Below are 72,089 nucleotides of genomic sequence, written 5' to 3'. Positions count from 1 at the left end.
ATGCATCCCTCAAATTAGTGGCAATATTATTAAGTTCGTTTATTGTTTTAGAATTAAGCAATGAAATCATCTTGAAAACACTTGTATTTCTCAAATTAAACGTTTTAATATGTCTTTGACTAAGCTCTACACGAAGTGCACATTTAAAAAAATAATGGAACTCATCTTCAATGTCATTTGAGTTGCACACTTGGCATAAGCGTTCTTTTAACACGAGTTCGTCCATATATTCAGGTTTATTTTCTTAACCGATGGGTAGAAGTTCGTACTGAACGATGAAACGTCTCTTTTATGCAAATCTAATAACGTCCCAATATCTTTCATACGCCAAGTCCGTTTACATAAGTTATTTATTATAAGGATAAAACGATGTTATCTTCTAAATCCCTATGCCATTCCTGCATAAAATTGTCGATAATGGTTTGTTTTAATTGCGCATTTAAACAATTACAATGAATAGCTTGCGGATTGTATCACACGATGCATATCCATATATGCATGACACGCCTTTCACTTTTGATAACCAAGCTGATTTACCACCGATACAGTCTTGTATCAAACAGTTATATATTACATTTAATACAGAATTCTTACTCTTAACCCCGTTTCACCAATACACATGTACTTTATAATTCTTGAAAATCGGTCCATATACAATGGATATCGTTGCAATTCTCCTTAAATAAAGGGACTTGCTAAAGGTTTGCAAAATTTACATTTTTGTATAACAAAATGAAGTGTTGCAAATCAGTTAAACAACGACACCACCACCAAAAACAACAACAGCAACAACTTTAAATGCATTCAGGCAGTTATGCACATTGCATGCAATTTACGAGCAAGTAGGTGTAATTAGCGAGAGGCATAATAATTTAATTTGAACACAAGATAATTGATTGTTAAATAGTAGTAGTGAAATATTTGCAATAAAAGGTAAATCTATGATGTTTATATTAAAGAAACATTTTGTGGTTAACAATTTGCTAGAAACAAAAATTAAACAATTAATTCGTCAAGTTCGAATGTGTGTTGAACAGATGCAAGGGGGAGTAGTATTAATCCAAACGTGAATATCATTATACGCATAGAATGAATGAATTCGTGTTATGTAAGTTCTCATTTACCCGACATACACGTGCTTTTAACTACAATCAACCTGCTATGAATGAAAAGTGCTTTTAAATGACATTCCAACTGTGGATATATAGTGAATTAGTTGCAGCAATGTATGGTAAGTTGCAATAAACTGTAATATCGAATGTGTATACTGTCCGTCTGATGAAATTGAATTATAATGGCATGTATGTAAGGTTCTGTGATAATTTGCATGGTATATATATTTTGTTATATTTATGGTTGTGATATTGGTGTATGTGCATATTTATTTTGTTAACGTGTGTTAATTGGCCAGTGGCAATACTATGAATTTAAGAATTGTTTACGTTTGTCCTGGAATTTCGGACATACTAAAAGAAAACTGTGTTCCAATTCTACTTGGTTTTGACTGAAATGTGAATTAATTCTCTGTGTTCTTGGTATTTAGCTATAACACCCACTTTCTATATGAAGTGTGTGAGAACTGGTTTTAAAATGTGTTATTGGTATTCTTTTAACACTTAATTTGGTCAAGATAGTTTTCAAGTACAAACTCGTCTTTAATAGTATGTATGTTTCATGTTTACTTGAATCATTTATTCTTGAGTACCAAGATTGATTATAGATATCTGTTATTCTTTGAATACCTATCGCAGTGATAATTTGAATTCTTGCTTGATTTAACCATATGTCATTCATTTCGTATTCTTGTAGAATGCTTTTTTATGACTGGCAAAGTTTGCTTGATTTATTGCTTCATTGTCCACTGTATTTTAACCATACTGTCTGTATTATTTGAATAATAAAGAGTTGGTTACTTTAAGTTCTATAGATCAGTACTCTATAAGTACGATATTACTAATTTGGTTTGATGTAATGTTATGTTGTTTTCGTTTTCCACATTAATGCTATTGATTTTGGCATTTAGGAAAAATAAACACAGAACACTACTTGCAGGATCCCCTTGTTTAACCCCTATATTTGAAGTTATATACGTTGTATATACGTTTTGGTTTATTGTTATGCACAATCTTATAGATGAATACATGATTTTTACTGCCTTATTTATTTTAAGCTAACATTCTCCGTAAGTTTGTTTGGCCTTAAGTAGGTTCTACTTTGTCGAACGCTTTCTCCGAGTCCAAATAGCCACGTACAAGTTCCTCTTTTTTCAATCGATTGAGTATAAGAATAACGATACAGTCGATTGTTGGCTTGCCCTTTTTGAAATTCAAATTGATTAAGGATGAACTTGTGTGTTTTTTGTGCCCATTTGGATAATCTATTAGATATTAGAGTTGAGTTGGATTCCCCCTATAAAAATAGGTACAATAATGCCTATCCCCAAAGATTGAGTAATAGTTTATTATATAAATCTAACAGGAATGGTGATAGTTTATGATACCAGTAAAGCTACTTTCTGATACGTTTATTTGCCTATCATATAAGATTAATCTTGATTGATCTGAAAATTCATTTTGAATTGAAATTTCGAGGAAAGAATCGCTCCTGCTAAGCAACAAATTATCTACAGTGGTCTATCCGTTTAGACCATTGAAAGTAAAATTGCTAATGTTGTCGTCGTTGTCAAGGCGACCGTTGCCATTCAATAAGTTTGTTGACGTACATAATACTAATAACTCTTTGCCATAATCATAAAATTATGTTATCTTTATTACTTTGTTTGGGGATTTCTGTTGCATCTAAGAAAGTATTTTTTATCAACATTTACGTTTCTATCAAATGCAATGAAATCTTCACAGATCGATTTTCTACTATTTATGTATTTACACCTGGTACACTATGTATGATATGTTTCTATACCAGTTTCTAACAATTCGAACTGATCAATCTCATTTTTATTAATAATACAAAAGTTTTTGTGCGGAATATATATAGCAGAAATGAATACATTTTTTTTCTATTTCAAGCAAAGTTTGACTAATTTGAACCATATAATACCACTCTGATTGGATTCTTAAATCGATATTGTTTTGAGTTCTTGTCTATAATAAATTGTCACTCCGCCACTCGTGCGTCCTTTACGTGTATTTCAGAATTTGTTTCCATACTAATGTTTATAATCATAACCTTCAATATCTTAATAAAAAGTACTGTTTTTCGATAACCAGGCTTGACTCAAAATTATTGTATCATATTTTTTTTTTATGTAATATGCGAAGTCAGGATTTGCTAGCTTGTGCTCTTAACTTTTTGCATTCCAGCTAACTATCTTTAGTTGCTTCTCTCGACATCCCTAGTTCCCGAAAGTTGCTGCCGCTGTCTCTCTTTCCATTGGTGGTTGAGAGCGATAAAGATCGATGTTAATGTAAAGCATGTCGCATAACATTCTCACGTGCTGACAACGGGCGGTGTGCGCCACGACGCCACGGTGTGCTCTTCGTACATTCCGTATTTCCGTCGGACGCTGGGGCCCGACACCATAACCTTTTCCTCACCGTGTTTGTGAATTATCGGATTTTGGTGTTTTGGACCCAGTCTCGCAGGGACTCTATGGGCCCGTCCAAATGTCATTGCTGTAGCATCGACTTCAACCTCGTCGTATTTGAGCTTTTTCACGAGATTGTCAGTTTTTCGGGGCTTCCATAATTTGTTTTTTCAGGGATTCTCTAAAACCCCAACTTAATTTTAATTCATCGAACTGTTTTCCAGGTCAAGCGTCAATGTCAAGCTCTTTGCTTTTTAGTGTCTCATTTTCCTCCTTAACTTTCTTCATTGTGGCATCAATAGCATGACCTTGTTTGTCCACTTTTTCGTATCAGTCTTTACCGTATCACTGGCCCTTTTCAGTTCCTTGAGTGATTTTTGAAGCCTTGGCTAATATATTTGCATGAATTTTCCACCTCTATGACTCGTATGTCTATGGGTTTCCCTCTAAATCTGACATCTTAATTATCGGAGAAGTTGTCTGTTCTATTTTGTTTATATTAAGAAAGTCGGACTTCAGTTCTTTGATGTCTTTGGAGTTCGGAGGACTGTGGTGGTATACCGGAATGGGGGAGGATTTCTAGGTTGTAGGTAGACTGTAATGTGACATGGGCGAAGATAGGTAGCCCGCGAAATAATTCCGAGGATTCTTCGAGGTATGCATGCCGTACACAGACTGGGCGGCGGACTGGGGAGCATAACTCCTATTTGTATTTGTAGTACTGCTATTCATGTCAATGTTTGTTCTCACAGTTAGTGTTTTTGCAATGATATCAATACATCTATTTATTTCTTTTAATTTTGTTCTACTCACTCCAACCACTGTTTCAGTTTGGTATGTATTGTCGACATGGCATTCCAGTGGAGAGTTTTCTTTTCTATTGGTTTTCCTTTTTCCAAATGTCGATTATTTTAGTGATATATCGCTACTGAACTATTCTTGGTCTAAGTGTGATTTGTAACGGTAACTTTACTGTTATATTTGAATTATCGATGAAATATTTCAAGCATGTTTTTCGCCTGCTGCTCCAACGGCGGTTACAATTCTGTTAAATCGGTTAATACTAATATACCAAAAGCTGGAACCCTTCAGCAAATGTTTTTGTTTGCTCAAATAACGTCATTGAAGACTACAAATTTCATTCGCGTTAATAACAGCTTTGTTGTTGCGTAATTGGTTGTTTAACATAATCAGGTGATGTTATCAATGTATTGTTAAAAGGTCAAAATATCCATCCCTTTTGTGTAAGTCCTGGTGGTCAAGTGGTTAAGGCATCTGTATTCTTTTTTTTACTTTACCAGAATTCGCACGCCACTTAAACCAAATTACTCTTTTATACTATAGTAGAATTTTTGTCTGCAATTTCTTTATCATAAAGTAAAATAAAATAAAAAATCCGATGCATTCCCGGAGAACTAATTTTTGGTCCAAAAACATTAACGAGACCCTTTAAATTTCTACGCATCTGATTCGCTGTTAAAACTCCATGTTGCATCGAACAACATGTAAATAAACATTAAATTTAAATGTATTTTATTGACAATTTCTGCAATGTCTGTTTGTAAAAAGACAAATTGTATAAATGGTATCAGATTTTTTATCACTCTCAATTATTAAAAATCATGTGGATAACAGCTTGAATGAACCCTTGGAGCTCAAACACACGTGTACAAACGTCAGCAATAGATAATAATATCAGTTTAATTTTGTAAAAACTAAATGAAAATATTTAATATCACCATTTAACTCAACTACCCGTTGAGTTTCAAGAAAGGCCTTTCATGGTATTCAGGTATTTTATCAATAAAAGTATTTGGAGTCGATAAAAGTATTTGGATATATTTAGTTGAGAAACAATTAATGTCAACTGAAGAGTTATTGCATGTTATTGGTTGCCATCATAAGGATGATAAACCCATTATACAAATTTGAATCATATATATATATATTTTATTTCCTCCATATATGGAGGGCATATACTTCCATTTGTGGCTGAGGGCCCGGTGCTTGTTCTGATATGACATATTGCTGACCAGCTAGTTAAATGATGTGCATCGACTGTATTATTGACAGAAACACACTGTCTTGCTGCGAAACAGTAGGGGAAAGCAAACCAATGTCGTGTGGTTTATGAATCGATGATCTATATTTAGACCGGGGAATACCAGCTGTGGTTACAATACAAAACAAATAAACTGAGAGTGTAAGGTTCTAAATGAAAATTATGTGTTTTATATCACAGAGATTTATTCTATATACCATTTTTGGTGTAAAAGTTTAAATTTGAACGCTATACATGGGTTTGATATTTAATCTATAAGCGTGGTAACAGTTTATTTTGAGCATTGGTGGCTATGGAAGCGTGAATAAGTGATATTTTACCTTTCAGAGCAATGTAGCCCACGCTTAGTTTATTTTGCAAATTTTGTAATTTATTGGCATTTACAAAACCATTGACACACATTTATATATTGAACCTAATCTAGTTGCTTTACCTAAATAATTAAGATCGTCTGTGTCATATCACATAAGCTGCACATTGAAACAGGCCGATGCATCATGTACTGTGTGTAATTCAATTCATTTATAGGACGAAAACCACAATTTGTCCTTTGTAAAAAACATCAGAAAATATTTTATTAAACCAGACTAATTAAGTAAAACCGTACTTATTATGTATAAGGTTATTGAAAAGTGATAAAATCGAAAAACAAATGTATAACCAGAAATCTCATGAGGTATTATTCTCAGCATTCATGAGAAAATGTACCATAATTATGGTCATGTTCGTAATAGTTCAGATTACTCTCCTAAATTTAATATCATATTGTTCAACTTTGCCTTAGGTGTGTTCTTTTCCTCACACTATGCTTATGCCATCTATCGTCGAAACCATCTTAATATTTAGTATTCTATGTATTAAAGGGACTAGACACCAGATGGTCCCCAAATCGGCAAATACAAATTTTCCTCAAAAAAAGCCTACAATAGTCAATATAAGGTAGTATGAGGCCGTATATCATTATACATGATTGAAAGAATATTTAAAGAGTTACCTGTAGTAATTTAGTAATTAAGACCAGTAGTAATCATATAAGTATGATATAAATAATTTTGTTTGGTTTAATGTTATGATGTTTTCATTTTCCACATTAATGTTATTGATTATGTCACGTAGGAAAAATTAACACGGAATTCTACATGAAGGCTCCCCTTGTTTAACCCCTATATTTGAAGTTAATGTCAACGTTATATATACGCGTTTTGGTTTATTTTGATGCACGATCTTATGGATGATTACATTAATGCAAGTGCCTTTATTTTTTTTGAACTAAAATTATCTGTATCATAAGTAAGTTCTGTCAATTTTGTTGAACATTTTCTCCCAGTCCAAAAAGACTCTGGTTTCGTTTTTTGGCCAGTATTTCCTCGTTTTTTTCTAGCGTTTGAGTAATTTATCAGTAAAGAATAAAGATAGAGTCGATTGTTGACTTGCCTTTTTTGAAATCCAAATTGATTGTCGATGAACTTGTGTGTTTCCAGTACTCTATAAGATGGTGAAGTTCAATATTGTTTTGCAATAATGTTTATATCGGTGTTCTCACGATGATTTTTGCTTTCGTCTTGATTTCCCCCTTTAAAAACTAGGTACAATAATGCCTAACCAACAAAGATTGAGGATATTCTCCTTCGTGCAATAGTTCAAGATATAAGTCTAACAGGAATGGCGATAGTATTTCGCACGTATCTTTAAACATTTCTGCAGTTATTTGGTCAGGCCCTGGACTTTTTTAATGAGTCTGGGAAAATGCTGCGTTTTTTTAGTTCTGTGATTGTAAATGGGCTATCGAGTGTTTCGTTTTGCAGATATGTTTCTGTTTGATTTTCATTTTGTTCGTTGTTTCTATTTGATTCGTTTCCGTAAAGCTAATTAAAATGGTCGAATAATTCGTTTGTTGGCCGTGCTTTTTCTGTTGCCTTTTAGTCTTGTATTTTTTTTTTTTAAATATGTTTCCAAAACTGCTTTTGGTCTATCTTTGACATACCATTTATTTTAATTCCCTCACCTCTCGTTTATTTTGATTTATGTTTATTTCCTTTATTTCATTATAATTGTTTTTCGTACCGTTTATAGGCTAATCTATTTTCCTGGGATTTGTTTCTTATAAATTTAGTTCTATGTGTATTATATTCTTTCCTGGCATTGTTGCATTCTTCTGTGAACCATGAATTTCTGGCTCGTTTTTTCTTAACTTTCTTTTCTTTTTGGGAATATTAATTTTCCCCATAAGTGTATGGTAGCATTACAACTATTCACTGATTCGTCTATTTGCCGATCATCTAAGATTCATAGCTGTGTAATTGCATTAACATCGTATTTTAAGTATGTTTCTGGTAGGGAATCATGGTTTATATTTTCGTTTTAATCTATGTCACTTTTCAGTGTGAAAATGAGTGCACTGTGATCTGAAAATCATTTGGAATTTTAATTTCGAAGTAAAATGGCTTCTGTTAAGCAACTAATAATCTACAGTGCTTGATCCACTTAGACCATTGAAAGTCAAAGTGCCAATGTTTGCGTCATTGCCAGTCCATTTGTCGAGTTTTTGGTGGTATCTCTCATTATCTAACTAATCTTGGTTTAAGTGTCATTTTTTATGTTTACTATTTAAGGAGTGAATTGCGGGGTTTATGTCATTATCGGGGTATGAACGCAATTGGGCTGGTCAAAGTGTGGTATGCGATGAATTGCGATCCGAACATATCCGAAGATGTTGCGTTCATCGATTGATAAACGCAATTGCCGAAAAGCAGTTCATTTAAGGAATGGAAGTTGAGGTGTAAATATACTGTTTTATCTAAATTATCGAAAAACTGTTATCAAGCATATTTTCACCTGTTGCTCAAATGGCGGCAGTCGGTTACAATTCTGTTACATCGGTTAAAACTAAGATACATAAAAGCTGGAACCATTCAGCAAAGGTTGATATTTGCTCAAATATCTTTGAAGACCACAATTTTCATTTGCTTAAATAACAGCTTTGTTGTTGCTTGACATAATCAGTTGATGTTATCAATGTATTGCTAAAAGATAAAAAATATCCATCACTTTTGTATATGTCCTGTTGTCAAGTGGATAAGGCATCTGTTTTCTTTTTTATTGACTTTACCAGATTTCGCTAGCCACTAAAACCATTATACTCTTTTATACTATAATTGTATTGTTGCCTGCATTTTCGTTATCATAAAGTAAAATAATGATAAAATAAAAAAAACACAAGATGCATTACGGGAGAAACTATTTTTTGGTCGAAAAACATGAGCGAGAACCTTTAAATTTCTACGCATCTGACTCGCTGTTAAAACTCCATGTTGCATCGAAAAACATGTACATAATTATTAAATTTTAATGTATTTTATTGGCAATGTGTGCAATATATGTTTGTAAAATGGCGAATAGTATAAATAATATCAGATCTTTTATCAGTATCAGTTATTAAACATCATGCGGTTAACAGCTTGAATGTACCCTAGAAGCTCAAACACACGTGTATAAACGTCATCAAAAGATAATAATATCAGTTTGATCTTGTATAAACTAAATGAAATATTTAATATCACCATTTAACTCAACTACACGTTGAGTTTCAAGAGAGGCCTTTCATGATATTCAGGTATTTTGTCGATATAAGTATTTATATAAGTATATTTAGCTGAGACACAATTAATGTCAACTGCATGTTCAACTGCATGTTATCGAATGACATTATAAAGTAAAATTATCTGATAAACCCATGATACAAATTTGAAGCATAGATATATCTATGATTTCCTCCATATATGAATAGCATATCCTTCCATATTTGGGTCAAGGCGATAAAGCTTTATGTAAATGAATAGCTTGTCGCAATTCATTTTCACGCACTAACCACGAGCGCGAGCGTTATCCATGACGACAAGAAGTGCTACCCGTGTATCCCGTATTTCGTTCGGACGCTGAGGCCCGATACCATAACTCCTTTCTCGTAGTGTTTGTGAACGCTTTGCAGACTCTGCCATAACAATGTATCCTACTGAATATGAAAACAAAGGCATTGTCTGTGGCTGGGATGTCCGCCTTTAGCGCGGTAGGTCGAAGATTCGAGCCCGGGGCTTATGTAGCAAATTGCTGGGCAGCTAGTTGAATGATGTGTATCAACTGTATTATTGTCAGAACACACACTGTCTTGCTACAAAACAGTAGGAAAAGCAAACCAATGGCATGTGGTTAATTCATCGATTATATACTGATCTATATTAAAACCGGCGAACACCAGCAGCTTTACATGCACATGGCTACAATACAAAATATAACTTTAGGGCGTAAGATTTTAGATGAAAATTATTTGTTTTACACCACATAGATTTTTGTCTAGAAACTTTTTTTGAAGTCGAAAGGCTTTATTTGAACGATATATATGAGTTTTATGGACAATCTATCAGCGTGGAAACATTTTATTTTTAGCATTGCGCGCTTTGGAAGCGTGAATTAGTTGTGTCTAACCTTTCAGAGCGAAGTAGTTTACGCTTATGTTTAAGTTTAATTTGCAAAATTTGTAATGTATTGGCATTTACAAAACGATTGATACACATTTATATAGTGAACTTAATCAACATAGTTTACCTCAATAATTATAAAGAATGTCTGTTTCATATCACATAAACTGCACATCGTAACATATCGTTGCATCATTGCACTGTGTGCAATTCAATTGATTTATAAGACGAAAACCACTTTGTCACAATATCTCCTTTGAATAGAAACATCAGACAGGATTTTATTTAACCATACTAATTAAGTTAAACCATACATATTATATATAAGGTTGTTGAATTGATGCAATCCAAAAACAAATGTATAACCAGACATCTTAATAAGTTTAAATCTCAAGGATTTATGTTAAAGTGACACTCTTATTCAAAATCAATACATACAAATGTATAACAAACATAAATTTTGCCTGATAAACCTTTAACTACTTACTAAGTAATGCATTTATGGAAACTATTAATTACTGATAATAAGATTGTAACTATGTATTTAATAGCAGAAATGGCAAAAATATTAAATGATTGGTGAATGCTAAAAGATTTACTGTGGTCTACTCTATATACTCTCATAAGGTAAAAATACCTTGTTTTACGCTCATTTCAATCAAATTAAACTCAGTATCCTTCTTAAGAACCAGTGTTTTCGACATTTGTATATACTTTTTGGAATATGAAAACAATATTATTAATTGTGGTAAAATCTTATTTGGGAGTAAGAGTGCATCTTTAAGATATTTTACCGTAAATGACGTCACTGTGACCATGTTAGTAATAATAAAGATAAGCCTCGGATTGGTTTTGTCAAAAATGATAATTATGAGTACTCTCTTAAAAGTATGAGTTGAGTTCATTTGTTTTGGAGTAATTGACAAACCAGGATGGAAAAATGTCATTTATTCACATTAAATGACGTATATCGTTACAAACGAACAATATACATGGCCGAAACAAAGTTGGAGGTAAATAAAACGCCCTCCAATAAAACATATCAAATAATACAGAATGCATTATGTAAGACAAATGGTTAGATAACAGTATAGCAAATGTAAGATAACATTATAGCAAAAAGTGAAAATATAATAGAAAAAGAATATCAACACAAACAGGCATGGCGTTTAAGCGAAAATGGAAAGGACCTTATTAGGTATATTAAGTAAAACGCACCGGCCTATAGATTGGGTGAGGTAGGGTGGGATAAAAAAGCTTATGAAAATACTGCGTAATTCAGGTTGGCATAAATTACTGTGAAATTATTGCGTTGTGTTATCCGCAAGATGAGATAGTTAAATAATACTATCAAAATTGTAAACTCGTTACTAATAAATTACTACGTAATGCGTTATTTCCCCTGAAAGTATCATACATAAATTTATTTCTAAGGCAATAAATTAAATTTTATGAGTACTCTCTTAAAAGTATGAGTTGAGTTCATTTGTTTCGAGTAATTGACAAACCAGGATGGAAATTGAAAAATGTCATTTATTCACATTAAATGACGTATATCGTTACAAACGAACAATATACATGGCCGAAACAAAGTTGGAGGTAAATAAAACGCCATTAAAAACCCCAACCTCAATTAAATTATCTTGTATTCTGATAGATTTTTTTTTTCAATTTGCTTTTGTTGTGTAAGCTTCACTAATACTTTGCTTTTTATGGCATGTATCGTCTTTACCATGGTAATATTCAATATATTAATTCATAGTGTTTTGCTCACAAAGATGAAATGTCACATCTTATTATACATACAGTAGTATATAGTATATATGAACATATATTCTTCAATCATACTCAACTCATTGACACTAAATTTTTATTAAATTTATTAAAAAGATGGAGATTTGTTACAGTTACAAGTTGATATTTTTTCCTGATATGTATAATGATAACGTTCACTGTGTCTTATAATCCAAATTCTAGCTGAAATAAAAAGCTACAGGTGAAAAAAATGACAAAGATAAAAACGCAAATTCTTTAAATCAGTTTTGTGTAAACCCTTAAAATAACGCTACTGATGTTATTATATCAAGCCATTTTCTTTTATATTTCAACCATCAAAATGGTCATAAGGAATCGCGTCACATGTGTATTCAAGCTTATTTATACTCGCACTCGGGCCATGCTCATTGAGCGAGTGCTCTGATAAGATTGTTAGCCATTTTAGGACACAATGATTTATAGCTACAGACTCAGTCTATCGTCACATGGTTTTACATGTGACCTCGCTTATGCGTACTTGTCATTTCCGTTTCCGTTTTCTAAAAATACATCGCAAACAAATCTGCAACAGTGTGTGTATACCACGTGATAAATTGCATCATAAATGCTACGTCGCAAAGTAATATTTTGCTTCGAATGAAGACTTTAATTAAAGACAACTTCATTATTTCTTCACCATTTTAAATGAAACATATCTACGCCGTGTACGGAGCCTCGCCTTCGGGGTCTTTTTATAAGAGTTTGTTAGAGCGTTTAGTTCATTAAAACACTTCGACAAACCTTTCACAATACGGCCGTTTGACGGAGCACTGTCAAAACATTATTTTGGAACAGGTTTGTCGAAGTGTTTGATGAAACTAATCACCTTATCAAACTTCGGTAATAAAACGAAGGCGAGGCTCTTCAAGCGGCATAAACTGTCCTTTGGTTTATCTAAAATGGTGTAGTAAAAGAAAAGTTATCTTTGATTTAAGTCTTAATTTTAAGCAAAATTTTGCCTTCCGACGTAGCATTTATGATGTAATTTATCACGTGGTAAACACCGAATTAATAGTTACAGATCGAAATTGCATCGTAGACCAATGATATCGGGCATACATACATTCCTTTACGGTAGCGCTAGTCATGTGACTTGTTGACTTGAAAAGTAGGGGATGTGGTTATCAAATCGATTGCTTTGTGCAAGGGAAGGCCAATTTAGGGTTGCTTTGTTAGAATCCAAACAATGGAGCATTTTTGCCGAAAAAGATTTTTTTTTCTGATTGGTATGATTCTCTTTGAAAATCGTCCATGGACGCATTGTCAGTCGCACAAGTGTACGCGATGATGTTTAAAATACCCCCTCGTAATGTACGCGTATTATCAAAATCCGCACTGTGCGGACTGCATGTTAGCAGATTTCGTAATTATTCATAAATTTTGAATAATTGAACATAATACTACCACAAGTACTTAATCGTTGCCTGATATAAATAAATTTTATTTAAACAAATATATAGAATAGAGCAGAACATATAATAATTTATCAAGACTTTCATTACATAAGACTACTTCTAGTACTTAATCGCCACTTAATAAAAATACATTTTATTTAAACAAATATATAAAACTGGACAGAACAGAATAGAACAGAAAAAAATAATTTATTGAGACTTGTACTAAGTACATCATCTTCTTAACAAAAAATATATAATTATTGAATACATGGTGAAAACACAGGTAATACAATAATAAGTCAATTAGAATACAAATGTATGGTTATATTAAATTACATGAGGATGAACAAAAAATCGATCATTATTATAATCAATATATAGAATTGTTTATCATATACGTAACGCTTCTTTGATAGTAAAAGATAGTTTTATGAGTTCATGTCTATCTGTTGCATTTAACAGTTCAATAAATTTTCGTTCCAATGGACAAATATAATAATGACTTATTTCTATTTTTTTAGTAAGATCAAAGCAGGGTAAATTAAAATGGTATTTGTCTTACAAGGGACTTCTGCTCGATGATCAGAGCCTTTTACGTAGCATTCTAATTAACACAGAGAGAAAACAGACATTGTATATCCGGTCATAAGAAAACAAATCAAACATTCCATCCTTAATTTAAGACCTTTGGAAGGTTCATCATGAAATAAGATGCTGAAGCTTCAACTCATGACGTTTAAATGAGGAAATTGCAGAATAACCGAATTACCACAATTTTATTGTTAACGTCTTTCGTGATCTTTAAGATGTGCCCATTCTTTGGTTGATAAAAGAAAGTGATAAAGTCAAGTTAATTTGACAAGTAATCATATAAGAAAACATAGCAGACATGGTAACCATATTTGTCAAGAGGACCCGGATAAATGCATTTACGCAAAAATAAAGCTCCATTAAGGCGGTTACATAATAATTAAGCTTCGAGGATTATATATAGATAAAAAAGTGTCATTCAAAGCTTCTTAAACACCCATCAGCATCAGAAAGCTAGGGATTACGGGCACATGGTGTAAAGGGGATGAACTATTATGGGCTAACGTTCTAAGTGCATACATGGGCGTACATAGGCATTCTCCAGTAAGCCCGGGTGTATATGGGCATATTCGAGTACGCCCGGCGAACAAAGGCGTACTCCAGTACGCCCAGACGTAAAACGGAATACCCTAGTACGCTCGGACTTATATGGCTATACTGCAGTTCGCGCGTGCGTAAATAGGCATACGCCAGTACGCCCGGACGTACATGTGCATACTACTGTACGCACAGACGTACAAAATAATGCTCCAGTAGGCCCGGGCGTACATGGCTATATTCCAGTACGCGCGGGCGTACATAGGCAAACTCAAGTATGCTTGGGCGTACATAGGAATACACCAGTACGCCCGGACTTACATATGTTTAGTCCAGTATGCCCGAGCGTACATAGGAATACCCCAGTACCCTTGGGTGTACATATGCATACTCCAGTAAGCCCGAGCGTACATATGCGTATTCCAGTACGCGCGGGCGTATACAATAATTAAGGTTCCCTTAAAATTGCAAATGTTTTAAACTCGAAATCAAAAGTGAATATCGAAGGATGTAATCGGAACATACGTGTAACTCTTAAACTTACTCGTAACTTGACCGAATTTGAGCGTTTATAATACTTGAAGATGGTTTCTTCAAAACAATCTGCGGCAGGGGACACTACTCCATTATAATGTTGATATTGCGCAATAATGTTTTGACACGGCGCCACCCGTTTTTCGGTTAGGCCTAAAAAATATTTTGACTAGGGTCACATCCTTTTTAAAAATAGGTAGGGTAGGTAGACCTGTTTTATTTTTTATTAGGCTGATATAAGAATGTCATTTTATCATAGTGGAATGGTGTTAAAGTAATTTTCTGTATAAGCATTTAAGGCTTTTAGCTACATATTGTATACATATGTATTTTTTTTTTATCAAACTATTAAACTGACTATAAAAACGGTAGGGTCGGGTTACCCGAACCAAATGTATTTTTTAGGCCTTATCGAACAACGAATGCCGGTATTGATGAGTAATGGATATGTTTGGTTTGTTTTCGTGCAAACGTAACACGTAAATTTTGGTCTATACAGAGACCTGTACCATTGAGCACAGTGGATTAACTTTAAGGAGGTTCATTTGTACAATGTGCAATAGCATAAGATAAGAACAATAAAGGCTGTTCAAAAGCAAAGCTATGCTGATGGCCAAAAAAAAATGATAAAACGAAACATTCCATTTATACATCTGTTGAAAATTTTGGCTTTGTGGTATTGTAGAAAGCAAGGTTCTGTGCTAAAAGAAGAGATCATAAATTACATGTAACTTTTTTCTTTTTCTTTAAAATTAAGTGAATAACCACAATTTAAGTGGATAGCTGGCGACAAATATATGCTGCATAAGATGTTCCAAAGTGCCTAGTGTTTCAATAAATATCCTGGGACCAATTACCTACTCACAGATTTAGTTTATGCACCAGTCAATTGTAACCACGTCCCTCCCCAGGTCCGGGGGTTTACAGGGGATACCCGGGGAAATGGGCCGTGTTTTTACCTCCTAGGTGGCCCCGTTGTGTCGGGTGAATGCGGTGGGTTTGTCTTCGCGCAAAATATAGCGGGGAATGGGCCTTATCTAGGGTCCCTGGAGTGTGTTGGCATTTCGCGGAGATTTTACGGTTCTTCCCCGTAGGGGGATTTTACCCGGGCTTGGCTTGACCAAAAGTCAAATTCCATGCTTTTCCCCGGACCAGGGGGTGGGGCGTGTTTACAATTGACCGTCGGTGCGGGGGCATTTGGCGGGGATTTATCAGTTGGTCCCCTCAGGGCGGGGATTTTACCCGGGGTTGGCTGGACCTAAAGTAAAAGTCCCCGCTATTCCCCGAATCTGGGGGGCCGTGGTTACAATTGCCTGGTGCATTAGACTGGCAAGTTAAAAATAGTGACTTAAATATAGCCCCCCCCCCCCGGAAATCGGAATCGCCAGCTGTCAAAATTCGCAGACCCCACCACCTGCTCGAGCATTATAACATTGATTGGCGCATAATCTAAACCTTAACAGTATATACTTCTATTTGCTCATAAAAAGCAAAACTGTTCTAAAGCACGTTTAAGGTGTTGAAATATTCAGAATTATTATATTGTTATTAAACATCGCTTTCAATATTACCGATTTTTTACTATTTATAAAGCTTTCCCCAGCATGATTTAGACACGCATTTTGGATATAGAAAACGAAAGGTCCAATTAGTAGCAATTAATATAGCATTGGTTCATTTTCAGATTTTTTCATCAAATTCCTGCTGCATCGATAAAGATGTTCCGATGATCGATTGTAATTAAAAATTGATAGATTGGGCCTGAAATCGGCGACAATCGATTGTATTTTATCATTATCGATCATCGATTCAACCGGCTATTTCTTTTTCTTTTTTGTTCTCTCGGTATATAAGTTCGGTTATTTTCCGTCGATTTTCTTCATTGAGTTCATTTATACATTCGGAAGTGTTTAGTTTTTATCGTTTTGACCGAAAGCAAAACAATACTAAATTACGTCAAATATACACAAAAATGTTAGCATAAGAAAACAAAAAAATCAATTTGGTACATTAAAACAACGCACTCATTATACTAGACTTCTAAAGCCACCACCCGGTTAGGAGCGGCGGCCCATACATAAATCACAACTCATTCAATAAAGTTGGTATCTGTCTCAGCGACAGATCCCGTAATGCCAAATCAAATTCTAAATGCTGGAGTTATCATTTCTGATAGGAAATGCGTTACCGCCCTGCCGATTTCATTCATAAGCTAATCTAGCGTCTATTTGGACTGGACAAATCGGTTGTAGCTCTCAAATGTATCAAGCATTTACAAACAGCGCGTAATTGAATTGATCAATGCTACTTTTATCGATGGCCAATGCGTTTGAAATTAAAATTCATTCTGAATTACTATTGATAAGACTTAATCAAAGGAATGGCTTGTGCATCCACTCAGCAAATTTTAACGACGTAGTTTGGTACTCCATTTGTGATCTTCTAGTGACACAAAGACACACCTTATACTAGAATGATTAACTTAGTATTTGATCTATGGAAATGCAAAGTTCCCCCCCCCCACCCTTCCCGGCCTAAGCTCAGACTTGTGACTGATCGTAAATATGGGTCCAGGCCCCTATATCTCGAAAATACTGAAGTCAAATCTCAACTCTCAACTCATTTAAGTCAAGCATTTTTCGGTCAAATTGTTTGTTTTTGTGGTAAATAAACAGATCGACATTCTTTAATTTAAGCATTTAGGCTTTGAGAAATAAATAGGTTCCAATCTTTAGTATCCACACCAATCCCTCTCCCCAAGCCCTACCCTCCCCCCCCGCCCCTCCCTCCCCCACAACACCTACACCATCACAGAATACAACAATAGTATGTGATGTATAGCATGCTTTAAAGTAATAACGAGATTAGGGTTTCATGTTTAAGTTATGTCAATGACACATTATAATCTCAATGCTTGAATATTTGTGGTTTGATTTTTTATCAGCAATTTGCTATCAAAGCTAAGATTAAGTAAAAAAAAACAACACGTAATGATTATGAGATTGAAACACACCCAACTTGATAAAATGCTCGAAACGAACAAGTATAATTTAATATAAAAATGCGATTTATTATCTGAAAGCTATGCTACCAAAATTTATAATAAATTTCCAAAAGACTTGATAAAGCGACTATCGAGGGATAATGAGATCATGGTGACAATGTCCGCTGTGTCTGCAGGATTTCAAAATATATATATTACGTTTTTGAATGGTTTTAGTTTTTATCATTTAAATATTTCTTAAAGGCTTTGTTTAAGCATGTTCGGCATAATAATCCCCTGCTGCGCATCCCTTGTTTATTGTACTGGTATCACAAAGCGTCCAAGTTTGTGTATTTTTTTCTGGCTCTGGGCTGTTTTCTGTTGGCACTATAAAAGTAGATAATCACCTTATCTAAACATATTCATAGCTATGTTATTTATTAATTTGACTAATGGGAAATAAAATATAAACAAATAGAGTTATATTAGTTTTAGTAGTTAATGAACTGATATAGTTCAGTCCACTTTAAATACATGATCACCATTGTTATATACAAATTGTGATGCATCATGGTTAACGCATATTAATCGGCTAACTCTATATATGACATAACTCTAAGAATTCTAATTCTAAAGCATAGTAATATGTTTTTTTTATTATTTGAAAAAGTAAACAAACAATTTGTTTTAGACCTTTTTAAAAAAACCAGAACTGCACAGCAGGATCTGATAGTCATTAGACAGCAAACAACAATGCAGATAACGATCAATACACAGAAGTTGTGTACTATACACGAATGGGGTCGGGGGGGGGGGGGGGGCACTTATAGAAGGCTTAAACTAGGCCTTTAAGCAACGTCAAAGCGGGGAAGATTTTATGAAATACAAAGGCGAAGGAAGTCCGGATGCAGTACCGTAGCTTTCCTAATAGCCCATATAACAACGGTATGCGAAGGTTGGGCCAGTACTGCCCCTTCAATCCACTGGCGCGTGCAAGTCACACATAGGGCACGGGACTCTTCTTCAATCCACTGGGGCGTGCAAGTCACACATAGGACACGGGACTCTCTGGGAAGACAACTTCAATATATAATCGCAGCTGATAGAGCCTCGACGAAGACCAGCGGTGCAGGCTAGAAAGAGCAGCCTTTCAAATTGTCACTGGCGTGAGACCACTCTAGATGTCATTCATCGCTTCAAAATTATTTCTTTTGCATATGGCCCACAAACCGATAGGGATAAATTTATCTTTTCGGCCTCAATATTTGTTCCAGAACTGAGAATCCAAGTTGGCCTGTGTACTAGCCCAAAAGCATAAAAGCAAATTGACAGATACTAGTGGTATTTCGATATCTTCTTCTAAGAGTAGCATAAGTAACCTCCCCCGAATAAATACCCCATCCTCCTTTAGTGTGTATTTTTCTTTAAGTTTTTTAACTTATACTTATAGCCCATTGTGAGCCAAAGAAGCCGAAAAGGTCAGAAAAAGGACCCCGAATTCGCCGTCAATCTTACTCAGTTATGGCTATTTTGGACAGAGACGTACTTTCGTATAATATTTCGGAGATGAATCAAAGGGGATCGAAGTTATTCAAGAACTCAAAAAGTATTTAGTGGAGGTAGATGTTAAACCTTTTCAGCTCTCTGAACTACTAATGCTAGTCAACGATTTTTTTTATAATTTAATAGTAGTTTTCAACAACTATAAATTGGAACCCGGTCTCCGACACATTTTTTTTTTACATTTTGCTACTTTTTTACAATTATGATATCAAAGCGTAACACATTCTATTAGATAATTGTCCTGAGACTCGTTACAGAAAAAAATATTTTTGGTGCCAATCTGTGACACAGTCCCTTTAAACGTACTACATACTTAAAGCTTTGGCTATAGATATAGGGGCGACCTGGAGATAAGGCTCAATCCCCTGAAGCGGCTTTCCCATACCCAAGATAAAATTTCGGAATATCTCTCGTCCAAGTTACGTGGAACTGAACGTAAATAAAGTAATTAATGCAATGAATGAAATGATTTCATTCCAAGTATTGAAGATTAGTAAACACTAATTTCGACCATGTGACTTTTGAAACATTTTCGGTTACAGTTCTGAGCTATTGGATATTAGAGGAAATAAATCCATTTGAATTTAATTTTAAATAAGTTGTCATAACAAAGAGATTGATTCGTTTGGATTTGGATACCCATCCCGTGAAGATATTTGTTGTTATTTGGTGGAAAAACTGAAGTGCATAAAGGTTTCAATTTTCGATGAGGATTTTTACCATGTGAGGCGAAAGGTACTGAAATGTTTTATAAATGTTATTAATATATGAGTGTAGTTTCACAATTATTTTCTTAGTTATTCCGTACATTTTTCAAGTTGCGATACGCATTTCATATTTGATACTTATAGTTTAATGGAAACTAGAGACACAAACCCAGTAGTCGCAAATGGAAGAAAACTAAGCCCTATTTAGAGGCAAATGACAAAGTCCCAAATGGCAATGAACTGGAGACACTCGTTTAAACACCACGCACATAAATACAAAACCTCACATTAAATGTTGCATTTGCATGGTTTATGGCAGGGACCTTTTCACGAGTTGACGTTAGAGGGAAGGGGGGGGGGGGGGTGCGTATCTTAGGGGCTCAAGCTTTTGACTTGCGCCTGTCCCTCAGAACAAACATAAATGATTCAAAGTGTAGGTAGGGGGTTTTGGGGTACTAACAATTTCTAGTCCGAAATTGTTCATTTTGGGCGTAATTTATTCCTTTTTTTCTCTCAGAATATTATAATGAAATAAAAATAAACATGGACTACTTATGGTAAGGGGGGGGGGGCGGCTGTGTGTGTGTGTTGGGGGGGGGGGGCGGCTTAATCCGCTAGTGTATGGGCAAAAAGTGCATGCACACGCGAATTCCCAAGGGGCAACATTTTCACTCGAAACGATTTGTAGCATGTTTGGAGGGTGGGTAAAATTGCCCCGTGGCTATATCATTCATTTTTACACAATAAGGGATAGGAAGTTTTAGGACAACTTGATTTAAAATTTCATTTTTGTACTTTTCACGAGATTTTGCCCGAATACAGAATGGTTTCTGAACATAATATAAGGTCAACATAATTAAAGAAATAATTAAAGAAAAACTAATACATTGAAGGAAACATAAATGCAAAGAGCAATCTTGGAAATAGATGGATTTCACTAATTATTATTAATTATCGTGATACTATACTCGCTATGGCCAACATAATGACTGTAAGCGAATTATTAATGGATGACACAATTCAATTATATATTTGAGAAGCGTATCTTTGTGTTTTCGAAAAACAAATCTAAATAAAAGAGACTTAAAAAATGTTTAACTACGCGTACGAATATGTTTCCATAATGTTAATACATTATTTGCTACATTTGGTTTAATTTTATTATAATATTATAACATTTGATACTCTTAAATATAGAAAAATGTTTCAATTAGAATACAAAGATAACATCACCAATAACATTGATAATAACTGACCATAGTCTAGTACCTTGGCATATTTAACATGGGATATGTAATAGAAAAGATACAGTATTTTAATTAAGATGCACTTCAAACAAAGAGAATATAATATATAGTTTACTGAACGTTTCTCTATCTTAAGAAGATAGTTTAGTTTAGTGTTATGAAATATTCTCTACATAAACGAGGTTGCATGCTAAGTGCAATGTTAGCTTCTTCCTCCCAATAGTAATGCATATTTGTTTCAAAGAAAGTTACTGTATCTAAATATGGTTACATGTAATGTCCAATGAAGGCTTCTCTATCTAAACAAGGTTGCATATTTAGTCCAATGAAAAGTAATCTATCTAAGTGATGTTGCATGTTTATTCCAATGAATGTTAATATATCTAAGCAATGTTACATGTTTAGTCCAATGAATGTAAATATATCTAAGCAATGTTGCATGTTTAGTCCAATGAATATTAATATATCTAAGCAATGTTACATGTTTAGTCCAATGAATGTTAATATATCTAAGCAATGTTGCATGTTTAGTCCAATGAATGTTGATATATCTAAGCAATGTTACATGTTTAGTCCAATGAATGTTAATATATCTAAGCAATGTTACATGTTTAGTCCAATGAATGTTGATATATCTAAGCAATGTTACATGTTTAGTCCAATGAATGTTGATATATCTAAGCAATGTTACATGTTTAGTCCAATGAATGTTCATATATCTAAGCAATGTTACATGTTTAGTCCAATGAATGTTGATATATCTAAGCAATGTTGCATGTTTAGTCCAATGAATGTTGATATATCTAAGCAATGTTACATGTTTAGTCCAATGAATGTTGATATATCTAAGCAATGTTACATGTTTAGTCCAATGAATGTTAATATATCTAAGCAATGTTGCATGTTTAGTCCAATGAATGTTAATATATCTAAGCAATGTTACATGTTTAGTCCAATGAAAGCTTCTCTATCTAAATCAATGAAAGCTACTTTAAATAAACTAAAATCCATGTTTAGTCCAATAGAAACTACTCCTCACTATATTGCATGCAAGTCCAATGAAAACTTCTCTATATAAACAAGGTTGCATGCTTTGTCGAATAAAAGCTACTCTCACTAAAAGTTGTTGTATACCGTCGAACCCGGTTGGCTCGAACTTCCAGGGACCACCAAAACACCTCGAGCCTCGGAAAATTCGAGCCAAGCGGGAAGTATTACCTTCAGTTGATAGAAAGCGGTCCTTCATACCCAGTTCGAGCCAAAGAGGAATTCGAGCCAAGCGAGTTTGAAACAACTTGGTTCAACTGTACATGTATACAGAACAATGAAAGCTACTCTCTCTGATCAAGACTGCATGGCAAGTCCAATGACTCATATTTCTTTCATGCTTTTCGATGAAATATGGAGTTCTAACGGTGAAATAACAATAGTGAAGATTTGAGCCACGGACTCCAGAATTATGATTTAGAAGCGTTACTAATTGAGCGATCCTATCGACTGTGACATTGCATTGCAAATTTACTTTTGATTTTCCGACTTCTGGGCTTGTTCCTGTATTTTTCATTGTATTTTGCTATTTAAATAATCGGGTAAAAATCAACATGACTCACTAAGGTTTATGCGATTTTAACAACGACTTATGTTGCCATTAACTTAAGATACATAAGCTTTTAGAAAGCGATATTTGATGTCTTGTCAAATCCATGGAGATTCTCAAAACACTGTGAGGATCATGCTCAAACGTCTTGTCTTGTTTAGATTGAGGGACATTCTCAAAACACTGTAATACTCATGCTCAAACGTCTTGTCTTGTTTAGATTGAGGGAGATTCTCAAAACACTGTAATACTCATGCTCAAACGTCTTGTCTTGTTTAGGTTGAGGGAGATTCTCAAAACACTGGAATACTCATGCTCAAACGTCTTATCTTGTTTAGATTGAGGGACATTCTCAAAACACTGTAATACTCATGCTCAAACGTCTTGTCTTGTTTAGATTGAGGGACATTCTCAAAACACTGTAATACTAATGCTCAAACGTCTTGTCTTGTTTAGATTGAGGGAGATTCTCAAAACACTGGAATACTCATGCTCAAACGTCTGGTCTTGTTTAGATTGAGGGATACTCTCAAAACACTGTAATACTCATGCTCAAGCGTGTAGTATTGCTCAGATTGTGGGAGACTCTCAAAAGACTGCCGTGATCATGCCAAAACGTGTTGTATGTTCAGATAAAAAGAGAAGTTTAAAAGACTGCCGTAATCATTCTCGAGCGTGTTGTCTTGTTCAGATTGGGGGACACTCTGCCATTATTATGCCCAAACGTGTTGTCTTGTTTAGATTGAGGGAGTTTATCAAAACACTGCTCAAACGTGATGTCTTGTTTAATATTGATGTTTATTCTCGATGAAAAAAAACTATTTTTTATGGTAATACCATGTTGCTTAAAGACGATAGCCTTTCTTGTCACCTTTTTCAACATGCAGAGATAACAGTAGTTTTATTTATTTTTTAAGTATAAAAGTAGGGATTTAAGGGCAAAATATAGCGATAGAAGGGCTCTTTACTTTACTTTACTCTTACAAGAATGATCAAATAAGTGGCTGTAACCTGTTAACCAATTGTAATTGTCATGCATTGTATCTAGGCTTAGAATCCAGAGTTCTCTTGCAGCACTGGTATATTGCTGCATCAAACTCATCCTCCAAAATGAAATTGTTTCTTAATAAGATCAAGATATAGATAATTAATGCATTAACTTGTCTCTTTTTGCTTGAACATTTTTCACAAAAAAATAGGAAGTACTTAGAACGAAATACGTAAAAAAGTAGGAGACTAACAACATATAGGAAAAGAATGATCCGCCAAAAAGCCTGTTTCAAAATAGAGCACTATACCTGAAGTGTACTTTATTTCCAAAGCCAGGGAATGACAAAATAATGAAAGGATTATTGTAGACCACTCTCTCATGTTCTAATACAAGGGTTTGGCACTCAACGGTATCTTATCAGAGAGCTATTTTCCATATCATTGATTACATAACTTCCTGCAGATTTCAATAAAAATGAACAGTAATTGCTAATTTGGGATTAAACTCTGAGTGGCACTTAAACCATTGTGTTTTGTTGAATATTTTGTCAAAAGACAAATGTGTAGTCTAAGTACTATGACGTAAAGCCCATGTATTTTGAATAAATAAAAAGAATACCAATAGCAAACACACATTTACAAATATGTACTACATATGAATATTAAACATCCGTGTGCTACTTAACGTGTTACTAAACCGTGTAATTGTATGACTAAAATAAGAAACTGTGTTTACAAAATCTAATTGATTATGTTAAACAAAAATGAATGTCTTATAGAAAAACACAAACATTATGTCGTATGATGTAAAATTCAACGTTGTTATTGCCTTTGTACACAAAAAAATAAAATGTTTCTTTCTTTCAGTGAAATAACTTCGAAATGATTGCAAAAATAGCAACGCTTATAATAGCGTTAATATTAACAATGGCAAACATCGAGAAATCCATCGCAACAACAACGCCTACTGTCGAACCTTCTGATAGTAAAATTATGAATGATATCAACACTGTGACAAATATAACAACCACAGTTGTTAGTGTGAACGTTAAAGAGATCTCGACTGTAACAGATTCCCCGATCACTGTAAAAATGACATCAACTACAAAAGTGAATGTAACTGATAACAAAAATGTAACAGAGCCCCCGATGGCTGTGCCAAAGACAACAATTGCAAGTGCGAATGTAACAGATAAAACCACCGTAACAGATACACCTATCACTGTACCAATGACAACAACTGCAAGTGGTAATAAAACAGATCACACGACCAATACAGATATACCGAACACTGTAGCAAAGATAACATCTTTGTTTTTGAAACTAGCAACAACTTTAAGCGCAAATGTAACAGATATGATCAATGATACAGAATCAGTGATCAAAGAACCAATCAAAAAAACAAGGAGTGTTAATGTAAAAGTGAACACTACTGTAACAAAGTCCCCGATCACAGTACCAAAGACAACAACTTCGAGTAAGGATGTAACAGATAACTCGAGTAACTCAGATATACCGATGCCTGTACCAGTGACAACAGCTGAAAATGCGAATATACCAGATAACACCTCTGTAACAGATATATTGACCGCAGTACGAATGAAAACAACTGCAAAAGTAAATGTAAATATCACTGTAACAGATACACCGACCACAGTACCATTGAAAACAACTGCAATTGTGAATGTAACAGATAACACCACTGTAACAGATACACCGACAACAGTGCCATTGACAACAACTGTAAGTGTACATGTAACAGATAACACCATTGTAACAGATACACCGATCAATGTGCCAATGACAACAACTGCACGTGTGAATGTAACAGATAACACCACTGTAACAGATACACAAACAACAGTGCAATTGACAACAAATACAAGTGTTAATGTAACAGATAACACCACTGTAACAGATACACAAACAACAGCGCCATTGACAACAAATGCAAGTGTTAATGTAACAGATAACACCACTGTAACCGATACACCAACAACAGTGCCATTGACAACAACTGCAAGCGTTAATGTAACAGATACTACCAATGTTACAGATACACCGACAACAGTGCCATTGACAACAACTGCAAACGTTAATGTACCAGATAACACCACTGTAACAGATACACCAACAACAGTGCCATTGACAACAACTGCAACTGTGTATGTAACAGATAACACCACTGTAACAGATACACCGACCACAGTACCAATAACAACAACTGCGAGAGTAAATGTAACAGAAAACACCACTGTTACAGATACTCCGACCACAGTCCAAAAAACCACAACTGCGAGTGTTAATGTATCAGAAAACACCACTGTAACAGATACACCGACAACAGTACCATTGAAAACAACTGCAAGTGTGAATGTAACAGATAACACCATTGTAACAGATACACCGACAACAGTGCCATTGACAACAACTGCAAGTGTGAATGTAACAGATAACACCAATGTAACAGATACACCGATCAATGTGCCAATGACAACAACTGCAAGAGTGAATGTAACAGATAACACCACTATAACAGATACTCCAACCATAGTCCCCGAAACAACAACTGCAAGTGTGAATGTAACAGATAATACAACTGTATCAGATACAAAGACCACAGTACCAATGACAACAACTGCAAGTGTGAATGTAACAGATACTACCAATGTTACAGATACACCGACTACAGTCCCAATGACAACAACTGCAAGTGTTAATGTATCAAATAACACCACTGAAACAGATACACCGACAATAGTGTCATTGACAACAACTGAAAGTGTGAATGTAACAGATACCACCACTTTAACAGAAACACCGACTACAGTTCCAATGACAACAACTTTTAGTGTGAATGTAACAAATAACAACACTGTAACAGATACACCGACAACAGTACTAAAGAAAACAACTGCAAATGTTAATGTAACAGATAACACCACTGTAACAGATACACCGACAACAGTGCCATTGACAACAACTGCTAGTCTGAAAGTAACAGATACCACCACTTTAACAGAAACACCGACTACAGTTCCAATGACAACAACTTCGAGTGTGAATGTAACAAATAACAACACTGTAACAGATACACCGACAACAGTACTAAAGGCAACAACTGCAAGTTTTAATGTAACAGATAACACCAATGTAACAGATACACCGACAACAATGCCATTGACAACAATTGCAAGTATGAATGTAACAGATACTTCCACTCTATCAGAAACACCGTCTACAGTGCCATTGACAACAACTGCAAGTCTTAATGTAACAGAAAACACCACTGTAACAGATACACCGACAATAGTTCCAATGACAACAACTGCAAGTGTTAATGTAACAAATAACACCACTGTAACAGATACACCGTCAACAGTGCCATTGATAACAACTGCAAGAGTAAATGTAACAAATAACACAGCTGTAACAGATACATCGACAACAGTGCCATTGACAACAACTGCAAGTGTGAATGTAACAGATACAACCACTCTAACAGAAACACCGACAACAGTTCCATTGACAACAACTGCAAGTTTTAAAGTAACAGATAACACCACTGTAACAGATACACCCACAACAGTGCCATTGACAACAACTGCAATTGTGAATCTAACAGATAACACAAATGTTACAGATACACCAACAACAGTGCCATTGACAACAACTGCAAGTGTGAATTTAACAGATAAAACCACTGTAACAGATGCATCGAACACAGTACCATTGACAACAACTGCAAGTGTGAATGGAACAGAAACCACCACTGTAACAAAAACACTGATCACAGTACCAAAGACAACAACTCCGAGTGTGAATGTAACAGATAGTAACACTATAACAGATACACCGACCACAGTTCCAAAGGCAACAACTGGAATTGTGAGAATTGGAACAGATAACATCAATGTAACAGATACAACGAGCACAGTATCAATGACAACTACTGCGAATGTAAATGCAACAAATAATACCACTGTAACAGATACACCGACAACAGTACTAAAGGCAACAACTGCAAATGTTAATGTAACAGATAACACCACTGTAACAGATACACCGACAACAGTGCCATTAACAACTGCTAGTCTGAATGGAACAGAAACCACCACTGTAACAAAAACACTGATCACAGTACCAATGACAACAACTCCGAGTGTGAATGTAAGAAATAACAACACTGTAACAGATACACCGACAACAGTACTAAAGGCAAAAACTGCAAGTTTTAATGTAACAGATAACACCAATGTAACAGATACACCGACAACAGTGCCATTGACAACAACTGCAAGTATGAATGTAACAGATACTTCCACTCTATCAGAAACACCGTCTACAGTGCCATTGACAACAACTGCAAGTCTTAATGTAACAGAAAACACCACTGTAACAGATACACCGACAACAGTGCCATTGACAACAACTGCAAGTATGAATGTAACAGATACTTCCACTCTATCAGAAACACCGTCTACAGTGCCAATGACAACAACTGCAAGTGTTAATGTAACAAATAATACCACTGTAACAGATACACCGTCAACAGTACCATTGATAACAACTGCAAGAGTAAATGTAACAAATAACACAGCTGTAACAGATACACCGACAACAGTGCCATTGACAACAACTGCAAGTGTGAATGTAACAGATACCACCACTCTAACAGAAACACCGACAACAGTTCCATTGACAACAACTGCAAGTTTTAAAGTAACCGATAACACCACTGTAACAGATACACCCACAACAGTGCCATTGACAACAACTGCAATTGTGAATCTAACAGATAACACAAATGTTACAGATACACCAACAACAGTGCCATTGACAACAACTGCAAGTGTGAATTTAACAGATAAAACCACTGTAACAGATGCATCGAACACAGTACCATTGACAACAACTGCAAGTGTGAATGGAACAGAAACCACCACTGTAACAAAAACACTGATCACAGTACCAATGACAACAACTCCGAGTGTGAATGTAACAGATAGTAACACTATAACAGATACACAGACCACAGTTCCAAAGGCAACAACTGGAATTGTGAGAAATGGAACAGATAACATCAATGTAACAGATACACCTAGCACAGTACCAATGACAACTACTGCGAATGTAAATGCAACAAATAATACAGCTGTAACAGATACACCGACAACAGTACTGATAACAACAACTGCAAGTGTGAATGTAACAGAAACCACCAATGCTACAGATACACCGACAACAGTGCCATTGACAACAACTGCAAGCGTTAATGTTACATATACCACCAGTGTAACAGATATACCGACAACAGTGCCATTGACAACCAATGCAAGCGTTAATGTTACAGATAACACCAATGTAACAGAAACACCGACCACAGTAGCATTGACAACAACTGCAAGTGTGAATGGAACAGAAACCACCACTGTAACAAAAACACCGATCACAGTACCAATGATAACTTCGAGTGTGAATGTAACAGATAACAAAACTATAACAGAAACAACGACCACAGTTCCAAAGGCAACAACTGCAATTGTGAGAATTGGAACAGATAACATCAATGTAACAGATACACCGAGCACAGTACCAATGACAACTACTGCTAGTATGAATGAAACAAATAACACCACTGTAACAGAAACACCGACAACAGTGTCATTGACAACAACTGCAAGCGTTAATGTAACAGATAACACCACTGAAACAGATACACCGACAACAGAGCCATTGACAACAACTGCAAGCGTTAATGTAACAGATACCAACACTGTAACAGATACAACGACAACAGTGTCATTGACAACAACTGCAAATGTGAATGGAACAGATTACACCAATGTAACAGAAAAACCGACAGCAGTTTCAATGACAACAACTGCAATTGTTAATGTAACAGATATCACCATTGTAACAGATACTCCGATCGCAGTACCAATGAGAACAACCGCAAGTGTGAATGTAACAGATAACAGCACTGTAACAGATACACCAACCACTGTTCCAACGACAACAACTGCAAGGGTTAATGTAACAGATAACACCACTGAAACAGGTACACAGACTACAGTCCCAATGACAACAACTGCTAGTGTGAATGTAACAGATAACACCACTGTAACAGATACACCGATCACAGTACCAATGGCCGTCCCAATGACAACAACTGCTAGTTTGAATGTAACAGATAACACCACTGTAACAGATACACCGATCACAGTACCAATGACAACAACTGCAAGTGTGAATGTAACAGATACCACCATTTTAATAGATACACCAACAACAGTACCAAAGAAAACAACTGCAAATGTAAATGTAACAGATAACACCACTGTCACATATATACCGACCACAGTACCAATAAGAACAACTTCGAGGGTAAATGTAATAGATAACACCACCGTAACACATACACCGACAACAGTACCAATGACAAGATCTGGAAGCGTAAATGAAACAGATACCACCACTGTAACAGATACACCAACAACATTCCCAATGTCAAATACTGCGAGTTTAAATGTAACAAATAATACCACTTTAACAGAAAAACCGACAACAGTACCAATGGCAACAACTACAAGAGTGAGATTCGGAACAATTGCAAGTGAGAATGGAACAGATAACACTGCTGTAACAGATACTCCGACCACAGTACCAATATCAACAACTACGAGCGTGAATGTAACAGAAAACATCACTGTAACAGATACACCGACTACAGTCCCAATGACAACAACTGCAAGTGTGGATGTAACAGATAACATCACCGTAACAGATACACCGACCACAGTACCAATAACAACAACTGCAAGTATGAATGCACCAGTTAACACCACTGTAACAGATACACCGACCACAGTACCAATGCCAACAGCTAAAAGTGTGAATGTAACAGAAAACACCACTGTAACAGATACACCGATCACAGTACCTAAGACAACAACTGCAAGTGTGAATGTAACAGATAACACCACCGTAACAGATACACCGACCACAGTACCAATAACAACAACTGCAAGTATGAATGCAACAGATAACACCACTGTAACAGATACACCAACAACATTCCCAATGTCAAATACTGCGAGTTTAAATGTAACAAATAATACCACTTTAACAGAAACACCGACAACAGTACCAATGGCAACAACTACAAGAGTGAGATTCGGAACAATTGCAAGTAAGAATGGAACAGATAACACTGCTGTAACAGATACTCCGACCACAGTACCAATAACAACAACTACGAGCGTGAATGTAACAGAAAACATCACTGTAACAGATACACCGACTACAGTCCCAATGACAACAACTGCAAGTGTGAATGTAACAGATAACATTACCGTAACAGATACACCAACAACAGTACCAATAACAACAACTGCAAGTATGAATGTAACAGATAACACCACCGTAACAGATACACCGACCACAGTACCTAAGACAACAACTGCAAGTGTGAATGTAACAGATAACACAACCGTAACATATACACCGCCCACAGTACCTAAGACAACAACTGCAAGTGTGAATGTAACAGATAACACCACCGTAACAGATACACCGACCACAGTACCAATAACAACATCTGCAAGTGTGAATGCAACAGATAACACCACTGTAACTGATACACCGACCACAGTACCTAAGACAACAACTGCAAGTGTGAATGTAACAGATAACACCACCGTAACAGATACACCGACCACAGTACCTAAGACAACAACTGCAAGTGTAAATGTAACAGACATCGACACCATAACAGATACACCGACCACAGTACCAATAACAACAACTGCAAGTATGAATGCACCAGTTAACACCACTGTAACAGATACACCGACCACAGTACCAATGCCAACAGCTAAAAGTGTGAATGTAACAGAAAACACCACTGTAACAGATACACCGATCACAGTACCTAAGACAACAACTGCAAGTGTGAATGTAACAGATAACACCACCGTAACAGATACACCGACCACAGTACCAATAACAACAACTGCAAGTATGAATGCAACAGATAACACCACTGTAACAGATACACCAACAACATTCCCAATGTCAAATACTGCGAGTTTAAATGTAACAAATAATACCACTTTAACAGAAACACCGACAACAGTACCAATGGCAACAACTACAAGAGTGAGATTCGGAACAATTGCAAGTAAGAATGGAACAGATAACACTGCTGTAACAGATACTCCGACCACAGTACCAATAACAACAACTACGAGCGTGAATGTAACAGAAAACATCACTGTAACAGATACACCGACTACAGTCCCAATGACAACAACTGCAAGTGTGGATGTAACAGATAACATCAACGTAACAGATACACCGACCACAGTACCATTAACAACAACTGCAAGTATGAATGCAACAGTTAACACCACTGTAACAGATACACCGATCACAGTACCAATGCCAACAGCTGCAAGTGTGAATGTAACAGAAAATACCACTGTAACAGATACACCGATCACAGTACCTAAGACAACAACTGCAAGTGTGAATGTAACAGATAACACCACTGTAACAGATACACCGATCACAGTACCAATAACAACAACTGCAAGTATGAATGTAACAGATAACACCACTGTAACAGATACACCGATCACAGTACCAATAACAACAACTGCAAGTATGAATGCAACAGATAACACCACTGTAACAGATACACCGATCACAGTACCAATAACAACAACTGCAAGTATGAAAGTAACAGATAACACCACCGTAACAGATACACCGACCACAGTACCAATAACAACAACTGCAAGTATGAATGTAACAGATAACACCACCGTAACAGATACACCGACCACAGTACCTAAGACAACAACTGCAAGTGTGAATGTAACAGAAAACACCACTGTAACAGATACACCGATCACAGTACCTATGACAACAACTGCAAGTATGAATGTAACAGATAACACCACCGTAACAGATACACCGACCACAGTACCTAAGACAACAACTGCAAGTGTGAATGTAACAGAAAACACCACTGTAACAGATACACCGATCACAGTACCTAAGACAACAACTGCAAAAGTGAATGTAACAGATAACACCACCGTAACAGATACACCAACCACAGTACCAATAACAACAACTGCAAGTATGAATGCAACAGATAACACCACCGTAACAGATACACCGACCACAGTACCTAAGACAACAACTGCAAGTGTGAATGTAACAGATAACACCACCGTAACAGATACACCGACCACAGTACCAATAACAACATCTGCAAGTGTGAATGCAACAGATAACACCACTGTAACTGATGTAACAAATAATACCACTTTAACAGAAACACCGACAACAGTACCAATGGCAACAACTACAAGAGTGAGATTCGGAACAATTGCAAGTGAGAATGGAACAGATAACACTGCTGTAACAGATACTCCGACCACAGTACCAATAACAACAACTACGAGCGTGAATGTAACAGAAAACATCACTGTAACAGATACACCGACTACAGTCTCAATGACAACAACTGCAAGTGTGGATGTAACAGATAACATCACCGTAACAGATACACCGACCACAGTACCAATAACAACAACTGCAAGTATGAATGCAACAGATAACACCACTGTAACAGATACACAGATCACAGTACCAATAACAACAACTGCAAGTATGAATGTAACAGATAACACCACTGTAACATATACACCGATCACATTCCCAATGTCAAATACTGCGAGTTTAAATGTAACAAATAATACCACTTTAACAAAAACACCGACAACAGTACCAATGGCAACAACTACAAGAGTGAGATTCGGAACAATTGCAAGTATGAATGTAACAGATAACACCACCGTAACGGATACACCGACCACAGTACCAATAACAACAACTGCAAGTATGAATGTAACAGATAACACCACCGTAACAGATACACCGACCACATTACCTAAGACAACAACTGCAAGTGTGAATGTAACAGAAAACACCACTGTAACAGATACACCGATCACAGTACCTAAGACAACAACTGCAAGTGTGAATGTAACAGATAACACCACCGTAACAGATACACCGACCACAGTACCTAAGACAACAACTGCAAGTGTGAATGTAACAGAAAACACCACTGTAACAGATACATCGATCACAGTACCTAAGACAACAACTGCAAGTGTGAATGTAACAGATAACACCACCGTAACAGATACACCAACAACAGTACCAATAACAACAACTGCAAGTATGAATGTAACAGATAACACCACCGTAACAGATACACCGACCACAGTACCTAAGACAACAACTGCAAGTGTGAATGTAACAGATAACACCACCGTAACAGATACACCGCCCACAGTACCTAAGACAACAACTGCAAGTGTGAATGTAACAGATAACACCACCGTAACAGATACACCGACCACAGTACCAATAACAACATCTGCAAGTGTGAATGCAACAGATAACACCACTGTAACTGATACACCGACCACAGTACCTAAGACAACAACTGCAAGTGTGAATGTAACAGATAACACCACCGTAACAGATACACCGACCACAGTACCTAAGACAACAACTGCAAGTGTAAATGTAACAGACATCGACACCATAACAGATACACCGACCACAGTACCAATAACAACAACTGCAAGTATGAATGCAACAGATAACACCACTGTAACAGATACACCGACCACAGTACCTAAGACAACAACTGCAAGTGTGAATGTAACAGAATACACCACTGTAACAGATACACCGACCACAGTACCAATAACAACAACTGCAAGTGTGAATGCAACAGATAACACGACTGTAACTGATACACCGACCACAGTACCTAAGACAACAACTGCAAGTGTGAATGTAACAGATAACACCACCGTAACAGATACACCGACCACAGTACCTAAGACAACAACTGCAAGTGTGAATGTAACAGATAACACCACTGAAACAGATACACCGACTACAGTCCCAATGACAACAACTGCTAGTGTGAATGTAACAGATAACACCACTGTAACAGATACACCGATCACAGTACCAATGGCCGTCCCAATGACAACAACTGCTAGTTTGAATGTAACAGATAACACCAATGTAATAGATACACCGATCACAGTACCAATGACAACAACTGCAAGTGTGAATGTAACAGATACCACCATTTTAATAGATACACCAACAACAGTACCAATGAAAACAACAGCAAATGTAAATGTAACAGATAAAACCACTGTCACATATATACCGACCACAGTACCAATAAGAACAACTTCGAGGGTAAATGTAATAGATAACACCACCGTAACACATACACCGACAACAGTACCAATGACAACATCTGGAAGCGTAAATGAAACAGATACCACCACTGTAACAGATACACCAACAACATTCCCAATGTCAAATACTGCGAGTTTAAATGTAACAAATAATACCACTTTAACAGAAACACCGACAACAGTACCAATGGCAACAACTACAAGAGTGAGATTCGGAACAATTGCAAGTGAGAATGGAACAGATAACACTGCTGTAACAGATACTCCGACCACAGTACCAATAACAACAACTACGAGCGTGAATGTAACAGAAAACATCACTGTAACAGATACACCGACTACAGTCCCAATGACAACAACTGCAAGTGTGGATGTAACAGATAACATCACCGTTACATATACACCGACCACAGTACCAATAACAACAACTGCAAGTATGAATGCAACAGTTAACACCACTGTAACAGATACACCGACCACAGTACCAATGCCAACAGCTGCAAGTGTGAATGTAACAGAAAACACCATTGTAACAGATACACCGATCACAGTACCTAAGACAACAACTGCAAGTGTGAATGTAACAGATAACACCACCGTAACAGATACACCGACCACAGTACCAATAACAACAACTGCAAGTATGAATGCAACAGATAACACCACTGTAACAGATACACCAACAACATTCCCAATGTCAAATACTGCGAGTTTAAATGTAACAAATAATACCACTTTAACAGAAACACCGACAACAGTACCAATGGCAACAACTACAAGAGTGAGATTCGGAACAATTGCAAGTGAGAATGGAACAGATAACACTGCTGTAACAGATACTCCGACCACAGTACCAATAACAACAACTACGAGCGTGAATGTAACAGAAAACATCACTGTATCAGATAAACCGACTACAGTCCCAATGACAACAACTGCAAGTGTGGATGTAAAAGATAACATCACCGTAACAGATACACCGACCACAGTACCAATAACAACAACTGCAAGTATGAATGCAACAGTTAACACCACTGTAACAGATACACCGACCACAGTACCAATGCCAACAGCTGCAAGTGTGAATGTAACAGAAAACACCACTGTAACAGATACACCGATCACAGTACCTAAGACAACAACTGCAAGTGTGAATGTAACAGATAACACCACTGTAACATATACACCGATCACATTCCCAATGTCAAATACTGCGAGTTTAAATGTAACAAATAATACCACTTTAACAGAAACACCGACAACAGTACCAATGGCAACAACTACAAGAGTGAGATTCGGAACAACTGCAAGTGTGAATGTAACAGATAACACCACTGTAACAGATACACCGATCACAGTACCTAAGACAACAACTGCAAGTGTGAATGTAACAGATAACACCACCGTAACAGATACACCGACCACAGTACCTAAGACAACAACTGCAAGTGTGAATGTAACAGAAAACACCACCGTAACAGATACACCGATCACAGTACCTAAGACAACAACTGCAAGTGTGAATGTAACAGATAACACCACCGTAACAGATACACCAACCACAGTACCAATAACAACAACTGCAAGTATGAATGTAACAGATAACACCACCGTAACAGATACACCGACCACAGTACCTAAGACAACAACTGCAAGTGTGAATGTAACAGAAAACACCACTGTAACAGATACACCGATCACAGTACCAATAACAACAACTGCAAGTGTGAATGCAACAGATAACACCACTGTAACTGATACACCGACCACAGTACCTAAGACAACAACTGCAAGTGTGAATGTAACAGATAACACCACCGTAACAGATACACCGCCCACAGTACCTAAGACAACAACTGCAAGTGTGAATGTAACAGATAACACCACCGTAACAGATACACCGACCACAGTACCAATAACAACATCTGCAAGTGTGAATGCAACAGATAACACCACTGTAACTGATACACCGACCACAGTACCTAAGACAACAACTGCAAGTGTGAATGTAACAGATAACACCACCGTAACAGATACACCGACCACAGTACCTAAGACAACAACTGCAAGTGTAAATGTAACAGACATCGACACCATAACAGATACATCGACCACAGTACCAATAACAACAACTGCAAGTATGAATGCAACAGATAACACCACTGTAACAGATACACCGACCACAGTACCTAAGACAACAACTGCAAGTGTGAATGTAACAGATAACACCACTGTAACAGATACACCGACCACAGTACCAATAACAACAACTGCAAGTGTGAATGCAACAGATAACACCACTGTAACTGATACACCGACCACAGTACCTAAGACAACAACTGCAAGTGTGAATGTAACAGATAACACCACCGTAACAGATACACCGACCACAGTACCTAAGACAACAACTGCAAGTGTGAATGTAACAGATAACACCACCGTAACAGATACACCGACCACAGTACCTAAGATAACAACTGCAAGTGTAAATGTAACAGATATCGACACCATAACGGATACACCGATCACATTACCGATAACAACAACTGCAAGTGTGAATGTAACAGAAAACACCACTGTAACAGATACACCGATCACAGTACCAATAACAACAACTGCAAGTGTGAATGCAACAGATAACACCACTGTAACTGATACACCGACCACAGTACCTAAGACAACAACTGCAAGTGTGAATGTAACAGATAACACCACCGTAACAGATACACCGACCACAGTACCTAAGACAACAACTGCAAGTGTGAATGTAACAGATAACACCACCGTAACAGATACACCGACCACAGTACCAATAACAACATCTGCAAGTGTGAATGCAACAGATAACACCACTGTAACTGATACACCGACCACAGTACCTAAGACAACAACTGCAAGTGTGAATGTAACAGATAACACCACCGTAACAGATACACCGACCACAGTACCTAAGACAACAACTGCAAGTGTAAATGTAACAGACATCGACACCATAACAGATACACCGACCACAGTACCAATAACAACAACTGCAAGTATGAATGCAACAGATAACACCACTGTAACAGATACACCGACCACAGTACCTAAGACAACAACTGCAAGTGTGAATGTAACAGATAACACCACTGTAACAGATACACCGACCACAGTACCAATAACAACAACTGCAAGTGTGAATGCAACAGATAACACCACTGTAACTGATACACCGACCACAGTACCTAAGACAACAACTGCAAGTGTGAATGTAACAGATAACACCACCGTAACAGATACACCGACCACAGTACCTAAGACAACAACTGCAAGTGTGAATGTAACAGATAACACCACCGTAACAGATACACCGACCACAGTACCTAAGATAACAACTGCAAGTGTAAATGTAACAGATATCGACACCATAACGGATACACCGATCACATTACCGATAACAACAACTGCAAGTGTGAATGTAACAGATATCGAAACCTTAATAGATAAACCGACAACAGTGGCATTGACGACAACTGTAAGTGTTAATGTAACAGATATCACCACTCTAACAGAAACACCAACTACAGTTCCAATGACAACAGCTGCAAGTATGAATGTAACAGATAACACCACTGTAACAGATACATCGACAACAGTGCCATTGACAACAACTGCAATTGTGAATATAACAGATTACACAAATGTTACAGATACACCAACAACAGTGCCATCGACAACAACTGCAAGTGTGAATGTAACAGATAACACCACTGTAACAGATACACCGACAACAGTGCCATTGACAATAACTGCAATTGTGAATATAACAGATTACACAAATGTTACAGATACACCAACAACAGTGTCATCGACAACAACTGCAAGTGTGAATGTAACAGATAACACCACTGTAACAGATGCACCGATCACAGTACCAATGACAACAACTTCGACTGTGAATGTAACATATAACAACACTATAACAGGAACACCGACCACAGTTCCAAAGGCAACATCTGCAATTGTGAGAATTGGAACAGATAACATCAATGTAACAGATACACCGACCACAGTACCAATGACAACTACTGCGAGTGTGAATGCAACAAATAACACCACTGTATCAGATACACCGACAACAGTACCAATAACGACAACTGCGAGTGTAAATGTAACAGATACAACCAATGTTACAGATACACCGACAACAGTGCCATTGACAACAACTGCAAGCGTTTATGTTACAGAATACACCAATGTAACAGAAACACCGACCACAGTACTATTGACAACAACTACAAGTGCTAATGTAACAGATAACAACACTGTAACATATACACCGACCACAGTGCCATTGACAACAATTGCAATCGTAAACGTAACAGATAACACCACTGTAACAGATACACCGACAACAGTGCCAATAACAGCAACTGCAAGTGTGAATGTAACAGATCTTTCCAATGTTACAGATAGACCGAACACAGTGCCATTGACAACTGCAAGTTTTAATGTAACAGATAACACCAATGTAACAGATACACCGACAACAATGCCATTGACAACAATTGCAAGTATGAATGTAACAGATACTTCCACTCTATCAGAAACACCGACTACAGTACCAATGACAACAACTGCAAGTCTTAATGTAACAGAAAACACCACTGTAACAGATTCACCGACAATAGTTCCAATAACAATAACTGCAAGTGTTAATGTAACAAATAACACCACTGTAACAGATACACCGTCAACAGTGCCATTGACAACAACTGCAAGAGTAAATGTAACAAATAACACAGCTGTAACAGATACACCGACGACAGTGCCATTGACAACAACTGCAAGTGTGAATGTAACATATACCACCACTCTAACAGAAACACCGACAACAGTTCCATTGACAACAACTGCAAGTTTTAAAGTAACAGATAACACCACTGTAACAGATACACCGACAACAGTGCCATTGACAACAACTGCAAGTGTGAATGTAACATATACCACCACTCTAATAGAAACACCGACAACAGTTCCATTGACAACAACTGCAAGTTTTAAAGTAACAGATAACACCACTCTAACAGATACACCGACAACGGTGCCATTGACAACTGCAAGTTTTAATGTAACAGATAACACCACTGTAACAGATACACCGACAACAGTGCCATTGACAACAACTGCAATTGTGAATATAACAGATTACACAAATGTTACAGATACACCAACAACAGTGTCATCGACAACAACTGCAAGTGTGAATGTAACAGATACCACCACTGTAACAGATACACCGACAACAGTGCCATTGACAACAACTGCAAGTGTGAATTTAACAGATAAAACCACTGTAACAGATGCATCGAACACAGTACCATTGACAACAACTGCAAGTGTGAATGGAACAGAAACCACCACTGTAACAAAAACACTGATCACAGTACCAATGACAACAACTCCGAGTGTGAATGTAACAGATAGTAACACTATAACAGATACACCGACCACAGTTCCAAAGGCAACAACTGCAATTGTGAGAATTGGAACAGATAACATCAATGTAACAGATACATCGAGCACAGTACCAATGACAACTACTGCGAATATAAATGCAACAAATAATACCACTGTAACAGATACACCGACAACAGTACTGATAACAACCACTGCAAGTGTGAATGTAACAGAAACCACCAATGTTACAGATACACCGACAACAGTGCCATTGACAACAACTGCAAGCGTTAATGTTACAGATACCACCAATGTAACAGATACATCGACAACAGTGCCATTGATAAGAACTTCGAGTGTGAATTTAACAGATAACACCACTGTAACAGATACACCGACAACAGTGCCATTGACAACCAATGCAAGCGTTAATGTTACAGATAACACCTTTGTAACAGAAACACCGACCAGAGTAGCATTGACAACAACTGCAAGCGTTAATGTAACAGATAACACCACTGTAATACATACACCGACAACAGTGCTATTGGCAACAACTGCAAGCGTTAATGTAACAGATTACACCAATGTAACAGATAAACCGACAACAGAGCCAATGACAACAACTGCAAGTGTGAATGTAACAGATAACACTAATCTAACAGATACACCGACAACAGTGCCATTGACAACAACTGCAAGTGTGAATGTAACAGATAACACCAATCTAACAGATACACCGCCAACAGTACCAATAACAACATCCGCAAGTGTGAATGGAACAAATAACCCCACTCTAAGAGATACACCGACAACAGTGCCATTTAAAACTGCAAGTTTTAATGTAACAGATATCACCACTGTAACAGATACACCGACAACAGTGCCACTGACAACAACTGCAAGTGTGAATGTAACAGATAACACAAATGTAACAGATACACCGACAACAGTGCCATTTAAAACTGCAAAATTTAATGTAACAGATACCACCACTGTAACAGATACACCAACAACAGTGCCATTGACAACAACTGCAAGTGTGAATTTAACAGATAAAACCACTGTAACAGATGCATCAAACACAGTACCATTGACAACAACTGCAAGTGTGAATGTAACAGATAACACAAATGTAACAGATACACCAACAACAGTGCCATTGACAACAACTGCAAGTGTTTATGTAACAGATAACACAAATGTAACAGATACACCGACAACAGTGCCACTGACAACAACTGCAAGTGTGAATGTAACAGATAACACCACTGTAACAGATACACCGACAACAGTGCCACTGACAACAACTGCAAGTGTGAATGTAACAGATAACACCAATGTAACAGATACACCAACAACAGTGCCATTGACAACAACTACAAGTGCTAATGTAACAGATAACACCAATGTAACAGATACATCGACCACAGTGCCATTGACAACCACTGGAAGTGTTAATGTAACAAATCACACCACTGTAACAGACACACCGACAACAGTGCCATTGACAAAAACTGCTAGTGTGAATGTAACAGATATCACCACTCTAACAGAAACACCGACAACAGTGCCATTGACAACAACTGCTAGTGTGAATGTAACAGATATCACCACTCTAACAGAAACACCGACAACAGTGCCATTGACAACAACTGCTAGTGTGAATGTAACAGATAACACCACTGTAACAGATACACCGACAACAGTGCCATTGACAACAACTGCAAGTGTGAATGTAACAGATAACACCAATATAACAGATACACCGACAACAGTGCCATTGACAACAACTGCAAGTGTGAATATAACAGATACCACCACTCTAACAGAAACACCGACTACAGTTCCAATGACAACAACTGCAAGTGTTAATGTAACAGATAACACAACTGTAACAGATACACCGACAACAGTGCCATTGACAACAACTGCTAGTGTGAATGTGACAGATATCACCACTCTAACAGAAACACCAACAACAGTGCCATTGACAACAACTGCTAGTGTGAATGTAACAGATATCACCACTGTAACAGATACACTGACAACAGTGCCATTGACAACCACTGCAATTGTGAGTATAACAGATAACACAAATGTTACAGATACACCAACAACAGTGCCATTGACAACAACTGTAAGTGTACATGTAACAGATAACACCACTGTTACAGATGCATCGAACACAGTTCCATTGACAACAACTGCGAGTGTGAATGGAACAGAAACCACCACTGTAACAAAAACACCGATCACAGTACCAATGATAACAACTTCGAGTGTGAATGTAATAGATAACAAAACTATAACAGAAACACCGATCACAGTTCGAAATGCAACAACTGCAATTGTGAGAATTGGAACAGATAACATCAATGTAACAGATACACCGAGCACAGTACCAATGAAAACTACTGCTAGTATGAATGCAACAAATAACACCACTGTAACAGAAACACCGACAACAGTACCAATAACAACAATTGCAAGCGTTAATGTAACAGATACAACCAATGTTACAGATACACCGACAACAGTGCCATTGACAACAACTGCAAGCGTTTATGTAATAGATAACACCACTGAAACAGATACACCGACAACAGAGCCATTTACAACAACTGCAAGCGATAATGTTACAGATAACACCAATGTAACAGAAACACCGACCACAGTACCATTGACTACAACTGCAAGTGTTAATGTAACAGATAACACCACTGTAACAGATACACCGACCACAGTGCAATTGACAACAACTGCAAGCGGAAAGGTAACAGATAACACCACTGTAACAGATAAACCGACAACAGTGTCAATGGCAACAACTTCGAGTGTGAATGTAACAAATAACCCAACTCTAACAGATACGCCGACAACAGTGCCATTGACAACAACCGCAAGTGTTAATGTAACAGATAACAACAATGTAACAGATACACAGACAACAGTACCAATGAGAACAACTGTAAATGTAACATTTAACACCATTGAAACAGATACTCCGATCGCAGTACCAATGAGAACAACCGCAAGTGTGAATGTAACAGATAACACCAATGCAACAGATAGTCCGATCACAGTACCAATGAGAACAACTGCAATCGTTAATGTAACAGATAACACCACTGTAACAGATAACACCAATGCAACAGATACACCGATCACAGTACCAATAACAACAACTGCAAGCGAAAAGGTAACAGATAACACCACTGTAACAGATACACCAACAACAGTGCCATTGACAACAACTGCAAGCGTTAATGTAACAGATACTAACACTGTAACAGATACAACGACAACAGTGTCATTGACAACAACTGCAAGTGTGAATGGAACAGATTACACCAATGTAACAGAAAAACCGACAGCAGTGTCAATGACAACAACTGCAAGTGTGAATGTAACAGATATCACCAACCTAACAGATACACCTACAACAGTACCAATAACAACAACCGCAAGTGTGAATATAACAAATAACCCCACCCTAACAGATACGCCGTCAACAGTGCCATTGACAACTGCAAGTGTTAATGTAACAGATATCACCACTGTAACAGATACACCGACAACAGTACCAATGAGAACAACTGCAACTGTAAATGTAACAGATAAAACCATTGTAACAGATACTCCGCTCACAGTACCAATTAGAACAACTGCAAGTGTTAATGTAACAGATAACACCACTGTAACAGATACACCAACCACAGTTACAATGACAACAACTGCAAGGGTTAATGTAACAGATAACACCACTGTAACAGTTACACCGACTACAGTCCCAATGACAACAACTGCTAGTGTGAATGTAACAGATAACACCACTGTAACAGATACACCGATCACAGTACCAATGGCAACAAATGCAAGTGTTGATGTAACAGATAACACCACTGTAACAGATACACCGACTACAGTCCCAATGACAACAACTGCTAGTGTGAATGTAACAGATAAAACCACTGTAACAGATACACCGATCACAGTATCAATGACAACAACTGCAAGTGTGAATGTAACAGATACCACCATTTTAATAGATACATCAACAACAGTACCAATGACAACAACTGCAAATGTAAATGTAACAGATAACACCACTGTAACAGATACACCAACAACATTCCCAATGTCAAATACTGCGAGTTTAAATGTAACAGATAATACCACTTTAACAGATACACCGACAACAGTACCAATGACAACAACTACAAGAGTGAGATTCCGAACAAATGCAAGTGGGAATGGAACAGATAACACTGCTGTAACAGAAACTCCGACCACTGTACCAATAACAACAACTACGATCGTGAATGTAACAGAAAACATCACTGTAACAGATACACCGACTACAGTCCCAATGACAACAACTGCAAGTGTGGATGTAACAGATAACATCACTGTAACAGATACACCGACCACAGTACCAATGTCAACAGCTGCAAGTGTGAATGTAACAGAAAACACCACTGTTACAGATACACCGATCACAGTACCAATGACAACATCTGCAAGCGTGAATGTAACAGAAAACACCACTGTAACAGATACACCGACCACAGTACCAATAACAACAACTGCAAGTATGAATGCAACAGATAACACCACCGTAACAGATACACCGACCACAGTACCTAAGACAACAACTGCAAGTGTAAATGTAACAGATATCGACACCATAACAGATACACCGACAACAGTACCAATGTCAACAGCTGCAAGTGTGAATGTAACAGAAAACACCACTGTTACAGATACACCGATCACAGTACCAATGACAACATCTGCAAGCGAGAATGTAACAGAAAACACCACTGTAACAGATACACCGATAACAGTGCCATTGACAACAACTGCAAGTGTGAATGTAACTGATAACACCACCGTAACAGATACACCGACCACAGTACCTAAGACAACAACTGCAAGTGTAAATGTAACAGATATCGACACCATAACAGATACACCGACAACAGTACCAATAACAACAACTGCAAGTGTGAATGTAAAAGATAACACCACTGTAACAGATACACCGATCACAGTTCCAATAACAACAACTGCAAATGTGAATGTAACAGATAACACCACTCTAATAGATACACCGATCACAGTACCAATAACAACAACTGCAAGTGTGAATGTAACAGATATCGACACCTTAACAGATACACCGACAACAGTGCCATTGACGACAACTGTAAGTGTTAATGTAACAGATAACACCACTGTAACAGATACACCGACAACAGTGCCATTGACAACAACTGCAAGTGTGAATGTAACAGATATCACCACTCTAACAGAAACACCAACTACAGTTCCAATGACAACAATCGCAAGTTTTAATGTAACAGATAACACCACTGTAAGAGATACACCCATAACAGTGCCATTGACAACAACTGCAATTGTGAATATAACAGATTACACAAATGTTACAGATACACCAACAACAGTGCCATTGACAACAACTGCAAGTGTGAATGTAACAGATAACACCACTGTAACAGATGCATCAAACACAGTACCATTGACAACAACTGCGAGTGTGAATGGAACAGAAACCACCACTGTGACAAAAACACCCATCACAGTACCAATGACAACAACTTCGAGTGTGAATGTAACAAATAACAACACTGTAACAGGAACACAGACTACAATTCCAAAGGCAACAACTGCAATTGTGAGAATCGGAACAGATAACTTCAATGTAACAGATACACCGACCACAGTACCAATAACAACAACTGCAAGTGTAAATGTAACATATACAACCAATGATACAGATACACCGACCACAGTGTCATTGCCAACAACTGCAAGCGTTAATGTAACAGAAAACACCACTGTAACAGATACTCTGACAACAGTGCCATTGACAACAACTGCAATCGTTAATGTTACAGATAACACCAATGTAACAGAAACACCGACCACCTTACCATTGACAACAACTGTAACTGATACACCGACCACAGTACCTAAGACAACAACTGCAAGTGTGAATGTAACAGATAACACCACCGTAACAGATACACCGACCACAGTACCTAAGACAACAACTGCAAGTGTGAATGTAACAGATAACACCACCGTAACAGATACACCGACCACAGTACCTAAGATAACAACTGCAAGTGTAAATGTAACAGATATCGACACCATAACGGATACACCGATCACATTACCGATAACAACAACTGCAAGTGTGAATGTAACAGATAACACCACTGTAACAGATACACCGATCACAGTACCAATGACAACAACTGCAAGCGAAAAGGTAACAGATAACACTACTCTAACAGATACACCAACAACAGTGCCATTGACAACAACTGCAAGCGTTAATGTAACAGATACCAACACTGTAACAGATACAACGACAACAGTGTCATTGACAACAACTGCAAGTGTGAATGGAACAGATTACACCAATGTAACAGAAAAACCGACAGCAGTGTCAATGACAACAACTGCAAGTGTGAATGTAACAGATAACACTAATCTAACAGATACACCGACAACAGTGCCATTGACAACAACTGCAAGTGTGAATGTAACAGATATCACCAACCTAACAGATACACAGCCAACAGTACCAATAACAACAACCGCAAGTGTGAATGTAACAAATAACCCCATTCTAACAGATACGCCGTCAATAGTGCCATTGACAACTGCAAGTGTTAATGTAACAGATATCACCACTGTAACAGATACACCGACAACAGTACCAATGAGAACAACTGCAACTGTAAATGTAACAGACAACACCATTGCAACAGATAATCCGATCACAGTACCAATGAGAACAACAGCAAGTGTTAATGTAACAGATAACATCACTGTTACATATATACCGACCACAGTACCAATGACAACAACTGCAAGTGTGAATGTTACAGATAACACCACCGTAGCCGATACAACGACAACAGTACCAATAACAACATCTGCAAGTGTGAATGTACCAGATAACACCACCGTAACAGATACACCGACCACAGTACCAAAGACAACAACTGCAAGTATGAATGTAACAGATAACACCACTGTAACAGATATATCGATCACAGTACCAATAACAACATCTGCAAGTGTGAATGTAACAGATATCGACACCTTAACAGAAACACCGACCACTGTGCCATTGACAAAAACTTCAAGTGTGAATGTAACAGTTAACACCAACGTAACAGATAAACCGACAACAATACCAATAAGAACAACTGCAAGAGTGAATATAACAGATTCCACCAATGTTACAGATACACCGACTACAGTCCCAATGACAACAACTACAAGAGTGAGATTCGGAACAATTGCAAGTGGGAATGGAACAGATAACACTGCTGTAACAGATACTCCGACAACAGTACCAATAACAACAATTTCGAGCGTGAATGTAACAGAAAACACCAATGTAACATATACATCGACCACAGTATCAATAACAACAACTGCGAGTGTCAATGTAACAGATAAAATCACTGTAACAGATTCACCGACCACAGTACCAATGACAACAGCTGCAAGTGTGAATGTAACAGAGTACACCACTGTAACAGATACACCGACCACAGTACCAATGACAACAACTGCAAGTGTGAATATAACAGATAACACCATCGTAGCCGAGATACCGACAACAGTACCAATGACAACATCTGCAAGTGTGAATGTAACAGATAACACCACCGTAACAGATACACCGACCACAGTACCAATAACAACAACTGCAAGTGTGAATGTAACAGAGTACACCACTGTAACAGATACACCGACCACAGTACCAATGACAACAACTGTAAGTGTGAATATAACGGATAACACCATCGTAGCCGAGATACCGACAACAGTACCAATGACAACATCTGCAAGTGTGAATGTAACAGATATTACCACCGTAACAGATACACCGACCACAGTACCAATAACAACAACTGCAAGTGTGAATGTAACAGAAAACACCACTGTAACAGATACACCGACAACTGTGCCATTAACAACAACTGGAAGTGTTAATGTAACAGATAACACCAGTGTAACAGATAAAAAGACAACAGTGCCACTGACAACAACTGCAGGTGTGAATGTAACAGATATCACCACTGTAACAGAAACACCGACCACAGTTCCAATGACAACAACTGCAAGTGTGAATGTAACAGAAACCACCACTGTAACAAAAACACCGATCACAGTACCAATGACAACAACTACCAGTGTGAATGTAACAGATAACAATACTAAAACAGAAACACCGACCACAGTTCCAAAGGCAACAACTGCAATTGTAAGAATTGGAACAGATAACATCAATGTAACAGATAAACCGAGCACAGTACCTATGACAATTACTGCTAGTGTGAATATAACAAATAACACCACTGTAACAGATATACCGACAACAATACCAATAACACCAACTGCAAGTGTGAATGTAACAGATACCACCAATGTTACAGATACACCGACAACAGTGCCATTGACAGCAACTGCAAGCGTTAATGTAACAGATAACACCACTGTAATAGATATACCGAAAACAGTGTCATTGACAACAACGTCGAGTGTGAATGTAACAGATAACAACAATGTAACAGATACACCGACTACACTACCAATGACAACTACTGCGAGTGTGAATGCAACAAATAACACCACTGTAACAGATACACCGACAGCAGTACCAATAACAACAACTGCAAGTGTGAATGTAACAGATAAAAACAATGTTACAGATACACCGACAACAGTGCCATTGACAACAACTGCAAGTGCTTATGTAACAGATAACACCACTGCAACAGATACACCGACAACAGTCCAAATGACAGCAACTGCTAGTGTGAATGTAACAGTTAACACCACTGTAACAGATACACCGATCACAGTACCAATGACAACAACTGCAATTGTTAATATAACAGATAACACCACTGTAACAGATACACCGGCCACAGTCTTAAAGACAACAACTGCTAGTGTGAATGTAACATATAACACCACTGTAACAGATAAACCGACTACAGTCCCAATGAAAACAACTGCTAGTGTAATTGTAACAGATAACACCACTGTAACAGATACACCGACTATAGTCCCAATGACAACAACTGCTAGTGTGAATGTAACAGATAACAACACTGTAACAGATGCATCGACAACAGTGCCATTGACAACAACTGCAAGCGTTAATGTAACAGATAACACCACTGTAATAGATACACCGAAAACAGTGCCATTGACAACAACTTCGAGTGAGAATGTAACAGATAACAACAATGTAACAGATACACCGACCACAGTTCCAAAGGCAACATCTGCAATTGTGAGAATTGGAACAGATAACATCAATGTAACGGATACACCGACCACACTACCAATGACAACTACTGCGAGTGTGAATGCAACAAATAACACCACTGTAACAGATACACCGACAACAGTACTAATAACAACAACTGCAAGTGTGAATGTAACAGATAACACAACTGTAACAGAAATACCGACCACAGTACCAATGACAACCACTGCGAGTGTCAATGGAACAGATAACACCACTGTAACAGAAATACCGACAACAGTACCAATGACAACAGCTGCAAGTGTTAATATAACAGACAACACCACTGTAACAGAAATACAGGCCACAGTACCAATGACAATTACTGCGAGTGTGAAAGGAACAGATACCACCACTGTAAAAGATACACCGATCACCGTACCAATAAGAACAACTGTAAGTGTGAATGGAACAGATAACACCATTGTGACAGATACACCGACAACAGTACCATTGACAACAACTGCAAATGTGAATGTAACAGATACCACCATTGCTACAGATACGACGACCACAGTACAAATGACAACATCTGTCAGTGTTACAATAACTGCAAGTGTGAATGTAACAGATACCACCACTGTAACAGATACACCGATCACCGTACCAATGAGAACAACTGTAAGTGTGAATGGAACAAATAACACCACTGTAATAGATACAACGACCTCAGTACAAATGAGAACAACTGTAAGTGTGAATGGAACAGACAACACCACTGTAACAGATACACCAACCACAGTACCAATGACAACAACTGCAAGTGTTAATATAACAGACAACACCACTGTAACAGAAATACAGGCCATAGTACCAATGACAATAACTGCGAGTGTGAAAGGAACAGATACCACCACTGTAACAGATACACCGATCACCGTACCAATAAGAACAACTGTAAGTGTGAATGGAACCGATAACACCACTGTAACAGATACACCGACCTCAGTACCAATGAGAACAACTGTAAGTGTGAATGGAACAGATAACACCTTTGTGACAGATACACCGACAACAGTACCATTGACAACAACTGCAAGTGTGAATGTAACAGATACCACCATTGTAACAGATACGACGACCACAGTACCAATGACAACATCTGTCAGTGTTGCAACAACTGCTAGTGTGAATTTAACAGATACCACCACTGTAACAGATACACCGATCACCGTACCAATGAGAACAACTGTAAGTGTGAATGGAACAAATAACACCACTGTAATAGATACACCGACCTCAGTACCAATGAGAACAACTGTAAGTGTGAATGGAACAGATAACACCATAGTGACAGATACACCGACCACAGTACCAATGACAACAATTGCTAGTGTGAATGTAACAGAAAACACCACTGTAACAGATACACCGACCACAGTACCAATGACAACAACTGCGAGTGTCAATGTAACAGATAACACCACTGTTACAGATACACCGACCACAGTTCCAAAGGCAACAACTGCAATTGTGAGAATTGGAACAGATAACATCAATGTAACGGATACACCGACCACACTACCAATGACAACTACTGCGAGTGTGAATGCAACAAATAACACCACTGTAACAGTTACACCGACAACAGTACTAATAACAACAACTGCAAGTGTGAATGTAACAGATAACACAACTGTAACAGAAATACCGACCACAGTACCAATGACAACCACTGCGAGTGTGAATGGAACAGATAACACCACTGTAACAGAAATACCGACAACAGTACCAATGACAACAGCTGCAAGTGTTAATATAACAGACAACACCACTGTAACAGAAATACAGGCCACAGTACCAATGACAATAACTGCGAGTGTGAAAGGAACAGATACCACCACTGTAACAGATACACCGATCACCGTACCAATAAGAACAACTGTAAGTGTGAATGGAACAGATAACACCATTGTGACAGATACACCGACAACAGTACCATTGACAACAACTGCAAATGTGAATGTAACAGATACCACCATTGTTACAGATACGAAGACCACAGTACCAATGACAACATCTGTCAGTGTTACAATAACTGTAAGTGTGAATGTAACAGATACCACCACTGTAACAGATACACCGATCACCGTACCAATGAGAACAACTGTAAGTGTGAATGGAACAAATAACACCACTGTAATAGATACACCGACCTCAGTACCAATGAGAACAACTGTAAGTGTGAATGGAACAGATAACACCATAGTGACAGATACACCGACAACAGTACCATTGAAAACAACTGCAAGTGTGAATGTAACAGATACCACCATTGTAACAGATACGACGACCACAGTACCAATGACAACAACTGCTAGTGTGAATGTAACAGATACCACCACTGTAACAGATACACCGACCACAGTACCAATGACAACGACTGCGAGTGTGAATGGAACAGATAACACCACTGTAACAGAAATACCGACCACAGCACCAATGACAACAACTGCGAGTGTGAATGAAACAGATAACACCACTGTAACAGATACACCGACCACAGTACCAATGAGAACAACTGCAAGTGTCAATGTAACAGAAAACACCACTGTAACAGATACACCGACCACAGTGCCAATGACAACAACTGCGAGTGTCAATGTAACAGATAACACCACTGTAATAGATACACCGAAAACAGTGCCATTGACAACAACTTCGAGTGTGAATGTAACAGATAACAACACTGTAACAGAAACACCGACCACAGTTCCAAAGGCAACAACTGCAATTGTGAGAATTGGAACAGATAACATCAATGTAACGGATACACCGACCACACTACCAATGACAACTACTGCGAGGTTGAATGCAACAAATAACACCACTGTAACAGATACACCGACAACAGTACCAATAACAACAACTGCAACTGTGAATGTAACAGATAACACAACTGTAACAGAAATACCGACCACAGTACCAATGACAACCACTGCAAGTGTGAATGGAACAGATAATACCACTGTAACAGAAATACCGACAACAGTACCAATGACAACAACTGCAAGTGTGAATTCAATAGATAACACCACCGTAAAAGATACACCAACCACAGTACCAATGACAACAACTGCGAGTGTGAATGTAATAGACAACACCACTGCAACAGATACACCGACCACAGTACCAATGACAACAACTGCTAGTGTGAATGGAACAGATAACACCACTGTAACAGATACACCAACCACAGTACCAATGACAACTACTGCAAGTGTTAATATAACAGACAACACCACTGTAACAGAAATACAGGCCATTGTACCAATGACAATAACTGCGAGTGTGAAAGGAACAGATACCACCACTGTAACAGATACACCGATCACCGTACCAGTAAGTGTGAATGGAACCGATAACACCACTGTAAGAGATACACCGACCTCAGTACCAATGAGAACAACTGTAAGTGTGAATGGAACAGATAACACCATTGTGACAGATACACCGACAACAGTACCATTGACAACAACTGCAATTGTGAATGTAACAGATACCACTATTGTAACAGATACGACGACCACAGTACCAATGACAACATCTGTCAGTGTTACAACAACTGCGAGTGTGAATGTAACAGATACCACCACTGTAACAGATACACCGATCACCGTACCAATGAGAACAACTGTAAGTGTGAATGGAACAAATAACACCACTGTAATAGATACACCGACCTCAGTACCAATGAGAACAACTGTAAGTGTGAATGGAACAGATAACACCATAGTGACAGATACACCGACAACAGTAACATTGAAAACAACTGCAAGTGTGAATGTAACAGATACCACCATTGTAACAGATACGACGACCACAGTACCAATGACAACAACTGCTAGTGTGAATGTAACAGATACCACCACTGTAACAGATACACCGACCACAGTACCAATGACAACAACTGCGAGTGTGAATGGAACAGATAACACCACTGTAACAGAAATACCGACCACAGCACCAATAACAACTGCGAGTGTGAATGAAACAGATAACACCACTGTAACAGATACACCGACCACAGTACCAATGAGAACAACTGCGAGTGTCAATATAACAGAAAACACCACTGTAAAGGATACACCGACCACAGTACCAATGACAACAACTGCGAGTGTCAATGTAACAGATAACACCACTGTAACAGTTACACCGATCACAGTACCAATGAGAACAACTGCGAGTGTCAATGTAACAGATAACACCACTGTAACAGATACACCGACCACAGTACCAATGACAACAACTGCAAGTGTGAATGGAACAGATACCACAACTGTAATAGATACACCAACAACAGTACCAATGACAACAACTGCTAGTGTGAATGGAACAGGTAACACCACTGTAACAGATACACCGATCACAGTACCAATGGCAACCACTGCGAGTGTGAATGTAACAGATACCACCACTGTAACAGATACACCGATCACAGTACCAATGGCGACCACTGCGAGTGTGAATGTAACAGATACCACAACTGTAATAGATACACCAACAACAGTACCAATGAGAACAACTGCGAGTGTGAATGGAACAGGTAACACCACTGTAAAACATACACCGACCACAGTACTAATGAGAACAACTGCGAGTGTGAATGGAACAGCTAACACCACTGTAAAACATACACCGATCACAGTACCAATGACAACAACTGCGAGTGTGAATGGAACAGGTAACACCACTGTAAATCATACACCGATCACAGTACCAATGACAACAACTGCAAGTGTGGATGTAACAGGTAACACCACTGTAACAGATACACCGATCACAGTACCAATGACAACAACTGCTAGTGTGAATGGAACAGGTAACACCACTGTAAAACATACACCGACCACAGTACCAATGACAACAACTGCAAGTGTGGTTGTAACAGGTAACACCACTGTAACAGATACACCGACCACAGTACCAATGACAACAACTGCGAGTGTGAATGTAACAGATAACACCACTGTAACAGATACACCGACCATGGTTCCAATGACAACAACTGCTAGTGTGGATGTATCAGATAACACCACTGTAACAGATACACCGACCACAGTTCCAATGACAACAACTGCGAGTGTAAATGGTACAGATAACACCACTGTAACAGATACACCGACCAAAGTACCCATGAGAACAACTGCGAGTGTGAATGGAGTAGATAACACCACTGTAACAGATAGACCGACCACAGTACCAATGAGAACAACTGCGAGTGTGAATGTAACAGGTAACACCACTGTAAAACATACACCGACCACAGTACCAATGACAACAACTGCGAGTGTGGATGTAACTGGTAACACCACTGTAACAGATAGACCGATCACAGTACCAATGACAACAACTGCGAGTGTGAATGGAACAGCTAACACCACTGTAACAGATACACCGACAACAGTACCAATGACAACAACTGCGAGTGTGAATGTAACAGGTAACACCACTGTAACAGATACACCGACAACAGTGCCAATGACAACAACTGCTAGTGTGAATGGAACAGATAACACCACTGTAACAGATACACCGACCACAGTACCAATGAGAACAACTGCGAGTGTGAATGTAACAGGTAACACCACTGTAACAGATACACCGACAACAGTACCAATGACAACAACTGCTAGTGTGAATGGAACAGATAACACCACTGTAACAGATACACCGACCACAGTACCAATGACAACAACTGCGAGTGTGAATGGAACAGGTAACACCACTGTAACAGATACTCCGACCACAGTACCAATGACAACAACTGCGAGTGTGAATGTAACAGATAACGCCACTGTAACAGAAATACCGATCACAGTACCAATGACAACAACTGCAAGTGTGAATGTAACAGATAACGCCACTGTAACAGAAATACCGATCACAGTACCAATGACAACAACTACAAGTATATATGTAACATATAACACCACTGTAACATATAACACCACTGCAACAGAAATACCGACCTCAGTACCAATGTCAACAACTGTAAATGTGAATGTAAGAGATACCACCACTGTAACAGATACATCAACCACATATCCATTGACAACAACTGCTAGTGTGAATGAAACAGACAACACCAATGTCACAGATACACCGAATACAGTACCAATGACAACTACTGCGAGTGTGAATGTAACTGGGAACGTTAATAAAACGGATACTACCACTGTAACAGATACAACGACCACCAAAGTTCCAATCACAACAACCGGGAACGTAAATAAAACAGATACTACCACTGTAACAGATACAACGACCACCATGGTTCCAATCACAACAACCGGGAACGTAAATAAAACAGATACTACCACTGTAACAGATACAACGACCACCATGGTTCCAATCACAACAACTGGGAACGTAAATAAAACAGATACTACCACTGTAACAGATACAACGACCACCAAAGTTCCAATCACAACAACCGGGAACGTAAATAAAACAGATACTACCACTGTAACAGATACAACGACCACCATGGTTCCAATCACAACAACCGGGAACGTAAATAAAACAGATACTACCACTGTAACAGATACAACGACCACCAAAGTTCCAATCACAACAACTGGGAACGTAAATAAAACAGATACTACCACTGTAACAGATACAACGACCACCAAAGTTCCAATCACAACAACTGGGAACGTAAATAAAACAGATACTACCACTGTAACAGATACAACGACCACCAAAGTTCCAATAACAACAATTACCAAGTTTCCAATCACAACAACTGGGAACGTAAATAAAACGGATACTACAACTGTACCAGATACAACGACCACCATGGTGCCAATCACGACAACTGGGGACGTGAAGAAAACTGATACTACCACTGTACCAGATACAACGACCACCATGGTTCCAATCACGACAACTGGTGCCGTGAAAAAAACGGATACTGCAACTGTACCAGATACAACGACCACCATACTTTCAATCACGACTCCTGGGAAAGTACATAAAACGGATACTATCACTGTTCCAAATACAACGACTACCATGGTTCCAACAACTGGGAACGTAAATAAAACGGATACTACAAATGTAGCAGATACAACGACCACCAAAGTTCCAATCACGACAACTGCAAACGTGAAGAAAACGTTTACTACCACTGTAACAGATACAACGACCACCAAGGTTCCAATCACAACATCTGGGAACGTGAATAAAAAAGAAACTACCACTGTACCAGATACAACGACCACCATGGTGCCAATCACGACAACTGCGGACGTGAAAAAAACGGATACTTCCACTGTACCAGATACAACGACCACCATGGTTCCAATCACGACAACTGGTGCCGTGAAGAAAACGGATACTACCACTGTACCAGGTACAACGACCACCATGGTTCCAATCACGCCAACTGGGGCCGTGAAGAAAACGGATACTACCACTGTACCAGGTACAACGACCACCATGGTTCCAATCACGCCAACTGGTGCCGTGAAGAAAACGGATACTACCACTGTGCCAGGTACAACGACCACCATGGTGCCAATCACGACAACTGGGGACGTGAAGAAAACGGAAATTACCACTGTACCAGATACAACGACCACCATGGTTCCAATCACGACAACTGGGAACGTAAATAAAACAGATACTACCACTGTTCCAGATACAACGACCACCATGGTTCCAATCACAACAACTTGGGACGTGAAGAAAACGGATACTACCACTGTTCCAGATACAACGACCACCATGGTTCAAATCACAACAACTTGGGACGTGAAGAAAACGGATACTACCACTGTACCAGGTACAACGACCACCATTCTTCCAATCACAACAACGGGGGACGTGAAGAAAACGGATACTACCACTGTACCAGATACAAGGACCACCATTGTTCCATTCACAACATCTGGGGACGTGAAGAAAACGGATACTACCACTGTACCAGATACAAGGACCACCATTGTTTCATTCACAACATCTGGGGACGTGAAGAAAACGGATACTACCACTGTACCAGATACAAGGACCACCATTGTTTCATTCACAACATCTGGGGACGTGAAAAAAACGGGTACTACCACTGTACCAGATACAACGACCACAAAGGTTCCAATCACAACATCTGGGAACGTAAATAAAATGGATTCTACTATTGTACCAGTTACAACGACTGCCATGGTTCCAATTACGACAACTGGGGACGCGAATAAAACGGATACCACTACTGTACCAGATACAACGACTGCCATGGTTCCAATCACGACAACTGGGGACGCGAATAAAACGGATACTACCACTGTACCAGATACAAGGACTACCCAGGTTCCAATCACAACAACTTGGGACGCGAATAAAATGGATACTACCACTGTATCAGATACAACGACCACAAAGGTTCCAATCACTACGACTGGGGACGCGTATAGAACGGATACTACCACTGTAGCAGACACAGCGACCACAAAGGATCCAATCACAACTGGTTGTGCGAATAAAAGTGAAAATAACACCGCAATAACTATGACTAATTCACAAATATTGACTTCCACACCACCAACTGTCACTACAGAAACTGTGACTTCAAAACTGGTGACAACTCCGACTCCATCGGCCATTCTTGTACCAACGACTCATTTTCCAACTGTTAAACCAAGTTTAGGTAAGATTGTTATTCAAGTATTAGTTGTTTAAGCCAACTTACCGTTTGTAAAGACCAATTCAGCCTAAATTTTTCATTGATAAATGAGCTAAAATAAATATTCCAAGTTTTTTTTATGTCAAATGTTGCATGGTCAATTTTGATATAAACATTATACAATTCATTCACCGATTGTAACAACAAATAATTTATGATTATAAATAAATGATTTCTTTTTTCTCATTGCCTTTATATGAAAATAATTCACATTCACCTTACACACAGAAAGCGCAGTGGTCGTGTTCAACTTCACATTGGTGATCCAAACTCCCTTCAAAGTGCCGCTGGATGACTTTAAAAGCCAATTCAGGGACTTGGTAAGAATTACACACGAGTGCACACTAATATCGCTTAATTTTACACATGTGAGCCAAGTTAATACGTCAGATACTTAACAAGGCATTGTACATGACCTATGATTTGCAAGGAGTTGAGCAGGTTGTAATCGAACTGCCTCGAAGAACGGTTCACTTGAATTACAGTAGCATACAACCAGAACGTTCAATTTATATTAAGTTTCATTTAGTTTCTCATTCATATCTATGGACATCAGCCATTCTAGTTGTTTATTAAGCGGACGAAAACGTCTTCTTCTGTTCAATTGTTGAATGTGTCTATTTTTATCTATTTCAGCTTATGAGGACAATGTTTAACAACATTAAAGACGTTAACTACACTGTCACTTACAGGTAATAACTTAATGTCGATTATTGATAAAGACTGTATAAGCTATTTACTATCAATTATACTGAGGGTCATTCAAAAAGTTATGTTATCAATGATAGCCCAGATGTTAACTTACAATTTTATAAAGTTTGTATCTAGATGAACATTTCGTAGCATTTTGTGTAGAAGCAAAGTTAAAACATCGGTGATAATAAGGGTTCAGATACCGCTTGCAGCGGGTTATTTTTCCTTTTCTGCTCATACAGATAAGGAAGTAGTGTCATTGCTGACAAAAAATAAATTGTGTCATTCTCCTTTTTTTTAGGTCCTTGTTACTTTTTTTGTCTAATTTACTGAAAAACGTGCATTCCGGGCAAAGGTTAAGTACAAAGAAACATGTGTGAGTGTACTAAGGGGTGACCACTCTAAACTTTTTTCAAGTACCTCCGTTTGGTCATATTCATTCATGTTATCATGAAAAACCTTATGCATGTTGACTTATCGATTATATGTTGCCATCAACTGTTGTTGTTTTTTTGATAATTTTCATCATTCTTCTTCGTTAGACAGTTAAACTTCGAGGTACATATTAGTTGTGTTGGTACTGCTGAAATTCTACGGACGTTTACAATTGCAGCACTATTTCAGATACAATTGCCGAATAAATGGAGGACACATTTCGTTGTTTAAGGCGGTTTTTAAACTGATGTTTAACTTAGCATTGTCAACTGATCATCCTTCTTCTTCTTCTTCGTCTCCTCCTCTTTTCTCTTCTTCCTCTTTCCTCCTCGTCGTCTTTCTTCTTCTTCTTTTTCTTCTTCTACTTTGCCTCCTTTTTCTTCTTCTCCACCTCATTTTTCTTCTTCTTTACTCTTCGTCGTCTTCCTTCTTTTTCCTTCTCCTCCTTATTCTTCTTCGTTTTCTTCTTTTTTTTCTTTTTCGTCCTTTTCCTTCTTAGTTATTTTCCTTCTTCGTCTTTCTTCTTCTTCTTTTTGCTCTTGTTCTTCTTCTTTCTCTTCTTTTTCTTTCCTCTTATTCGTCTTTTTTTGTCTTTTTCCTTCTTCTTCCTCTTCGACTGTCTTATTCTTCGTCATTTTCCTTCTTCGTCCTTTTCCTTCTTCGTCTTTTTTCTTCTTCTCCTTCTTTTTTCCTCCTCCTCCTACTTCTGCTTTTTCTTCTTTTTCTTAAATGCTTATCTCTTCAAATATTTTAAATTTGATTGAACGTAATTGTCTTTTTAATATGTTATGTGTTTCCTTCACATATAATTTTAACTTCTGTTTTTCTCTATTTTACAGCGGAATACGGTATAACTGACAATGATTTCTGTATTATATTATTATAACATTTACCTTATCATATTTTGCTATCTAGCATTGACTGTACAGTGTGATATACATAAATACAAATTATATAACTTTTTATTGATTTATCAAAATTGGCTAGTTTTATCTAGATAGTTAGTACAAGTGTTCGTGTGGTTTGTTGGGGATGGAGTTTGGCAAATTAGTAATTTAGCACCGTATCATAACATTACGAACGTGTACCAGGGTGTATACGGTAACGAATAAATGAATACCAGTTTACTGTTTAAATACGTGTTAAAGATTTTCCACTGTATTCGACGTTTGAATAAGTATGAACTACATATCGTTTATGTTTCCCCAACATATTTTCAGATTTCTTTTAAATGGTTAAGTAACACATACTTAGACTTGTGGCATCAACAGGCGAAGCAGACTGTACGCAAATACGCAGTTGCGTATGGAAATTTTGACAGATCGAAATTTAATCACACCAAAACTTCCAAAATTGAAAAAATACCCGAATGGGATAGGGTTTGAAGGGGTCAATATGCTGTCCGTCAATAAACTGCTAAATACCAAATTGGCCCTAGCTACGCGCCTTAATACAGTCAAATTCTTACTAACTTCAAATATTTGCTACATTCCACTTTCTTTTTTGCTATATTAAATATTTTTGTCGCAATCATTCAGTAATCATTTAAAATAATAATATAAGTATAGTTTGATATATCAGTAGGGAGTCAATAAGATTTCGCTTTCTTCAGAGATACGCCTAGTTTATTACTTTAGTATGTAAATTCGTGTACAAGTTTATTTAACACAATGACACAAAAGTTATTCCAAGGAAGCGAATTTATCATTCCAAAAACATTCAATATATCCGACTTGTAGTTTATCTTTGAAACCCGAAGTAGATTATAGAGTATGACGTGATGGTCAAATATTTGAATCCATTTAGTCAGATTTACCAATAAACAAAATAGAGTGCACGTTATACTTGGCTTTGATTGGTCGTTTTGAAGCGATTAATTATATATATTTTTACTAGTATGTTAAGGCAAAGGAGATGGGGTGCATGCATACAGGAATACAGTGTTTCATTTTACTTTCGGAAATCCATCCATTTATCTACTAGTTCATTAATTTAAAGTCATCCTCCTATCTTATATCTGTGTCATGGTCTCGGTCACTATATAAACGTATAGAGAATTTACATCATGTAACTTAAAGCTGCACTCTCACAGATTAACCGTTTTTACAACTTTTTTATTATTTTATTTTTGTCTTGGAATGAGCAAATTTTTGCGTAAATGCCTGCAAACCAGTGTTAAAAGATTGCTGACAAAAGATCAGATCGCAATGTTCATATTTCAGTTCGAAAACTTAAGTTTTATGGCCTAAAGCTTTATTAACGGTTTAAGAAAAATGCATAATACATCAATTTTTAACTAAAATAGAAAACTCTAAGACTAGTTTTTGTAAGCAGTCCTATATCAATGGTTTACATGAAATTTTGAATAAATGTGCTCGCTCCAAGACAAAAAATAAATAAAAAGTTGTCAAAACATTCAATCTGTGAGAGTGCAACTATACATGTGAGTATGAATAATCGAATTTAAAGTTGTGTTAATGACGTCATGTGCATATACGTGTATAAACATTTTGCATTACAGCGAAGGAAGTATACGGTGTAACATAGAGACGACAGTGCCACAAGAGAAACCAGGGATCGCACATGAGACTGTGAAGGCACTGGAGGATATCCGAAACAATACTTACGTCACACGTGACGTCATTGCCACCAATCTGAGACAACTTGTTTTCGAGCATTTTCATAGCAACGTCAGCGGAAGTGATATTGGCGTCGATGAGTTGGTGCAAGAGATTGCAGGAAAGAACGGTAACTCGTGCCTGTTTTTTTTTAAACCAAGAACTAAGTGTATTGTATTTTGGTTTTAAAAATAGCACCATTGTTTACATTAAGTATCATTTTTCGTTACTAGATCCATTCTTTAGACTTAATTAAGGTAATATTACCTGCTGCATTTTATTGAACATTAAGCCATGGTTCTAGAATTTATTTTGTAATAAGAATTGAAAGCTTTTAACTTCATTCTATTGTACAGTTTGTAAAGATTGTTTTTTCCTCGATTACCTGTTGATAATAACTGACCAAAAGAGTGAAAGAAGTCAATGATACATGGCAATAGGATTTACTTAAGGAATACCACCCCTTAAATAAGCTATTCCAATACCACTGGCGTTTTTTAAGGATTTACACTTATAGGCTGTTAGAACCCCTGATTAATTCAACCGGTTCGCCATTATTCCGTAAAATAATAAAGGTTATTAAACTCAGTTGTTAATTCAGAAGCAAACTAAATTGCGGAAGTAAGCGCAGTCAAATTGATCGGAGAGTAAATTATGACCTCTAATGCCATGAACAAATAGTCTATTTTCTATATTAAAGAAAACATTGTTATTCCATATACATCTCAATGATAGTTGATATACGAATGCCACAGTTTTACCATAACAACATTGTGGAAGGACTAAACGATCCTAAATTACTTTCAAAATCAATGTGACGGACATCTTTGTTAAAAATAATAGCCCAATTTTAAAGTTGAAACCAACCTCCTTCCTTTGCTTGGAAACTGATCGCTGGATGTCTCGAAAAACATAGTTGAAATGGGCATAAGAATTACATACAACAGCAACAAGTTAATTAAAAACTTTGTGACGTTGTCCATAAGTAATATTTTTGGTACTTGACTCACTGAAACGATTTGATTGGTTATTAATTATTATTTGATAAATATTGGCCAATCATTTAACGTTTCGACTAGCTCTAACCATCCCTAGAACCTAAGCGGTTGTTTACATGTTTAAAATATGACAGTGTTTGAAATAAGGGAGGAAAATCATCCTTTATTTAAGTCTGAGAAGGTTAAGTTCTACTTATAAGTGTTCGATAAACTGATAGGAATCAAAGCGCTGAAGGCACTGAGATGTTCTCTAAGTTACAATACAAGTGATAATGCATTTAAATAAAAGCTCGTTATTTCTTGAACACGTTTTCCGTATCCGCACTCCGCATTTGTTACGCATTTTCATTTTAAGATGGAAAGTGTATTCACTACATGTTTGTGAAGAAAACAAAATAAAATCGTATTTCTAGTTAGAAATGTGAGCTGATTTTATTTCATTTATTGATATTGTTTACACAATTACAGTAATAAATGTTTGATATGCAATATAAACTTTAAAAGAATGTTTAATCTGGAATAAAATAAGCCAATTGAACAAAGACAGGTAAAAGTTTTCTTATCTGCATGCATCACGATAATGCTTTTCTACAGTTTTGTTCAGGTCATTACATTTTTCGAAAATATGAGTTTCGCTACTATTTCAATATGCTTATTTTTGTAGTCAAGCACTGTTTGTCTATGGTTCATATCAGCGAAAATCGTTAACTGCTTGATTCCGCGCGAATGCGGATCGGACCCGCATGCCGGGATGCGGACATATTGAATAGATTAAACATAATATGCGGACAGCGGAAGCGGACAGCGTCCACATTGAATAACAATTCTTATTATTTTTTGAAATAATGATAACAAAAAAAGCATTCGTGGTGGACCGATTTTTTTAAGAGTTTCATAAGGAAAGAAAGTTGTCCAAAATCAAATTTTGGAAATGAAATCATATTTTCAAAATTTTGGCGTAAACCAGAAAACCAGTTATTCGTTCTTCCACTGATTTATAAGCTTCAACTTCTTACAATATTCAAATTATTAAACCGTTTTTAATATTTTTGTAAATAACGACCTTTCCAAAAAAAAAATATCACAAGAAAAAATGACTTCAATATGAAAAGGCCGGAAATTTGTACCCGCGACCTTCCTTACCCGAAGAATACGCTTAACCACCAGCGTATCGAGACGATTATGTTTAATGTTAATAATCTCCAATGCAACAATACTGTCAGACGTTTGAGAGAAGAATTAGGGCGAGTATTTTTTGGTGCGAAGTTGGTAGTTTTAGAAAATCAGTGAAGTAACTCAGGTATTACGACGCTGTAGCGTTGGTAAAACACAATAGTAATATTTTCAGGGTCAAACAGGCCAAGGCTGTGTTGCATTAAAAAAACTGGTATCTCTGTATACCTGCTAACGCAATGAATAGAAAACTGAATGACCATCAAAATGGTATTATGTACTCCATGGCCCTTCAACTCATGGACTATTCTTGTTAATAATGTATATTTTTCATATTTGTATTGATAACCGGTTATTAATAACAGAGGCGTACCAACAGTCTTCCGATCCCTGTTCCTACTTCCGGGCAGACGTGTGCCCGACTGCCGCCTACTATTTTACGTGCACGATGAATGCCACACCTTCGTGCAACCACAAGTGTGAAGGACTGAATGGGCAGGGCTTATGTGGGGATCATGGCACGTGCTTCTTTGATCTCCAAAACTATGCACTGGCATGCAAGTATGTGGATACAGTTATTAGTCGACCATATATTCGATAAAAGATGGATTCGTCTAAAATGCAAGGATATGAAATTATAAAGGCCTTGAGAAATAAGTGTTAAAGAATGCCCCAATCATAAACAGAACATTAACCGTCGTGAACAGTTTAAATGATAATAAACTCTAGTGCTCTTTCATTTTGCATATTGATGTTATAGAAATACCTCGAAAGTTTAAATAATTGCCCGGAAATTAACTTCTGTGCAATTATAAATTCTGATAAAAAAGTAAAGACAGGCTCCTCCGAATTGTAAAGTCTAAAACCAGTTACCCGTATTTCGCAGGTGCGATGTGACGTCATGGCACGTGTATCACGGTGCGAGCTGTGAACAGACGACAGCGACACTTTGGTTCGTGTTGGCTGTATCTCTAGGAACCGGATGTGCACTGCTGCTCATTCTGGCAGCCATTATTATCTGGCTCTGCATCCGCCGCCGACGGGATAAACAGAAGCATGACATCAGGTAATTTAAGCATGAAATGATGTCTGAGTGCCCTACCTGAGGTTATTAGCATCCTTTTTATCACCTTTTTAAAAAGTTGTCGAATAGTAAGTTTACTATTCTCTATGATATTGACTTAATGGTTAATCGTGACCATTGATTATTAATCATTCCATATATACCCTGGTAATTTGTCTTTCAGTCGGTACGATGACTCAACCTGGGAACTTCCGGGGTCCGGAGGGATCGGGACGCTTAGGGATCTCAGTTTCCGGTCACAACCCGACAAGACGAGCCCTTTTTATGGCCGCTACCACCGGCAACCAGGACATGTCAATCAGGTTAACTTAGAAGCTTAAAAACTATCGTTGTTGGCAGTGAAAAAAACTCAATTTAACCTACACGACCGTAAACTATATCGGCTTACAACAAGCTTCACTTTTGAGTTTAACTATTTTTCTAGTTTTGACGTAAAAGGGGATTTGGCATTGACTCAAAAATAAAGTTTACCATCTTCAATGGTGTTGTTAATTTTGGATTTACTTTGCAAGTATAAATTAGACGTTTGACACGTTATTGAGTAGCTAGGTCTACAAAATGGCCGCAGCAAGTGCGCGGAAGAAGATTTAAACCGATTGTTTACGTATGCTTTCTTTTCCTCCAATCAGGCATTCGAGCCGGTGTTTAGTGGAAATGGATTACGGGGGGCGGGCATGTACTTCCCGACAGAACCGGAAGTTGACGCCGCGAGCATGCCCTCTTTCCTTCGCATCAACACCGCTGCCGACGTAAGTACGAGTATATAACGATTTTAGGTCCGATGTAGGTCATATTAACCGATCTAGGTAATATAAACCAGGTTTTCACATAATTAAGTTCATATTACAGCTTATACAGGCAGATCAACTTGTTCGAAATATCAACCGCTTAAATTCATTTGAACCGATTGAGCTGATGCCTACCGATTTAGGTCAGGTCAGCCTTTTTTGATCTTCAAATTTTAATCATCTCATATCACCCGCTTAAGGTCATATTAACCGATTTAAATCATATAAACCGATTTAGGTCATCTCAACCTCTTAAGGTCACATTAACCAATGTAGGTCATATCATCCGCTTAAGGTCATATTAACCGATTTAGGTCATATTAACCGTTAACCGATTTAGGTCATATTAACCGATTTAGGTATGTCAAGCGCTTAAGGTGATATCAACCGATTTGGGTCATATCAATATCAACAGATTTAGCTCACAACAAGCGGTTTCGATAACAACAACCCGAGTTCTGGTATATCCACCGATTTTGAAGATGTCAACCGACTAAGGTCATATCAACCGGTTGGTGATATCAATTTAGGTCATTTCAACCGATTTTGGTCATCCCATTTTGGTCATATCGACCGATTTTTTTTCTTATAAACAGGTTTAGATTATCAGTTTGTTTATGTTTAGCAATATCGACCTTTTTATTTCATATCAACCGATTTTGTTCTTATGGTCAGTTTTAGGTCAAATCCTCCCATTCTGATCATTTATCGGTCAAGGTCATATCATAACAGATCTATGAAATTTCAGCCGATTTTGTTCAAATCAACTGTTGTCTGCAAAACAAGTCGTTTCTGCCTGTTATTGTATTATGAGGTTCATGTCTTTAACATGAAACCCTTGTTCACTTTTAAAGGGATAATCTCATAGATTGACACCAAGATACATAAACCATTGAATTAGCGTCTAAAAACAAAGCAGTGGTGGTGGTGGTGTGTAAGCTTATTTATACTCGCACAAGGGCCTTGCCCATTCGGCGAGTGCTCCGATAAGTGTTTAGTCATTTAAGGTTTTTGGAGCATAATGCATAGACAGAAAACAACCCTGGTGTTTAAACGTGCACCAGTGTAAAGCACGGCCACACGGGACCCTGATTTTACGTCCCTACCGGAAAACAAATCATTCGATGGAGTTATACATTATGTATAGCCTGTATACCGAAGATGGATACTTAGAATGCAATTTAAACAATATAGTCTGATTTTAAGTGTCGTTAACTAGTATTATATGTTGATAAACAGGGAGGTTTTACGGATATCGAGTACCCAAACGCTGAGTTGTTCGAGGAATACGACAGCATGGTGGCGTTGTAACCATGACAACTAGCCACGCCCACTAGTCACAACCATAAGACATGCCCCATTATGTAAATAACACCAAGCTGCAGTGCCGCTAGATTTAATTAAACTGAGTTGTCGCCCTTTGCGTTATGTATTTACCTGGTAGGCTTATTTAATGGGTATAGCATTTTAATGACTGATTTAGTCAACATCTGTTGTCTTTCTTGGTGAACAAGCATATATGCGAGTTTCACTAGGTCATCAAATGACAGTATTTTATTAACGAGGGATCAATTTTTAACTACCTGTTCGCGAATTTCAAAGATGACCATATATTTTGTTATATGAGCGTAGAAACTATTGCCTTTTGTTCGTTAAAATTGTCAGCATAGCACCCCAGCTAGTAAAACGTATTGATTTAAGAAGTTGTCGTGTTCTGTAATCTTGAATGTGTTGCAGTGTTCCTATGCCAATAAGTGGTAGCTTTTATAAGTTGCAGAAATGTATGCTTATCAACTGAGTGTCATTAATTCAGGAACATTAGGCATTTAAATGATTATCTTAATATGTTAAAAAATGGGATTTTAACTTTAAACGCAATTATAATTAGAAAGGTAGCCTAATTATTTCAGGAAAAAAACAAACAAATAAAATCAAATGTCAAAGCTGCATAAGACATATTAACTCCACTGTAGTGTGTGTTGGCGTTTTCTAGAAAATGTGCTGCCCTCTGTTTAGTTTAAGTGCCATTGACCCTGTTTTATAGTGTTTGACCCTGTCTACTTTCCCCTTGACCCTGTTTACAGTATCCTTGACCCTGTTTACCTTGACCCTGTTTACAGTATCCTTGACCTTTCTACAGTTTCCTTGACCCTGTTTATAATGTCCTTGATCCTGTTAACAGTATCCTTGGCCCATGTTTTACATTCTCTGTATTGATTTTATTTTATCAAACATCACCTCTGTGAACCAATTGCTTTTAGCCGCAGTATGCACGCAAAATAAACTACTACTTACAATATGGAATGCTCCGAAAAATATACCAAAACACCTTAAAAAGTGTCAAAGAAAGCCATTTAATGTTCTGCAAATAATCATAAGTGTAATACTTGTGTATGAGGAAATAAGTCATCTACCCTTATTAAACAAATTTAAAGGAAGCCATTTAATGTACTGAATATCAATATAAATATTACCTGACTACAATTGCATGATAAAAACGTCTCTAATGTCTTTTTAATCTGTTCCAGTATTCCATACAACGACCGGCCATTTCGTACAAACCATTGAACGTCTACAGAAACCTCTACTCAGATGTGAGTATTCGTGGACATACATAAAGTTTAGAATATAACCTACATTATAAGCCAATGAGATTTCAGATAGACAATCAATAAGCACTAGACTTAATGATTATGGATTTCACCTTTCATCGGTGTTTAAAGGTCCGCCTACTGCCACTCATCCAATACACAATTTCTGCGTCAGATTTTGCGTTGTCAATGTAAAAGCCAATGCGATTGTATTCTAAGTATACGCTCATTCCGCCCATTATTATTCATTAAGAATAACTTCATGCCATCTAACTATTACATAAACGAGTGGTAGTCAGCATTTTGTCATGTCACAATGACCATTTACAATAAAAAAATATCGGTATTCAAAAACGGTCACACATGTTGTGAGCAATACATATTTACAATCTCAAATATTATTTTTTTTTATAATAATTGCAAATATCAGTAAATTTGAAAATAAAAAAATATGAATAAACATTTACAATCACAAAATTTATTGCTTAGTATAATGTTTATTGTATACTGTATTATATATTATTTAATATACAAAGTCGGTAATTTGGTATCGGATGAACACATTTATATATATTATACATTTGGGGATTCGGTCACATTTAAAACATTTAAAAACATACATGTATTTTATTAAACGCATGTGTACAAAATCAAAATACATTCTGAATTTATTTTACAGACATATGACACAGAGTTTCCGACAGATAGACGCTTATAGCCTTCAGCTCCTCTCATGGACATGAGAACAGTGCTATAGTCGCCATGACACCGGAAATTAAATATAGGTTGCGCGCGCAAACCCAGCTGGACTGAGCATGCGCAGACATATCATAGTGCTTTGTCCCATTTTGTGCCATTTTTCGTTGACATCATTGTCACATTTTCATGACATTTCGTTTAGCTAATTTCGTTGAAATGGTTATGTGTTCAATTACATTCCATTAGTATTGTTAATGTTCTATTGTGTTTATGAATACTATAATAAAATATACATGTATAAGAAGTAAATGTCTTCTAAATAGAGTTAATGGAAATTAATAAGTTGTGGTCCGGTCTTGTTACACAAGTGGACACGACAAAAACAGATTTTGGGTCCATCTTACAAGTTGAGGAATCACCTGACCTAAATGAGTGTTGTAAAATACTATTTTCTGCTTCATCACGTGTGAGGTATTTTAGATTTTATTTTATTTTAATGATACTACCTTGGCAAAAATTTCAGTGTTGAATCGTTTCACAAAATTCGTCAAGTTGAAATTATGGCCAAAAATGGTATCATTACAATACAAGCAAATCTAAAATATTTCACTAGTATAGAATCAGAAATAGCATTGTCTTTTACAGGCAAATAAATATTTTCAAATATTTTCTGTCAAAGAATTTATTTAGAAACTATCCTCACTTAATAACTTTGTTTGTTTAAATCGGTTGTGACCCGTGGTGACTCATATGGGAACCCCTTTAGGTCACGTGATTCATCACCCTGGTATCGTATATCAGGATGTCCTACGACATAGGAAATGCTGTAATTAAAGTTCCAAACAATTCAGAAAATGCCAGTGTTTGTGCTAGAGGTTGCAAAGCACTTCTTGTGCACTTCTAGAATTGAATGGTCTTAAATTTCTCTGTCCACGTTTGCTCACCGACTCACTCAGAACAGGCTTTCCTCGTGATATTGTAGATGTCATTTCCGTCCATCTTGACAATGCCGCCTGCATGTTATATACTGCAGATCAAATTCAAAGTTCAAATATGTATTGCATGAAGGCCTCCGGCGCATATACGGATTTGCTTACATTAATACATGTACACAACGTGGAGATCACTTTTTTATTGAGGAACCAGTGGAAGTCTTTGGACTGTATTACACATCGATATCAATTTTTAGACCGGGGAACACCGGTTTTGCATCCCCTAAATTTTTCTCTGTATACTATTTTCTATATATTATATGGCCAAATATTACGTCTATGCATAGATTCGATGATCAATCATCACTTTGTCAACGTTGAAATAGCCTTTCAGCATTGTATTTTAAAATTGGACGCTTGTCGGCATGGAAACTGCAACGGAACTCCCGATAGCCATGTAATTAATCGACCTGATGCTGCTTAAGCATAAACACGCAGTGAAATTAAACTTCTGCCTTACAATAGTAGAAACTGTAGAAAACCGAATTACTATGAGTTGATTATATCTTTCTTAAAGATCAGCTCATTCTTTGGTTGTCATGAGGAAGGTGGGAAAGTGGGATATTTTGGCAAATAATAACATAAAGAAAACATAGCAAACGTGGTAGCTATAATTGTCATTAACGCGAACGTTAAGCCTTTTTAGTGTTTTTACATAATATATTAAGCTTTAAAGGATTATAAATAGATAATAAATTGTCGACTTAAGCTTCAGGGGCATTTTCAAAATCCGAAAGCTACCGACTAATGATGTTTCTGTTTATACCTGACTTTACCGGCGTGGGCTCGCACATCATTTAAACCAAAATAATTGCATTTTTCAACACAATTTCGGTATCAAAAAGTAAAACAACTATAGTGTAAGTTATTTTTTGTCCATAAGTTTAAAATCGGGTGTTCACTAAATAAGGTATCCGATGATTCTACATCGTGTGTGTGGTGAGTGTGTTTGTTTTGCTCACAGGGTGTTAAAAGATCTGAGCAAGTGAAAAACAATCTAAAGTCGTTCATCTTTTTGTATTGTCACTTACAACGCTTGTACTTTCACCATCGACCCTTATCTTGTGTAGCGTGAAATAAGCTGACCAGATGCTATTGCGATGAAGATGGTACGTTGTCTGAAAAAAACACAATGTAAACTATTATTAACATTCGTTGTGTGTGAAGTATAG

General features: G+C 37.3%; 2 protein-coding genes across 2 annotated transcripts; both read left to right on the top strand.

Moving 5' to 3' along the window:
- The first annotated feature begins 24,969 nt into the window (after positions 1–24,969).
- On the top strand, positions 24,970–55,897 carry LOC128240966 (mucin-16-like). Its single transcript, XM_052957953.1, has 21 exons — positions 24,970–27,238; positions 27,410–28,480; positions 28,643–31,003; positions 31,175–31,993; positions 32,165–32,569; positions 33,086–33,724; positions 34,058–34,714; positions 34,868–35,923; positions 36,095–36,937; positions 37,040–37,558; positions 37,937–38,386; positions 38,540–38,938; positions 39,179–40,591; positions 40,676–41,695; positions 42,071–42,589; positions 42,692–45,247; positions 45,401–45,799; positions 45,971–46,876; positions 47,048–48,484; positions 48,794–55,845; positions 55,883–55,897. Exons 1-21 carry the CDS (start codon positions 24,970–24,972, stop codon positions 55,895–55,897), a joined length of 26,805 nt encoding a protein of 8,934 aa, XP_052813913.1.
- Positions 55,898–55,905: 8 nt separating this feature from the next.
- Positions 55,906–70,223, top strand: LOC128240902 (mucin-5AC-like). The gene is made up of 10 exons (XM_052957889.1): positions 55,906–58,810; positions 59,075–59,166; positions 59,483–59,538; positions 62,496–62,722; positions 65,129–65,324; positions 65,650–65,829; positions 66,011–66,149; positions 66,477–66,596; positions 69,164–69,229; positions 69,906–70,223. Exons 1-10 carry the CDS (start codon positions 55,921–55,923, stop codon positions 69,942–69,944), a joined length of 4,005 nt encoding a protein of 1,334 aa, XP_052813849.1. The 5' UTR covers positions 55,906–55,920; the 3' UTR covers positions 69,945–70,223.
- Positions 70,224–72,089: the final 1,866 nt, after the last annotated feature.

This window comes from Mya arenaria, chromosome 7 (assembly GCF_026914265.1).
Source record: "Mya arenaria isolate MELC-2E11 chromosome 7, ASM2691426v1".
NCBI lineage: Eukaryota > Metazoa > Mollusca > Bivalvia > Myida > Myidae > Mya > Mya arenaria.
The sequence above is the reverse complement of the archived record's forward strand: the minus strand, read 5'-3'. Positions and strand labels throughout refer to the sequence as shown.

What these genes read in the sequence shown, in the direction of transcription:
- LOC128240902 (XM_052957889.1), top strand. Translation starts at nt 55,921, where the DNA reads ATGACAACAACTGCGAGTGTGAATGTAACAGATAACGCCACTGTAACA. An exon ending in AAAGCCAATTCAGGGACTTG is followed by an intron (nt 59,167 to 59,482) that starts GTAAGAATTACA and finishes TATCTATTTCAG; the next exon opens with CTTATGAGGACAATGTTTAA. An exon ending in AAACAGAAGCATGACATCAG is followed by an intron (nt 65,830 to 66,010) that starts GTAATTTAAGCA and finishes TTTGTCTTTCAG; the next exon opens with TCGGTACGATGACTCAACCT.
- LOC128240966 (XM_052957953.1), top strand. Translation starts at nt 24,970, where the DNA reads ATGGCAAACATCGAGAAATCCATCGCAACAACAACGCCTACTGTCGAA. An exon ending in GCCATTGACAACAATTGCAA is followed by an intron (nt 27,239 to 27,409) that starts GTATGAATGTAA and finishes CCACTGTAACAG; the next exon opens with ATACACCGTCAACAGTGCCA. An exon ending in ACCAATAACAACAACTGCAA is followed by an intron (nt 38,387 to 38,539) that starts GTATGAATGCAA and finishes TGAATGCAACAG; the next exon opens with ATAACACCACTGTAACTGAT.